The sequence below is a fragment of the Zingiber officinale genome, chromosome 7A (genome assembly GCF_018446385.1).
Source record: "Zingiber officinale cultivar Zhangliang chromosome 7A, Zo_v1.1, whole genome shotgun sequence".
NCBI classification, from domain to species: domain Eukaryota; kingdom Viridiplantae; phylum Streptophyta; class Magnoliopsida; order Zingiberales; family Zingiberaceae; genus Zingiber; species Zingiber officinale.
Window position 1 is genome coordinate 139,844,421 of NC_055998.1, and position 72,089 is coordinate 139,916,509.

Here is a 72,089-nt window from a genome sequence, read left to right on the forward strand (position 1 = left end):
AGTGACTAACATATAAGGAAGACATTTATCTCGACTTTGCCGAGATTCGAATCCCAGATCTCATTGTAGCAACACCTCATGTGCTAGCCACTAGACTCATCTGAAGGGACTAGTTTAATTGTAATCGTGATTTGATAGTAGTTGATTATAATTTTTCTTTAGATATATCGTTCCTTTTAAATTATAATTTGGATTGAGACGGATGGTCAGAGATCGACCGAAGGCAGCTGATAATGGACAAATGGTTAAGCAACCTGACACGGAGCAGAGATAACTTCTGAATGACCTTCGGGCATCTGTCTCGACTCAAATTATAATATGGGAGATGATGAATTTAGGAAAAGATCACAACCAATTATGATCGGATTACGACCACAATCCGATTATAATTATAAATGGTCTATCTCTAAGTTTACTTTTTTCTAATCAAGAGATCGGGGCTCTTTTTGCATGTGAAAAAAAATGATTAATCAGGTTGGGTAACATCGAGTCTCGGTGACTGGTCCGGCCTCACGAAAATTTTTCATCAGCCATCAGGATAAATTGGGAAGCTCGCAGCGGGCAGCCTAGGAGCCCAACATCCTTTAGTTGCGTGCCCCATTTGGAGGAAAAATTCCTACAAATTCACCATAGTTGTGTGCCCCCTTTAGTTGTGTGCCTGGGTGACAACCTGAATGCCCTGTCATTGCACCATAGCCCCGGGGCCAAAATGATTAATCATATTGGGTAACGTCGAGCTTGGGATGACCGGTCCGATCCCACGAAAATTTTCTACCGACCACCAGGGTAAATCGGGAAGCCCTTACAACGGACAACCCAAGAGCCTATCATCCTTTAATTGCGTGTCCTATTTGAAAGAAAAATTCTTACAAATGCGTCATAGCTTAGGTTTGAATCTTGAATAATTTGATGATAACTTAGATGTCCTGTTATTGCACCATAATCCCGGACGCCTCTTTTTACATGTGAGATTGGATAGTGAGTGTGGCCTTTACTAATTTATCAATAATATTGATTAAGAGTGGTTGACATAATCAGTACAGTATGTCATAAGAAATTAGAAATCTATTTCAGATTTATCAACGATAATACTTTTATATGAACATTTAGTAGAGACAATTATAGTTTGATCATGATTTCATGACCAATTGACTATCAGAATTTTTTTACAATAGTCAATCGCCCACGTCTCGATCAAAAGAGTTATTTTTTTATTTTATATTTTTCTTAGGAAAGGACTGTAAATGAGTCGAGCCAAGCCGAGCTTTGGGGTGTTCAAGCTTATTTGATAAGATAATCGAGCCGAGCCGAGCCGAGCTTAAAATGAACCAAGCTTTTGAAATGAGTGTTCAAGCTTGGCTTGGTTTATTTTTTATGAGCTTGAACTTGTTTGAAGCTTGGCTTGAGCTTGGTTCGTTTAAATGTTATCAAGCTCTCAATTCAAGCTTGGCTTGAGCTTGGATTGGGCTTGGTTCGAGCTTGGCTTGAGCTTGGTTTGAGCTTGGTTCGTTTAGATGTTATCAAGCTCTTATTTCAAGCTTGTTTGATTGTTTGAAACTTTTAATTGTTTGATTAGTTATTAAGATTGATAATTTAAATTTATTTATTTTATTTTATTATTTATTTAGCATATTGAAAGAGTTTTATTAATAAATATGGTTTGTGAACATTGTCCACGAACGTTGTTCACAAACATTGTTCACGAACGTTGTTCACGAACGTTAACGAGCTGAACACATATATGTTCAAGCTTGTTTGTTTAGCTTAACGAGCTGTTCAAGCTTGTTTGTTTAATTAATCTTATGTATATTGAACGAACATAAACAAGCTCTTACCAAGCCGAACACCAAGTTTGTTCATGAACGTTTTGTTCATTTACAACCCTAGAAATGAGTGATTTAAGAGTTAAGCACACTCTTCCATAAATATAAAAGTCGAGTGTACCTTTTAAATGTGAGATTAAATATTCAGTATGACCTTTACTAAATTATCAATAATATCAATTAATATCATCTAAAATGTTAATTAATTTTATATTATTATTATTTAGGCGTTTTAAGAAAATAGCAAAGCCTTTCCTATGATCATATTCATAGTTTCTTCCTCTTTTATAATTCACAAATTTATAATCCTTTTATCATTAAGCTCAAAATATGATTATTTTATTGGAATTAAAATAAAATAATGACACGAAGAATATATGGCTTTATTTTATTGGAATTAAGAAAAATATGATACCAACTAATTTAGTTGGTAAAACCCTTCAACTTTTAAATATCCTTTTATACATGTCACATGTCATTATATAATATTTTATTTTTTTAAATAAAAATAAAGATCTTTATTTTGATTATACCAAAAAAGTACATTGCATTTAAATGTATATGTACTTTTATTTGTCGTTATTATAGCAATCGACACAACTTATAATAAGTACTTTTAATTGAATTTGATTTATATTGTAGTAATTATTATCGTATCTATTATAAATTATAGTAGTTTTAACTAAGTTAAAATATTTTTAATAAATTTTATAAATAATATTTTAATATAATAATTCTTTAAATATAATAATTTAGATTAAATTAAAACAATTTCACTTTAGATTGTAATAGATATGTTATATATAACTATTATATCGATATTAATATAAATAAATAAATATATATATATATATAGATATTAAAAAACTCTAATTAGATTTATAAAAATATTTAAAGTTGGTACTGCATTTATTCTTATTTATTTATTTTAAAACAGCGGTTAAGATAAGCCTTCCTTATCCGATAGGTCTGCGTGCGGGCGTTAAGATACTCCAGCGGACCATCGCACCGCGGTGCTCTATAAATACTCGTTACTGCACAGTAAAAGAGCGAATCGTGGGCTACAAGAAAGAGAGAGCGCGGTGTTGGAAACGCGCTTTATACGTCGGTCCCCCCTTCGCGAGGTTCGTTTCCCCGCTCCTCTCCGCTTCCACGCCGACTTCAAATTAAACCTAAAAATTCACAAAAAGTCCCCCTTCCGTTTCCCCGGCCGCATCTTCGCCTCGCCGCGTCGTCTTCCACCCGCCGATCGCCGCATCGCAACCAGAATCGATCACTTTTGGATCCGCCGATCGCCGTCGCTGCAAACTACGTCAGCTTCGCCGGCCTAGGATTCCCGTCTGCTCGCCTTCCAAGATCTAGGGTTTCTTATGCCCGTCCGCTGGAAGCGCGCAACTGATAGCATCGCTAGGTTTCGATGTCGAACGAGGACAAAGCCGCCGCCGCCGCCGCAGTCGAGATCCGTGACGTTTGGGCCGACAACCTGGACGCCGAGATCGCTATGATCCGCGAGATCGTCGACGACTTCCCCTTCGTTGCCATGGACACGGAGTTCCCTGGCATCGCCATCCGCCCCCTTGGCGTCTTCAAGTGCTTCGCTGACAGTAACTACCATGTCCTCCGGGCCAACGTCGACCTCCTGCACCTGATCCAGCTCGGCCTTACCTTTACCAATGGTGCGGGGTTACTCCCTACCTCCTCCTGGGGGCGCCCCATCGTCTGGCAGTTTAACTTCAGGGAATTTGATGTGGAGAACGATATCAGCAACCCTGAATCCATCGAGCTCTTGACCAAGTCGGGCATTGATTTCATCAAGAACCGGGAGTTTGGGGTCGACGCCAAGCGCTTCGCTGAGCTCCTCATGTCGTCTGGCGTTGTCCTCAATCATTCTGTTAGCTGGGTGACTTTTCATTGTCCTTATGACTTTGGTTACCTCCTAAAGATCCTAACCTGCAGAATGCTGCCTGAGACTCGAGAGGAGTTCCATCAACTCGTCAAGATTTTCTTCCCTGTCCTATATGACATCAAGCATCTTATGAGGTTTTCAAACTACCTCCATGGGGGGCTTAACAAGCTTGCTGAACAATTGGCAGTCGAAAGGATAGGTATCTCTCATCAAGCTGGTTCAGATAGTTTGCTTACTGCTCGGGTATTCCAAAAACTTAGAGAGACATACTTCAATGGGGCAATTGAGGGATACTCGGGGGTCATGTATGGGCTTGATACTGATTGAAGGTTGAATGGTCTGTGATGCTAGTTATCAGACTTCATTGAATTTGAAACAGGGAAAATAAAAAAAAAATGATTTGAGTATAAACTTATGTGCCTGTGTTGCTCCTCCATGCTAGTTCTTTCTTGTGTGTTGTTCATACTGACGTTTCTTTAAATTTCGTAGATTATATTCCTAACCCTATTGCCTTACAATCTCCTGGACACCTCTTATCCTTATCATTCAAGAACCCAGCTTGCTGCATTGATACTGTTCTTTGCAAATTTTCTTTGTTAGTGTTTTCATCTGCAGATGTTGATGTGCATCCTGTGTGGATCATTTGACTACCGCACCTCTGATAAAATCCTAAGTTGCTGTGCTAGGTATGATATTTACAGCATGAAAGATCTTTCTGTTTATTTCTTTGATAATTTTGTAGGGAGCATGGTTGCCTTAATATAACTTGTGTTTATTTTGGTACTGTTGTAGGTTTTGGAGGATTCTACTTGCAGAAATCACAATCAGATAATTTGGGCTTTTACCGAAATTGAACAGGATATCTTTATTGGTTTTCTGCTGGCAAAATCTTCCATATTAACATGGCACACTTGAGTAAGTCCTTTTTTCTAGATTTCTTTGTATTTGTTTAGTTTAAAATTGTTTAAGACATACTTTTAGTGGATCTTAAGTATTCTGTGAGGTATCAGTGCACTGATGAGGTCACAATTTAAGTTAAATGGTTAGCTTGAGTTTCTTGTTTATCCCAAGTAAAACAATGGATTTAGCATTGATCGAAGGGCATCAATGGATTTAACATCCACAGACAAAATTTTACAAGACTGAAGTTATATATCCCCTACTCCACTTCTGGTTTCATCATATTATCAAATTCTGGATTTCAATTGATTTCTTTTTTTTTTTGTGTTAATTATTCGCATATGCCTCGGCTCTATCCTTGGCATTCTATGTCATCACTTCTTTATAGGAAACAATGATGCATGGAGCTTTGACATACATGGGTTTTCCAGTTTAGTATAAAATTTCTTTGGTTCTTTGGTCAGGCTGGCCAATAAACTCTCCTTGAGTTTTCCTATGAACTTGTGGTGGCTCATAATTGAAATAGTAATTAAAAATTCTTGGACACAAGTATTTGCTTTTTCTGTTCTTTAGATATTCTTTTCAGAATTCTGATAAGGGTTTAGGGTTTTAGTTGTTGTTCTTTTAAAACTTATTGAGATTCATAGCCATAATTTTAAGCATTGATGGAAGATTTTTTAACTCTACATGTCTGGCAGTTAAATTTTTGTTGAACGGAACCACAGTCCAGAAGTGTCTATTTCACACAACGAATGCATACCCTACTTGATTTCATCACTGACCCATCCACTTTGATCTTGTCTGGCTCATTCGGTCCAACTTGCCTAACCTTGCACAGCTTGATCCATCTGGCTTGATGATTCGACCACTAACAAACTCAAAAGGGATTCCATTTATCTTGCGATATTGATCTCAGAACCATATCTTGATTTGTGATCCCATTTAAAAAGAAAGATAACATATCGAAAATCAACTTTACCCCTCTTAAGAAATTATCTCTTCTGTTTGTATTTTTCCACCAATCAAACACAGGCTAACTCATGCCACTATTTTTTTTTTCAAAATTAAAAATTAGCATTCATGTTCTTAGTGGTGGAGCACCTTATTTGATAGGTAAATTGGAATAGAACGAATAATGGAACACAGTCATGAATGGAATTGAATGATAGGTGAAATGGAATTGTGCAACTGAAAATAACAAGTCAATATAGATATAGCAATCGAAAATTTTTGATATACAATATTTGAAAAGATGGAGAGCTCAAATGGTAAAAATGATCTATTATAATCAATCAAAATACCAAGCTTCAGAACAATTAGAAAAAAAGTATTACTTATGTGCACCTCAGACAATAGAGAAATAAGTATCATCACCACGTTGTCATCACTACTCCCAAATTCTGGCTGCAACTGGTAAATAAGTATCATGCACTTTCCAACATACTATGCTACTTAGGAATTCTCCAACGGAACAATGGAGACAAAAAGAAGGGACATCAATCATCCATTTTTTATATTGTAAATTGATTATTCAAATTTTTATATCAATAATTATTCCATAGTCTTAGTAAATTATTATTATTATTATTATTATTTTTTGCATTTGTTTATAATTCTTATCTCAACATGGAGCTCATCTAATTTGATTTAGGATTAATTTTATTATTACTCACCAAAATATAATGTCACAAAAGGAATATGTTTCTTTGTGATGTGGAATTTATTTACGTGATGCAATGTCTTAATCTTCTTCATTATCTAGTTTTATGCTCTAACTAGTGGATCTAGGGTTAAACTAGCCAATAAACTCTCCTTATGTTTTCCTATGAATTTGTGGTGGCTCATAATTGCTCGTTTTTACACATGAAATAGTAATTAAAAATTCTTGGACACAAGTATCTGCTTTTTTCTGTTCTTTAGATATTCTTTTCTGAATTCTGATAAGGGCAAAATGTATGTGCTCACTTTGGTTTTAGCTGTTGCCTCTTTTATAGCTTATTGCGATTCACAGCCATAATTTTAAGCATTGAAGTTTAAGGTAAAAGTATCGATTTATTGTGTCAATTCTGGGAAGATTATTCAACTCTGGGAAGTCCAGGTGTGTATTTCTCACAACTAGTGTCTCCTTTTGTCAGTTCTGGGAAGACTATTGTATATATGTGATTGTACTGTATGGTCTATGTAGAGCATGGAATGGCCATGTATCTATTCTGTGTTAGTACATGCTTTTGTATTTGATGTACAACAATTGCGGTGAATAACATAAATTGTTATGTGCCTGCCTATGAATTCAATCTAGGCGATTGCGTGCTGGGTTGGGTTCACACAACTAATTCTTTTTTTCATAGAATAACTATATCATGCCAGGCTCTTGTAGAATTAGAGCCGGCAAACGAGCCAAACTTTGTATTGTTTAAATTTGTTTGAGAAAATAATCAAGGCAAATTAAATAACGTTTAAAATAAATTAAGAAATGATTGTTTAAGTTTAATTTAGTTTCTTTTTTTTCCGAACTGTTTGAAAATTTATTTTTAATTCGAGCTTTGTTTAAGTGAGTATCATATTAAGTTTCTTTATTTGTCTTAAGAGGTTTATTTATTTAATAAGAAATATATTGATGAATATGATTCATCAATTTTGTTCGCAGATATTATTTATTAATAGTTTATAATCTTTATTTATGAATATTAATGAGTTCAATATGAGTTCAAGCATATTTATTTAGTTAAATGATTTGTTAAATTTATTTATTTAATTAATTTGAACGAATATAATTAAATTCTTACCAAACCTTTAATTCATCTATAGCCCTACGTAGAATAAGCATGACGACTTAATTTGCACTACTGATTCATCCGCTCCGTTCTCGTCTGGCTCATCCATCTGGCTTGATTTGAGATCCCATTTAAAAATAAAGATAACTTGTCAAACAGAACCATGTTTTCAAATCATTTTAACTTTGCGTTTGTGCTCAAGAGGATCCCAACTACCATGTTAATAATCTTTGAGCGTTATTTTCTCTAAGTCTGTCTCCCTACAAGTTTTCTTCATGTTCGTCATTAGTTTATTCTTCAGAATTAAGTTTCTTTGGCACAAGAAGGCACTATTTTCTAATGTTGACTCTACAAAGCATCCTACTGCCTAGTAGGTTATATAAACTCATAGACTAGATTTGATACAGAATGAATAATGGAACACAATCATGTATAAAATTGAATGATAGGTGAAATGGTATTGTCCAACTGAAAAGAATCTAGTCAAAATATAGCAATAATTTTTTTTTTATACAATACGCGAAAAGATGAGCTCAAATGGGAGCAGCAAGTTATAAGTTCATAAACCAAAAGTATAAATACAAATGATCTATTATAAGCAATCAAAATATAAATCTACCTAACAAGCAAATAAAAAAACCTATTACTTATGTGCACCTCAGACAATAGAGAAATAAGTATCACCAACACTTATCATCACTACTCACAAATTCTGGCTGCTTCTGGTAAAACAAGTACATGCACTTTCCAACATACTATGCAACTTAGGAATTCTCCGACGGAACAATGGCTCGCGACGAATAGAAGGGGCATCAATCATCCATTTTTTATCATCGTATATGGAACGCCTGAACTATCTCATCGATCTTGAAGGCCAAACCTGGAACCAAAGCAATTCAGCAACTTTATCAATACTATAGAAAGCAGGTAAAGGGTGTCTAGATAACATTTTGTCAAAGTTGATTGAGCCATCTATAAATATATAGATCGACCTCTTTCCTATAGCTCCAGCTTTCGGTATTAATGGTTACTAATCAACTTTAACAAGCTCATATCTTGTATTTTTTAAGGTTTCAGCCAATAAAATTCAATAATGCTCACCAACACATGATTAGGTCCGATTAAGAGTACAAATATATATATTGGTTTCTTTCTTTACAGTTTGATTTTTTTGGGATAAATGATTAGTCAGCCATCTTTTAGATGAATGCATTGCAACATGAAAAGAATGACTTGAGCTAGCAATGCAGACAATAGAGTACAAAATGAAATCGACACATTAAACAACCCTTTTTAAACATGTATCCCTATTTTAAAATAAAAGGAAAGGAAATTGGTAAAGATAGTATGGAGATGTTCAGTGATGACTGATGAATTATATAGTTGGGCAAGTTAAATCGATTTGTTTAAATTAAGAAACCAACCAACTAGTTGGGACTAACATGACTTAATAATGATGACATATTAATCAGCCATTCCAAATATTTAAAATACTGGATTTCAAGACCAAATAAGTGTTGGAGATTCAGTGAAGAAAATATAGTTAAAATGTATAAAAGAACAACCTAAGATCCAAGCAACTAGGTAATGTTTTCACTTCCACTTTTTGGATGCTTCCATTTCCTGAAATGTTGTGCTTCATTCTGTCGCCTCTAACATCCTCCAGCCAAGGTTCATGCTCAGAACTAACTTCTGTTAGATACAGCCTGACCGAGCCTTGAGGGTCTGCAGATTCTTCAGCCACCTTAGCTCTTCCGACGTCGTGATTGTCATGAAATCACCCTCCTTATCCTTGTACTTGAGGAGGATGGCCTTCAGGTTCGGAAATTTTTTACCCACGGTCTCCCTCAGATGCAACATAGTACAATTAGCAGGTATTTGGACCCATCATATATCATCCCCCAACACTAACTTCACCACTTTCATAGGTTCTTCAGATGCCTTCTCCTGTGCTTTTCGATTCTTCTTCCTATTCTTCTTTGAACTAACTACTGCAGCATCCGGAGGCAAAAGAGCTGCAATACCATCCACCACCGTGCCATTCGTCTCCATCGCTTTCTTCAACCTTTCAGACAACTCCAAGGCATTCAGGTTATTTGGTTCCCAACGCAAAGCAAGATTGATATATTTACATGCCAATTCCAATTGATTCAAATCCTTAAAACATTAATGTACTTTGGCGATGCCTTGAGGGCTGGATCACCCTCCGTTATTGCTCGGGGATGGTCCGCCGGAGGCCCGGAGTCAACTGCATATAACAAGCAGCCCTGTTGTAGTGGAGGTACACTTGGTCGGCATGGTTCTTCGGAAGCAACTTGATAAAATTCTCATACTTGACCAGAGCCCCTTCATAGACCCTTGAATGGAACAATCTGTTGCCCTCCTCTTCCAAACCCTGCGCCATATGGACAAAGACTTGCGTGTCTTCTTGGAAGATTGTAGGAGCGTGCTCGCTCGATCTGTTATGCTTGGATTTGGGATTAGTAACTCTCCTGCCTGAACCCTTGGTTTTCTTTGCAGTAGGGTTGCCCATTTCCAATTATCAAGGAGGTAGAGAAACCCTAATCCTGAGACAGGGAGTCCGCCTCTCCTTCTCTAACCAACCAAAACAACCACCAAATGCTAACGGAGATGAGAACTACTCGAAGCGCCTTAGGAATCAACGCAACCCTAACAGTTTCACGGAGATTACGAGAAAAAGGAACGAGGCGAAAACTTATCTCGGCCAACGCTGCGGTGCGGAAACCCTCCTCCTCCTCCTCCTCCACAACGATCGATCGATCGATCAACGGTCCGATCCTTCAGGTCTAAGTGCCGTCACGGCAAAGGTGACCTGGGGAAGACGAAAAGGGGAGGTTTCTTCGCGGCCGCGGAGCGATCGCGTGGTGTGGGGAGAAGGAATCGAGGGAGGGCGGGCGGCGGCTCCCGAGATTCGTGTGGAGCCATCGGGTGCGAGAAGTGTGAAGGGGATCCAACTGGATGCCCAAAAGAAGTTCGGTGGCACGCGTCTGTTGCAACGAATTTTCATTTATTCTAGTTCAATGGCACGCAAAGACGAAACTTGAGACTTCAAATAACAAACTGCTGTAACGAGCACATTTATTAAAAATTAATTTAAATTTTTTTATATAAGATATTCAACGGCTAAGAACGTATAGTACTTAGATTCAAATTTCGTCTGTAAATTATAAAGGGCGACCACTCGGAAAGTCTGATCGACCCTTCATATCTAACCGATAAGGCAAGTCTTGCTCGACCAATCTATCCTGATTAATAATTTAAGATCCATTTGATCATATGATTTTGACCACTTAACTTTGACTTTTACCTTAATTAGTCCTTACTTTGATCTGTGCTTTTTTGAAGGTGTATCTAAAGCTTAGGATGGAAGTTTTATATAACAGTTAAACTTATTTTATTATATGGAATTAAATATTGATTATTAAATGAATACACGAGAAAATAAATATATATATAGAGTCGAAGATGACATTTGAAAAGAAATATAAGAAATAAGAACAGAGAAAATCAAAATTGTATGAAAACCCCTAAAATGTGCATTTAAGATGATATGGTTGTATTCTTAAGCATTTAATAAATATCTGAGTTCGGTAATTTGAGAATATAATAAATATATATAGAGGATGAGATTTTTTTTAAAGAAAAAAAACCTTAGTTAACCATAATAAAATAGATAAAAATTATTTAAATATAAATACAGATATAATAAAGGATTGAGAGAAGGATTCATAGAATCGATTTTATTTATCGAGATAAAAGCTTAATTATGATTAATATTAATTTTTAAGGGTATACATCCCAGACAATAAAAAAAGCATGCAATGAATCAATTTTTAAAGATTTTGTTTTTTTTTTTAAATGTAACTTTAGAGTTAATTTTTTTAAGCTAAACATTCTATAATATATTCAGGTAGACAGTTTTTTTTTTTTTTTTTTTTTTTTTTTTTTGCCCACATGACGTAACACGTACGATGTACGTATAATATTTCTGACGTAATAGTCAGGAGTTGATTCTTAGGAATTGACGATCTAGAATTTACTCTATCATGCATCTGATACCTATGTACTTACATGTACCTTCCTCTATATTCGTGGGGCTGACACTAGGGGACCGTTAATGTAGTGGATCTAAATTTTTTTAGGTAGACAATTTTCTACTCTAATTCGCTTATCAAATAAATTAATAACACAGTTTATACACTCTCAAATATAAAAGATCGGATTCTCTATCCCAAAATCTCTTAATCCGATATCCAATTCGTCACCTCAACCCATCATCGATGTCCTCCGGCGGTCAATCCAATTACAACTATACCTTGGAGGAAAGATGAACCTAGGGAGATTACTGCTATCTAAGTTCCTATTTAGATCCGGCCAAATTCTAGCGCGAATCGCACCGACAGATATCCTCTTGGATCCCTCCTAAACATTTGCTCCTCCCAAGTAAACACATCTTTAAAGTCATCCCACTTTCACTTTGCTCCCTCTATATTATTAACGACAGATTTTAATTAAAGCAAGCGGATTTTAAAACGACACGCGCCCGAATTCTATTAGAATGGTTCATGGGACCCACATAGATCCCACAATCGCTTCCCATTTCGATGCACACGGCGCACCAGGAGGCATTTGAACCCCTTCCGTTGTCTTCCTACTCGCATATTTCGGTTTGCCTCGCCAGATCTCGCCGGGCGCTCTTTGTCGATGTCTCTGGCATAGATCGGAGTCTCCAGGTGATCGCTTGGCGCTTCGATCGGTCTCCCTTGCTTTCGGAATGCTCTCGATGCTTGGCTGTGCCCTTTGATCTATCGATCGCTTTCTAGCGCCTTTGTTTTTTTAACGAAATCTCGTTGCATCTGCTTAAAGATTTGAGTCTTGCAGTTCCGAATCGACTCTCTCTGCATTATTTCCAACCCTGTCTTTTGTTTCAGGATTCCGATTTTTATTGCCCCAATTAAATTTTTGTTTTTGGTGAAATTTGTCCCCTTTTTTTGTTCTTGCCCGACTTCCATTGTGTTTCATCTAGATTTATTCTCTTGTCGCGTAATGACGCAGTGTGTTTCATACCGTTGTAATCTATAAAACTCGATTTGGTTTTCTGTTCGACTTTTTTAAGAATGAAGTAGAAAATATATGAAATCGCTGAGAAAGTATTGCCAGATTGTTGGGTGCACCCCGAGAACTTCCATTAATTACACTATTCTTTTGTGGAAGAAAAATACTCTTGCAGTAGTAGCGAATGATCCGATGTTTATATTTGCTTACTTTCGGGTTCTGTCCTTTCTCACAACAAAAACAATTCATTCCTAGAGATAAGCTTCATGAGGCTATTTGTAGAGAAACCTTTATCTTAGTTTGCTAAATGACACATTCAGTTCACTCATTTAATTTTTAATAAAGACACATTCTGATGATTTTAATGCAGGGTAAGAGAACGTTGGTGATCAAGTTCTGTTGAAGCAAAGATGAGCAGTCATGATGATCGCGAGAGATCTACAAGTAACAAAATTTTGTTATTGTTATTTCAATGTTCAGTCTTTTAATTAGAACAGCCTATTGTTTTACCATGAACAGATACCAACTGAGATGCCTGTATACAAAGTTTTCCAGATATACGAGACGTCCTTAAACTGAAGAAGCAATTTATCAGACTTTCTTTTGATTAGGAAATGTTCTTGCCTCTTATATAGTCTGTAAACTCAGCAAAAACAGATGCTCCTTGCATTTACAAAATATCACAATCTATAAATGCTAACAGCATTGCAGATTTCATCTTTGTTTATCACCCTTACTAAAATATTCAAAAGAGATGCACAACAATTACAAGTTTTTTTCTAAGTGAAGTCGGCTATACGGATCCTCTTAGTTATTGGGCTCGATCCCCTATGATATTATCATCTATATTTTAATGAATTTTATCATGTGCCCTTTTAAAAATACTTCCATCAGGATATATAGAATACTAAGGATTCAAACTACATTTTGTTATTCTCCTAATAGGTAATACGAGGAAGCTGAAGGGGTTGATGCTTAAAAGTGACAACCGGATTTGTGCAGATTGTGGTGCCCCTGATCCAAAGTGGGCGTAAGTTGCATGCTAGTTCCAAATCCATCTCGTTCCAATTCCTTTATGTACTCAAGGACAGAATATAACCAAAAACAATTTTGGAACAGAGATCTGTATATCAGTATTTTACCTTTCACATTAATAATCAAAGTACCCACAAGGTCAAGATGCCTCTCCCCCAAGGTTTCATTAACTTCAAAATGCCCACCATTGTTTCCACTAAATTACCACTCAAACTGCTTGTTGGAGGATATTTTGACATTAATAAAACATCAGGAGACATTTTGATAGTAGCCCTACATTGTAATTACAGATCTCAAGATCGTAAAGCTTGATATAATTTTTTATTTTTTTATTTGGTTTTTACAGATCATCAAACATAGGGGTGTTCATATGTATGAGTTGCAGTGGTGTACACAGAAACCTTGGCACACATATCTCAAAGGTACTGTTTAATGACAATTCTTGTTTTTGCTGCATTTAAATCTTATGCAAAGTAACATTTCTCACCTGAATCTGATGCATCTAATCTGTGCGCGCGCACACACACTAGACCAATTTCAGTTATATGATTTCAGTAGTATTCTCTTCAAATCAAATGATGAGATTATTTTCATTTTATTTCCTGTACATTCCTCTGTTTTCTTCTGTGATTCAGGTTCTATCAGTAACCCTAGATAAGTGGTCCGATGAACAAATTGACTCTATGATAGAAGTTGGTGGAAATTCTTATGCCAATACCATTTATGAGGCTTTTCTTCCAGAAGGATATCCCAAACCTAATGCACACTCCAGTTACGAAGAGAGGGCAGAATTCATAAGGTACTTGGTATTCATAGTGATCTCTGGTTTCTCAAATGATGAGTGAGTGCTCATACTAGAAGACAATTCGATTTTTGAGTTGACAGGGCCAAATATGAGAGGCAAGAATTTTTGAAACCAGGTCTGCGAATTCTTCCTTCAAAAACATCTTCCAATCCCGAACACAATAATGTCTGTTCAGAAAGTTCATCTAATGCGGTAAAAACTAACGTCCTGCAATTGTGAAATGTTGTAGCACAAGAAGCATATACTCTACATGTTACTTTAATAACATGTCTCGGTTCGGTTTCAGGTTGGGATGGTAGAGTTCATCGGCATACTGATTGTCAAAGTAATTAAAGGCACTAATTTAGCAATAAGAGATGTGCGAAGTAGTGATCCATATGTTGTTTTGATGCTCGGACAGCAGGTAAGTTTAAACCCTTTTGCAAGTCATATTCAATAGATAATATGTTTCCAGCAAGTAATTATGTCGATACATAATATGTTTCTCCATAAAGTGATCTGCTATTATCTATCTAAGGATTGATTAGAAGATTAATCTTTTTCCAGAAGGCTAAAACATCTGTCATTAAGAGCAATCTGAATCCTGTTTGGAATCAGGAACTTAAGTTATCAGTTTCTAAAAACTATGGGGCACTAAAAGTCGTAAGTTAATCCTCCTCATACTTGATCAATGAACTTTTGTATCCTATATATACACACGCGAATGCTTCCTAGAAATGTTCATGGAAGATTTTTGTTCCACAAACAGCAAATATTTGATAACGACCTGATTTCCTCCGATGATCTGATGGGCGAAGCTGAGGTGGACCTCCAACCGATGATTACAGCAGCCATGGCGTTTGGCGATCCCGACTTGCTCACCAATATGCAAATTGGGAAGTGGCTGCAATCCAATGACAATGCCCTCACAAAAGACAGCATCATCAATATAGTTGATGGGAAGGTCAAACAAGAAGTGTCACTGAAGTTGCAAAAAGCTGAGTGTGGAGAGATTGACCTAGAACTGGAATGGATTTCTCTGACCCAGTAAATCTCAAGTTCATACAATGTTTACTTCGACTAAGTCTTGTTTAGCCACCCTATTTTGTTTCGTGCATATCAAACTTTTTGCAATGTTTGTGGGCGAACAACGAATTATGTTGTCTATATCGAAGATAAACTTGATAAAGAAAATGGAGATGTAGAAATAAAAATGTTTACTCTACTTCCCAAAAGGAAGGTCTGGTCTCTTCTAGCTTTTGCAGAAATACCTTGTTATAGTTGGCATCAAAGTAATAGTGGAACAATTGCATCATGATAATTAGATAGCATGATTATTTAACTTTTTTTTAGTATTTTATGAAAATAAAAAAGAAAAATCAAAATGTCACGTTCAAGAGATGTAATCCTAAGCAATATAGAGAACTACACAATTGGGAAAAGTTGTTTTTTAGTCGAGTAAAACTTAGACACTTAGATTAACCCAAAAAAATATACACGAAGGGGACTGATTCAATCACCAAATGCGCTCCTGTGACTCACTAAATTGTACCTATTTCACAACCTGAAATGATCGAGGTCAAGGTTTCATTTGCGTGAACATAGTATCACAACAATGTGTGTCTAAGCGTTCTAACCGGCTTAAGCTACGTGTTAAGAACCATCACAAGTGTGCAAACACCATGTGAATGTTAATATGAATTCTACACGTTATAAAGAGTGTTAACGGATAAACATAAGGTATTTTTGACCAAGTTGGAAGAGATCAAGCACAACTACAGCTCATCTGACATTAAAAGAGCAAAAAGAGCAGTGGATATTGCAGACAAAACTGGATAACTCTTTTTTTGTCGGCCACTAGACAACGAACAGCATCTGTTAAAACTTCTGTGATTAGTCTATCCAACCACCAGAATTGCCTCGACCGGTGGAAGATGAATGTGGTCCAGGTGGAAATCCAGGGAAGTTAGCTTGGTCCCTCCTTGCTCCATGGATGTTGTAGTCATATGGATCACTTCTTCCAGGAAACTGGCCGAACGGGACCTGACTAATGGGCCTTGCATAGTTTGTCATATCAAGATGTGGAGCATACCGATCCATTACTGACAATGCAGGGCCATAGGAAGGGGGAGTGTATAGATGAGAATGTCTGAAACCTGCATCTGAAACAACCATGGAGTTTCTATCTCTCTGCAACCATTCATTCTGATCTTGGGAACCATATAACCTTATCTGTGCCCGTATATCGGACTCTGATGACGTACCATACCTGTGAATCTCATTGAAATAAGTATTCATACTCAGGGGGTCTCTATTATCATGATGTGTTGGCCGTATTTCTGCGGTTTGAGCTCCATAATCATAGTGACCAACCCCACCACTTTGCCAGCTATGTTGATTGCGATTGAACATATTTTCTCCGGCTGCTGGGGATGTGTACTTCCTAGCAATATCATCAATGTTGTCATTCACAAGATTTTTGGAAATGTCATTACCTCCCGCTTTAACAGAAAACTCTACTCCAGAAGTAAAATGTGAGTCTCTTTCCGGTGGAGCTACAGATGATGGTTCTAATGGAAGATGACTTGGCGTATTTCTATTCTGATCGGGTGAGATGCTCATGTCTGATAACTCAACATTGTTCTTCCTCTCTTCCTGCGCCTGACCCTTTTTCTTTCTTCTCCTTTTACGAGAAACAGTGCTAGCATGTCCGGGAGAGATCTTTCTCTTGGTACTATCAGAGCTTTTATGATTTTCATCTCTAGCTTTTTTCTCTTCTAAAGTGGCATCCCTCACCAAAATTTCAGCTTCCATATGGTCCTCTGCTGGAAGACTATATACTAGCTTCTCTGATAAAATTTCTTTTCCGAATGGAGGCCCCTGGTCTTCGACTATGTGTCCCTGGCGTGCAGCTATTCTTTTGTGCTTCACTGTCCAATCGTCACGGCTCCACAGATACAATGGAGGTGGACTCAAATTCCATTGTTCCAATTGATTATCATTCACATCAACAGAGCCGGGCAAGTAGAATGACTGAAGAAAAAAGATTAGATACAGGTCACTCAAGGGCATAAAAGGCATTCTCATGCTTTACACCAGACAATCCAGATGTCTACATACCTTGCCTGAGAGACTCTGACTATCTTCCCATATTAAATCATATTTACTTTGTTTCTTATCAAGTCTGTTAATAAGGAGAAAATGAAACATTACACCAGAAATTTACTCCAAAGATAATATCAAAAAGAAAAATACGCAGAAAGAAGATGATACCAAAAAAGTAAAAGTTGAAACAAGATGATAAGGATTAAAGATGGGCAAAATTCAAAAGGGCAGCCCTTTTCCAAAATAACATCAGAAGGGTGTTTCATCCTATACTTCATCTCAATATGGGCATTATTCCAGCACTATTTTAGCACGTTTGGTCAAAACTATTACAGTATAGAGCAAAATTACTTTAATTAAGTCAAAATCACTACACATGCAACACTGTTATATGAACAATACTCTTATTTCAACTTGGTCAAAATTGCTCTCAGTTCAATCTTGTAGCAATTTTAGTCAAAACTATTACACGTACCAGTTTTGACCTACGTAAAACAGTGTATAACAGTTTGACCAAAATTGCTCGTAGCAGTTTTAACCAACACAGCTACAACAATGCTGGAACAAGGATATTGTGGATGAAAAAAGGGATGGAGTGCCCTTCTGATATATTTTCAATATGTGGCACCCTTTTAACAATAACAAAAATAAGGGGCTCCCTTCTAATTTTTGGCCATTAACAAATGTACCTTTCAGTCTCCTTCGGAACTATAAGAATAACCAGCTTCGGCTTGAACTTTAGTGCATGATCTATGAACTTATTGGCAAGCGCTGCTTTAACACCAAAAGGGGGGTTGAGACCCATGATCTGTTTCAAAGATTTAAGTAACTCGACAAATGGAAAGTAATACAGCTTTTGCTGAGCTATACTTGATAGACATATGATGTGTTTTTAATAAAGAGTATTTACTTTTGGTAGTATAACATTATTACTTCATTTAGTATGAATATAAGTACTCTTCTAGGTTTAGGAAAATCTTGTCAATGCTTTAAGTGGGAGACAGGTGAATTTGATATGACGACATAGCCTCCCTTCCCCTCTTGAAAATCCAGACTTCCCCCTTCTCCACCTTTTTTCCCCAACAGTCACTCTTTCTCACTCCCCTTTTCCTTCAACAATGAGAAAGTATCATTTCTCTCTACCCTCTCTGTTAGCTAATTTAGCAAACACCATGAAGCCCTGACTTAGCACCTCCCTCTCAAGCACAAACTTGTTCGTATGATCATTGCACTAGACCACAAACTAGGAGTAATCCTAGCAATCATGTGTTTATGCACTTTGTCACCAGGAAACACCTACATATCCGATTGAGAACTCAAAGCAGCCCCTACAACCCTACCACATCCACACTACTTCCTGTGCCCCACCCACAAGCTCATCTTTGCCTTCGATTAGCATATGCACATCTCAACTTACAATAGCTACCTGTTCCTTCATGATAACTTCTAATCCAACACCCTATATGATTGGTTGTCACAATCTTACACGCCCTAATAGGAAAGGAACTAAGGACCAATATCAAGTTGGAGTGCTACCCAAGTGAAGCTCTGACAGTGAACCCTTCATGTGCGCAAATAGCCTCAATTGACTCACTACAAAAGGATACCTTCTTGGACCTGAACCAGTTTCATTTCGAGCATAAAAAATGCATGAACCAAAGCCCGACCTTATTTTACAAGAAAAAAATCCTAACTAAAAAATATTCAGGCAGGTTCTGATTTCAGCCTTTTCAGGTTTCTGAATTTTTCAGAATTTTTGAACGTTTTCTTTTGGGAATTTTAGGTTTTATAAAAATTGTCACTTTATGGTGAGGATAAAATACAATTAATGCACAGATCATTTATTATTATTTTTGTCTTCATTACCACTTTATAATTAATAACTATATAATACATAATTATATATTCATATGTATAATTACATAAATAACTAACTGGCTTGAGTCAGTTTCTTCTAGTTTTATATAAAAACCGAAATACCTAACCCAAAGCCAGAATACATTTCACGTCTTCAAAATCCAAACAAAACACCATTAAAACCCAAGAAAACCTCAAGTTTTGGTTTGGTTTGGTTCTTTTTTTCATTCAATTCAGGCTGGATATTTCTAATTTTTTACCCCTACTTAGAGAATGTCTCTCTTCTAGCATCATCCTCATTCTCTTGAATAATATTTTTCCAACAATATTAACACCATCACAAAGATAAGTATTTTTCTTGCAACCCTTCATGATTTATCACTTTGTCTATAAAAACTTCAGAATCCTAGGGTATCCTTAATTTGAGCAAATAAAGGAAGAAGATATAAATTCAAGAAGATTTTTCATCATGTCTGGCAATCAACTATTTTGAAGATCTAGATCATTGCATTCATGAAAACCCTCGACCATTATAATAATATTCCATTGTTATGTCAGTTTATTTTTCCATTAGTATTTAACAAGTTGGACATAGATAATAACTATACTCCAACTTGAGAGAGTGCTAGTTCCCAAATGAAGTATTTATTTTTTGGGTATTTGGTCAAATCCTATACGTGGTGTAATAGTTTTCTTTTAATTACAAAAACATAATTATATTCTTCTAAACTTGTGAAATATCTTACCAATTTTGATCCAGTCGGCAATTCATGTGGTTTCACAGTCATCCAGTCTCTTCTTTCAAAATTGAAATCATTCTGTGAAAAACAATCATTGGTAAGTCGTACAAGAAACTTAACATAGCAATACAAATAGATATTCAAGTCGGCAAACGATTCCACTACATAAAGAAAATGAAAGAGAAGAATATACTTTTGTAATAATTACTTGAGAAGTGTTTCTGTAGCCATTCCTAACCAAATTAATCCAAACAGGGCATTTTTAAATTGCATTCAATCTAAACTAGTTTCGTCTAATTGCAAAAACAATCTCCTCTCTCCAAGCAAAGAGCTTTTTTCCATGACTCAGTGCAAGCCAATCAAACAAATGCCGGAACAACTTTTAGGTCACCAAGGTTTAGAATGGGCAGCAGCACAATTCTAAATGTTACTCCAAACTAGAAACCAATGTATGATGGAATTTTGCACAAGGTAAAAGAATCTTAATTGTGATCAATTAGATTATGAAAATTTTCTATCAATCATGGCCATCCTCCCTGTTCGTGTTTTCTCATTATCTTTTCCTCCTCAGAACATATTATAGTGCAAAGAAGTTCAAATTGATCAACATAGCTCAATGAACCATACATTCTTTCTAGTTCATCACAATTCAGTAAGTTCTGATGTTAACAGACCCAACTGGTTGGCTGGTTGGGTCTAACATAGCTTCTTTATTATTATGCATAGTAAGTCTAAGGTTAAATTTCACTTTTCTTATTCTGATAGATTATAGTAAGCTACTGAGTGACTTCTATATTTCTAATGTGACATAAGCTGTAATACGATAATGGTACTCATGTTATATCCTAAAAAGAAAATTATTTCTCCATCAGCACTACAAAAGGCAAATTACCAACACACATAGCATGTGCACATGCAAGGGTAGGCAAATAAGAAAATCTACCTATTTTTGTAAGATGCATTCCATGGATTTCTCCATCTTGGGATTGTACAATAAAACCTGACTTTAAACCTAGTCAAGTTGTGTGAAGTGCTAACTAGACCTATGCCAAAACAATTTCTCAAGCTACATTACCTTTTGCCCAGCTTACAAATAACTTGCTGCATCAAACAAACATTAAAATTGATGAATGTTCTTTAACTAAAAAATGAAAATGCAGCACATACAACATTTAACAAAAAGAGAGAACAAAATCACTTAAGAGTAAAATTGGCCCAGCACATGTAGCCAAGCAAAGATATATTTAGGACCCGAAACTACTAGTTTATGAAAGCAGAGGTATCTCAAAGAAGTCTTTGAAAATCTTTGAGATTTGAGGAATAAAACATGAAGTGACATGCCTACAATTATATAAACATAGGTAGAATACATATCAGAGCAAGTACATATTACAAAGATCAAAAAAGAAAACTGAAGAAGACATTTTTATTTTTCACTTCTTACCTTCGGTTGTATGATATCATAGTTCTTGAAATTGCATTTCTTTCCAGCAGAATCAAGCTTTTCTTTCATTAAAATGCTGAAATCATTAGCACCACAGCAGAAATCAACCACCTGGAGATAAGCTTACACATTAAAGAGGTGACTTGTTTTAGGAGGGGATCTATCATTCTATGCTGCAATAATAAATTAAGCCATCAGAATGGCAATACATATTAGTCTTCACAATTTTGTAGCTGTGGCTAGAAGGACAAAGATTATAGGGAAGATCATCTTCTCATAAAACAAATTAAACTAAAGGTGCAAACAATATAATTTATACATAGCAGAAATTTCAACAGATGGAGTCATACAAACAAAGGTGTACATATTACAGTCAGACTCAGTTTTATTTTAAAATTATTATCACTGTATCCTTAAAATTAGGTCTCCATAAAGCCTACAAAATAAGAGCCTAGCTCAAGGGAAAGTTACCTAGGAGGGGATAAATGCCACAGGCCATGCTAGATTGGGGGTCCATGACAGCCTGGTTGTCACTATATTTGCGAGGTATTTCTTTCTAAGAAGATTTTACAGCCCACTCTACCGAAGAAGCATATGATGATAATTTCATGCATTTAAAAAGATTTCATTAAACTAAACTATATAATCAGTGTGAGCATAATCAATATCTATCTCCAACTCGAGGAGTGCTAGACTAGTTTATGATAACTTGCTGAACTATTTTACTCATTACTTAATTACTTGTTTCCTCTATGTATAAGTTCTATTCATAACAGTCTTATGTCAAGTTGCAACAACGGCATGATAGCTTTCCCCATGAAGGGAACCCACATCAAAAGTATAGTCATATTAAAGTAGCGAAGTAAAATTATCCAAATGTAATCATTTCAAGGTGGTGGATCTCTCTTTCTATGAGCATGTGATAACAACCCATACAACGTGTCACTACATTGACAATTCTAGAGCAAAATTTAAGCCACCAACATATAAAATTAGCAGAACTACTTCCCAAAATCTTGCTCAAATCCATAAGCTAACTTCAAGACTCATTACATCTTTCTGAATGAAATAAAGGTAAACTAAGAGTTAATAAAATACTTTCATAACTGCAACGACCAACAAGAAACTTACCGTATCACCATCCTGAACATACCACTGCATTTTATCTACAATCTACATGAAAAGAGCAGGTTAATGAGGACAAAAGAAAGTACCATCGACATAATGAAGTAAATAACATAGGAAGGAAACCCAGTAATTATCCACTTAATGACATAAAAAAATCAGACATGTAGATATTTTGCATTATAAAGGTAGGAAGTTAATTATTGATCTGAATCACTAAAACTGCACACGTACACAAACCCACAAGAATTAACTCCAATGTTATTAGTTTACATTAATAATCTCAGGTATTAGCTGTACTAAATTTACAATAGAATATCGAATCCAGATAATATTTTCTTGTAATAACTTGCTCAAAGAACATGGAAATGTGATTTTCTCCAAGGAGGTGATAATCTCAGAATAATAACTAGTTACATGGTGTAAAAATTACAAGTTCCTATAAAAATTATACATAATAAAACATAGAACTAAAATACATTATTTGATAGCATACATACAAAATGCAATGTATACAACAACAATAACAACAACAACAAAGTCTTATCCCATTAGTGGAGTTAACTACATAATGCAAGACAAAAATTTTGTATTCCCGCTATGATGTTCGAATTAATATGTTAAAATAAAATCTGTATTATGAAATATATACACACACATACTTTTATGCTCCTTTACGGTAATTTAATAGTGGGAGACAAAAAAAAAAATCCAATAACACCATCTCATCAATTGATGTAGCCATTTAACTTAATATTTACATATGTCAATTAGATAGAAATTCATAATCAAACCAACATGCCAATTAATAGGTAGATGAAGGAATGCAATATAATGTATTTATATAAATGTAGAAGAATAAAATATCACTTTATGATGCTACGAACAAAAGATAAGAATTGCAAAGAAGAAGATGTTAAGTTGGATGTGTAGACATATAAGGATGGAGATAATAAACGAGAACATTAAGAGAGAAAGTCGGGCTAATGTCTAATAAGGGAAAACTTCAAGAAACAAGTTTAAGATATATATATATATATATATATATATATATATATATATAGGTACTAAGGCGTCCAATAAATGTCCTAATTAGGAGATATGAGACCATCATAAATACTCACATTAATAGAGGAAGAGGGAGACAAAAGAAACATAGTTAGCAATAACAAAACAAGATAAAATTTATTTAAATATAGATGAGGATATGCTAGGAGATTGAGATTTGAGGCGTAGGAGAATCCATATAGCTAATTCCAATTAGTGGGATAAAGGCTTTGATTGTTATTATTGTTCAATTATACTATTTAAGATTTATTGTTGTTGTTGTTCAACAATACTACACAACCTTTAAGATGTATTTGATTCACTAAAAATTAATTTTTTCCTTGCATCATGAAAATAAAAATGTTTACAAAAAAAAAGCTATTTATTAGTCTTATTTTGACTCCTTGAGAGGAAAAAAACGACGAGTGCACGAATCTTCTGCTAATGTGGGTTTTGGGAAAAGAAAATAAACGATATTCTCACGCAAAGGTTAATCAGTGATTCTTAGAAACAAGAAAAAAAATAATCTGTTTCTTAGAAACAGGAAAAGAATAATCTATTTTTATTTGATTCACGTATTTCTTGAAATTTTGTTAACATTTATATATTCATAAACAATCTAGTTTTATGAAGATATATGTGTACTTGATGAAAAAAAAATCTAGCTTTATTGCTTTCGATAGAGCTTGATAGGTAATGGTATCCATGCAGTAAAAATCATGTAGTAGAAATACAACAACAACTAAGTTTTATTCCACTAGGTGGGCTTGCCTATATGGATCATTCTACATCATTGGGTTCTTATCCCCTAATATATCATTATCTATACTTAAATAAATTTTATCTTATTTTATTGTTGTTAACCAAATCTTTTTTTATCTTCCTCTTCCTCATTTGATATGTGTATTTGTCATAGTTTCACATCACCTAACCGGAGCATTTACTGATCGTCTAAGTCCATGTCTATACAATCTTAAACGCATCTCTCGAAGTTTTCCCTCAATAGATGCAACTCCAACTTTCTCTCAAATTCTCTCATTTCTTATTTTGTCCATCCTCGTATGCCTACACATCCACCTTAACATCCTCATCACTGCAACTCTTAGTTTCTGCTTATGTGTTCTAGTCATAGTCCAACATTTAACGTCATATAACATAGCAAATCTAAACGTTATTTTGTAGAATTTCCCTTTAAGTTTTAAAGGTACTTTCCAATGACAAATAACACCCGACACCCGACATCTGACGCCCTCCTCCATTACAATCATCCTGTTTGTATTATATGTAAGACATCTCTATCAGTCTCTCCACTATTTTGCAAAAATGATCTTAAAAACCTAAAGTTCTCAATTCTATACAACTCGTTATCTCCTATCTTAACAATTATCTCATTATATCTAATATTGTCAAACTTAAATTTCATATATTCTGTCTATATTCTACTTAGCCTAAAACCTCACTTTTTGTATTTTCTACCAAAATTTTAGTTTAGCATTTACTCCTTGGGTGTCAAAAATGAACTCGACCTGTCAACCCTACCCAAGTCGATCTGAAAAAAATTAGGTTCGGGTTGAAGGTTTTGGGGTTGATTTAGTTTTGGGGCAGGTTTGAGTTGACCCCGATTGACCTAAATTTAGGATTTTTTTTGTTTATATCAAATTTTAGATGTTTTATGTATATAAATAACATAATGTAGTATAACAATGATAAAATATTGAGATAAAAGTAAAGAATTATAGGAAAATAACAGAAACAAAGATTTTTTCAAGTTGGACGAGTTATTCGGGTTATCCAGGTTCAAGTTTAGGATTTTCGAGTTGAGTTCAGGTTTGGGTTGGGATTTTTTTTGATAATTGATCTTTAACTTGACCCAAATCCACCCAACCCACCAGAATTGACACCCCTACCTTCACATGTTTCATCTACCAAAACAATATCATCTGCAAACAATATGCACCACAATACTGTATTTTGAATGTGTCTCGTGAGTTCGTCAATGATTAATGTAAACATACAGGGACTTAGAGCTAATCTTTGATGTAACCTTATCTTTATTAAAAATATTTCAGTTAATCCGCCTGAAGTCTTTACTCTAATCATTAGATCATCATACATATCCTTAAATAGTTCAATATATACTGCTAATACCTTGTTTTTTTAGAATTGTTCATATAATTTCTCTTGGGATTCTATTATAATTTTTTTCTAAGTCAATGAATACTATACGTCGATCGTGCTTTTGCTTTTGATACTTTTCAATTAATTGCCTGAGAAAATGTATAGCTTTTATTCGGAACCTTCGAGATATAAACCCAAATTGATTTTCAGTGATCGTGATCTCCTTAATCTTTTTCCTTTCTCTTTCCTAAAGTTTCATGGTATGACTCATTAGTTTAATATCCCTATGTTTTACTTAGAAACTTCTATACATCTACGGAATATCATCTAGTTTAACGGGTTTTCCATTTTACATCTCATTTAAAACTTGTTCTATTTTGACATTTGAATTTTATAATAAAAATTTAAATTTCTATATTCATTTGACCTGTTTAAATTACCTAAGTTAAGTTGTTATCTAAACCTTCATTAAAAAATTAATAAAAATATCACTTCCACCACTCCTTTATTTCTCCATTTATACCCTATTGCATTTATCTTTAATACATTTTATTTGGATAAGATCTCTTGTATTCCTCTCTCTCTCACTTTAATTATTCTATAATGTCTCTTTCCCATAAATTTGGTATCCAATTTTTGATATAACTGTTCCAAAGTTTCTTCTTTGCTTCATTCACTACTTTTTTAGCCTCCCTGACTTTCTTAGCCTCTGTATATTTTTTAAAATTTTCCTCATTCTTACATATATATAAATAATTTCTTATAGGTTATTCGTTTTTCCTTCATTTTTTCTTGTACTTTCTCGTTCCACCACTAAGATTCCTTACTTGGTGGTGCATGCCCATTTGACTCACCGAGTACACTCTCAGCTACTACTTTCAACTTTGATACCATCTTATTCTATGTTGTATTAGAATCACCGTATATTTCACCAAATGTTTAGTACTTCTACCTTCTCCTTAGATATATTTTTCTTTCCATATTTTAACTTCCACCACTTAATTCTAGGAGTCGTGTATATTCCTTCTATTGATACTATAATTGAGGGGTATATCCAACACTACTAAACTATGTTGGATAGTTAAGTTTTCTCCAAGGATAACCTTGCAATCTTTACAAATCTTTCTATCCCTCTTCCTAACCATAAGAAAGTCAATTTGTGATTTATTATTCCCACTTTTGAAAATGACCAAGTGTATTTCTTTTTTCTTAAAAAAGATATTATCTAGTATAAGGTCATATGCTATCGTAAAATCTAATATAGTTTTCCCTTCTTCATTTCTTGTTCCAAACCCATACCTCATGTACCCACTCATATTCTTAATTTTTCACTCCGACATGATCATTTAGATCGACTCCTATTAAAATCATTTCATTTGACGGAATGTTTTGTAATAGTTTATCTAGGTCATTCCAAAACCTTAATTTGGTATCTTCATTTAATCCTACTTGAGTTGCATATATGTTAATTACGTTCATAGTTTCTTTCGTCACTACTATCTCGAGAGCTATAATTCTATCCCCCTTTCTAACTGCTACAACTTCATTCTTTAATGAACTATTTACAAAAATACCCACTCTATTTCTTGTTTTATTCTTTCCTATGTATTATAACTTAAAAATCGAGTTCTCTATCATTTTTGTCTTCTCGGCAACTCATTTTGTCTCTTGTACATACAAATACTAATTCTTCTCCTAATCATCATATCTACTACTTCTATTATTTTATAGTGAGAGTTTCTATGTTCCATGTTCCAAATCTTAAACTATTAGTTTTCCTATTATATTTGTTCTTATCCAACTTATGGTGTGAGAACTCATGCATGTTTAACATTACACCCAAGTTCTCATAGAGATGTAGTGGTCCTTACTGATATATTACGGTCGGATCTTGCAACACGAAGTCTTACATATTCACCACTACACCCGAATTTTAGAGATATAGCAGTCTTTGCCAAGACTAGAGCTGTCAAACGAGCCAACCCATGGCGGGGCGGGTCGGTCCGTGGCGGGTCAACCATTTGGCGGGGCGGGGCGGGGCGGGCCGACCCGTCAACTTGGCAGGTTGAAAAATTTCCAACCCAACCCAATCTAAGGCGGGTTGCGGGTTTGGCAGGCCAACCCGCGGCCCATTAATTTTTTAAAAAATAAAATAAAATGTGTTTTATATTCTCAACGTTTTACTTCATAAATGTTTCATTAACCAAATGTATCCATAAACATGTGTTTTACATATAAATGAACACAAACGAGTAGTTATGTGGGATAAAAAGTATTATTTTTATTTCAAAATTAGTACAAAGAAAGATAATAAATTGACAAAAAATTTAGCTTATATGTGTTTCTCAACCCGCGGGCCAACCCAAGCTCATCGCGGGCCAACCCGCGCGGGTCGCGGGCCTAGGCGGGTCGGCCCGTGACGGGCTTGGGTTGATAAAATTCCAACTCAACCTGCTTAAATTGTTTGGCGGGGCGGGTCAACCCGACGGACCCAACCCAAATTGACGACTCTAGCCAAGACGTTATAGTCAGACCCTGCAATACGTTCCTTCCGAGAAATAATTTCGCATTAGCACAATAATTTAATTGATTTTTCATTGAACATTTGTCATAATTTAACATTGGATGGTAATCTAATGTCACCCTCCTTTATTCGGGCTTGAAACATTTGTGATAGTTCCAAATCATATAGTAGAAATAGCATTTAAAATAGATGTAGATAGATGTAGCAAATGAAATATCGTTCCGTGTCACCTAGCACGGATGGTTTTTACCGTTCCGTCGAAGGCAAAACCAGCACGTCACGAGCGATCGTCACGAGCAGCAAGGATGCATCGTCGGACGCTTCCAGTGTCGCTGAAGGCGTCATGGGGCACCTGAAGCTTCACAGGCGCCAAAGGCGTCACGACGCGACGTTTCTAGCATTGCCAGAAGAGTTGCGGAACACATCCAGCGCTGCCGAAAGCGTCAGGGGACACTTCTAGCACACGCGGGCGTTAAGGCGTTTAGGTTTAGGGTTATAAGGCGTTTAGGTTTAGGGTGACTATGCAAAATTAATATTCCAATTTAAATAAATTAAACAATTACTACTTAAGTGTGATATTTGAAATAGATTTTCAATAACCTTAATAAAATTATCTCAATGAAATATAACAAATATATTTTAAATTTAAAAACATAAAAAAATTTATTAAATAATATTCTGAAATTGTTTTTAATGTTTTTTTTTTTTTTAATTCTAAAAAAATTTAAAAATTCTAATAAATCAAATTTATATTCTGATTTTTTAATTATTTTGTATTTGTTTACTATTTTAAATATATATTATTTAAATTATTAATTAATTAAAAAATAAATAGTTAATTATATAATTATTATATATAAAATAATATTTTGCATTAATTTATATAATAATAATTATTTAATCTGTACACTGGAGAACTATAAAGGTTACCTAAGCAAAATAGTACAAGAACCATGGTTCTTCCATCTGATTCACGTCACTCCTTTTAGTATTAGTAAGGTAACATACTATGATGTAACAATTTTAATTCGAGTTATTGATAGATCAATTTTCATTAAAAAAATATATTTAATTATTTTTTCTAACAATATTAAGTTGTTTAATAATGGAGAACTTATATAAAATCAATATAACTTATTTTTAAATTATACACAATAAATATATTTATCTAATAATTACTATATATATATATATATATATATATACCGAAACCGTGTCATTCCGGCCTGGGATCGATACATCAGAACGGGTCGAGATTTTAAACCTTCGATAGATGTGGATATAGAGAGAAGAGTAATGCAAAGAAGCTATTGTATCATGTATCAGATGCAATTAACTGCACCAAAGCACAACTATTGTAAATTACTTACCTGTTTAAGCTTGTCTACATTAGTGAAATGACGACCAAAAGATGTATATCGCATTCCATGGAGAAAAGGTGCAAGATAAACTCTAAGCCTTTCCTGAAAGAAAGAGACCAAACGTCAAGATCATCTTTATTAAATCAGGCTCTCAATCTCTACAGCTGAAGCTTAAATAATGCTCCTATAGAATCATTGCCACTGCAACCAACTTATTTGATGATAAAAGAGTAACAATGCCTTCCATAATAGATACAATAGAATCAGACCCACCCAGAATAGATAAAGTTTGTCACAAATATTGACGTATGGCAATGCCAGAGTACATAAACATTCGTGAACAAAATTAATTACAGTAAAAAAATGCAAGAGAAAGCATTCTTAATGGGGAAAATCCAAAAGATCCAAGATTGTCATAATCAAACAATCCCAATAAGGATCAGCTAAGATGGATAGAAATCAGAAAAGAAGGATCCTATTTTGGTTGAGAATCAGGCAACTTAGGACACTGTTATGTGGTACACTAGAATCTTAGGAAACTGACAAAATCAACTCACGTCCAGACGAATTGATTGGAATCCAATGAAGCTACAAGGGCCAAACAAATTGGCTAAGATTTCTCTAGAGAAAACAGTTCTAACCTGAGAAAGGGTACAGGAAAGTGAAAGGAGATGTAATGATATAATGATAAAAAAAAATTTAATGATAATAATAGTAATAAAAGAAAACCAGAGAGAGAGAGAGAGAAGCAAAAAAGACTAAATGTTTTAACTATCAAGTAATTTTTACATCAGCACTAATCAAAATTAAATGCATTAAGTACTAAGTAAAATGAACATTGGATATATGAAATGTATGTTTGAGGGAAAAAAACGAAGATAAGATGAATGTAAAAGAAAAGAAAATTTTCAAGGCGACAATTTTAGATACCTCACGTTCATTATTCGATAAAGGCATCATTAATAGGGAGAAAGAGTGAATAGTTAAAAATATAGAGACTTTTGGAATCTTCATTCTTGGATGGTTGTGTACTCCTTAATCTAAATGGAAAATTTTATAAAGTTGTCATGCAACCATCAATAGTTTACGTATTAGACTCTTGAGTTACAGAAACTACATTTGAAATTTTAATGGAGAAATGAAATTGCTTATATGGCTGTTGTGAGGTTATTTAAAAAGGAAATATAACGCCATTAACAACAATTATCGGAGAATAATGAGAAGTATCTTTGACAAATGATAAAACAAGAGAAATTTATTTGAGATGATATATGGACATATTCAAAAATGACCCACAATATCTTTAGTTAAATGAGTTGCATCAGTCCAAAAGGAAGGAAGATCTAAGAAGTTAGAAGTAAAACACCAAAGAAAAGTCACCCTAACATAATAAAAATAATTTAATTAAATTGAATATTTCTAGTAGCAATGCATCAAGCACAAAGGAGGGATAAAATCCATCATACATATAGCATACCTCAAATAATTAGGACAAACAAAGGCTTCAAGATGAAATTATAGATCTTTTGTGTGGTATCAATCAATTGATTGAGATCTATATCACATTAAAAATACTGAATACAAAGCATACAATGTTAAGTTGATGTAAATACCCTCCATTTGATCATCTGCCTTAGTATCTCAGGTTCACATACAGCTTTAGCATCCTCCACAGAACCTCCTTTCTCCAACTTTTGTAATGCTGTACGAATAGCCTACAAACAGAATCCTAACCACATTAATTTGAAAAATAAAAAATGGTAAAACAATTACTTTGGCTCAGATACTTTTATGGTCAATTATGTACCTCAACAGAACCCTCAACCTTGCCTAGCGTAATGCTCTTATCAATATTGTGTCTTGTACCACTGCCATATGAATGAGTAGATGGCCTTGGATATTTTCTAATTATATCTTCCAGGCTTAAAGAAGATGAAACCTGTTTGAATATCTCTGAAGCCCTTCACAATGGTATTCATATTAGAAAAATATCAGTCACTAGGTTGACAATAATTAGAGCTACATTTAGAAACAACAGACAGTATCAAATTATGTTATGTGGAATGAAGTAGATAGATACTTTGTAATTTATTATATGAAAAAAAATGACTCAGGCAAAGGGAATTCCTTCACCGCCAGAATTAGCTGTATAAAAAAAAAACTCACTTGAAATAGCATCATGGCATTATGAGGAGTTTTGAAACAATTCTTTGGCCAAAAGGAAAACAAAGGCTTACCGTGCTTTTGCTTCATTATCTATACTAGGGAATGAACTTGGTCTTTTTGCAACTATGGAAGAAGAGGCCGGTGCTATGCGCTTTGACTCTTCTACAGGAATCTTACTGCCGGCAATAGTTTTCTCATATTTGCCCCGTTCATGCCGTGAACTGGCAATTGACATCTGCTCTTTCTTCTGAGAAACAACTATCCTCGCAACTTTTTCGTTGGAGCGATTTCCCTCTGAACTAGCCACTTTGACTGACTTTAAAGTTACCTGGTTTTTTCTCAACTCACTAGAAATTATACTTTTCTTTTCTGCCGATGCTTTAACTTTTCTTTTTTGCAAATCTAAACGTTTTTTAGTCTCTGGATTTTGAGGAAATATAATATGATTTCTAATTGGAGTTCCCAGTTCTTCATTGATGTGGTGTTTTCTGGAGAGGAAAAAAGGGAAAAGAAAAAGTAAAATAACAGAACTTACAAAAGTTCTTGAACCAGGAAAAGAACACAAAAACAGACATACAGGCAATATATCAAGGTTCGATTAGGAAGAAGACCATCCCAAGCCCTTTGTTCGATATCCTCATTGTTTTCGAATGCTATCTTCCTGCAATTTTCAATTAGTAAAGAAAATAAAATGCATTCTCTTATCTCATTCATGATCCATCTCTATAGCATAAAACACAGAGTTACCTTGGCAAGCACTTTCTGTGATAAGATTTTGGACATCTTCTGCACATTGCAAATTGCATATCTTTAACCTCCTTGTTTTCTCCTTGTTTGCAAACAACACACTTGTGAACAGGGCATGCAAAGGACTCCCCAGCAATTATTTTTGTTTGAAACTCAGAGGCTTCACTTTCACTATGAGGAAAAACCCATTCTGCAACGCACTTTGGGTGGTAAAAGTGACCGCATGTTGCAGAAACACAAGGATATACCTAGACAAGCAAATAAAAAAAAGAAGGAAATAATGAATTATTATTAGTAAGTGATATACAAAAGTCATGCATTTGAGACAAGTAGCAATATAATAGAATGAGAGATTGGCAATATCCAGAGAAACATAATAAATAATGCACTTACAGCTACCTCTTCATGCCAGCATTTGCAACTCTCTTGATAAACACAAGACAGGAGAGACAGAATAGATATGAAGAAGACCAAACAAAGTCACAAGAAGATAACCAGATCAGAAGTTGAAATGAATTTGTAAATACCAAGTAGACTCAGTGAAAATAGGATGATCCATACGGAATTAGAGGTGTTCCCTAAAAGTTAAATTGAATAGTAATGTAGGTTCAAGTCAAATATTTGATATTTCAGCCTAAAAGCATTATGCATTACACCTACAGGTTGTGGCAGAGTATTTTGTTTGAGACATAGCATATCCTACTCAACATAAAGAGGTAGAAGACAGAAACCAAGAGCAATCAAGTGGCGGTGGAAACGGCCTTGACGATGACGAAGATTGTTAACTTAATAAATTTCATGACACTGATTTAGAATAAGAAGAGAAAATATGATATTATAAACGCAAAGGATGAAGGATGAATTAAAGAGTTATAATAAACATATGGAAGATGATGAAAATGCTGAATGTTGACAGCCATGACCTATTTGAAGCTTATTATTAATTGTTATACAGAAATTTGTATGATATCTAGTATATTTTGGAACTTGGAAATATGATGTTTGATGATGATAGAATAGATTGATGATTTAGAACCTAAGGTGATGTTTTGCTTAAGCCTTTGTCATGAACTTGTATGCTGCTTTGCTTATGAGGATAAAGTTTTTTCCGCTCTAATATTCACATGTTTAAACATATTTTGGAGTTAGATGGCTGCTGAAGATTTATTTCAAATTTGAGAAACAAGTGTCCAATTTTTCACTTTATTTGTGAGTAATAATAGTGAAATTAAATTGCAGGATCTTATGGTATGAATCCATGGAATCCAAACTATATAGGGAAGAGAGTCTAGCTACATCTGTGATAATTGAGTTAATTAACAATGGACGAACATTCTTATCTATAAACATCAGCTTAGTTTAAACCATATCAACTAGATTATACATAAATATATATAATGAAATAGACGTTTTTGGGTGGTAAACTGTGCACCAATTGTAGTGTATTGGCATTCCATGTAATCACACAACTTTTTAAAATTAAGTTCCCCCAACCCACCAAAAAAGAACTAGCAAGATCTAATGGGTAAAAGATTTAGCATTCATAAATTGGTGGGGGCATTTAGAAATAATTAAATTTCAGAGACATTATGTGAAAAAGGAAAAAAAAATCCTGCAAGTTACTCACACTTGGGAATTGGGATCTTTGCATTTCACTAACTTCTCACATCAATTAAATGTTCAAAGCATACTAAGCTTAGTGTGTCATAAAATCCAACTAGTTAGCTAGTAACAGTATAGATATTGCTCAAATCTCGTGTCATAAATTAAACACGCGCAGCTGTTTTACACCGCAATAAAAATTGAAATACCTTGTTTGCATTGGAAGCTGCATAATAGGTATGGAACAAAGAAATGGCAACAACGAGATCCCAATATACAGATCAACATCCCATTCCACTTATAGGGAATAGCAGTATCAGACTGGAACCAAAATTGTTCAAACATAGAAGTATAATTAAAAAAAACAAATCCATTATAAGATACCATATTACCTCGGCGCCATTTGTCTTGTCAGATGAGCCTAGTTTGCCACAGCAAAAGCATTGATGCTGCTTATATAAGCAGTTGTTGCATAAGAAGTTCTGAATCAACTGTGTAAAATTTTACAATAAAATTATAAGAAAACCATAGGAAGAAGAGAGCAGTCCATTAACAGAATTCCTGAAAAGTCCATTAACAGTACCTCAACATCTGCTGCCGTTGCGAAACCAAGAGATCTACACAATGAATCTTTTCCAGCTGACTTGTAGGCATGAAAGGAACGCAAACAAGGTCCATCACAGCTGCATTATAGTTTAAATCATGCTCTCCAAAGACAAAATAAGATAGAGAAATCTAGAAATTTAAAACTTAGGAATGCATCATGTTGGACCAATCTTTTATTAAATCTACCCAAATAATAAGCATGTGTGACTCATAATTGGTATACAATGCTATTTTGCATGTGTGACTCATAGAGCAATTGCTTACAAGAAAAAAATAATAAGCATGTTAGTACCCCGATGGTTGAGGGGGAGATCATTGGAACCCCAAGTTATTTGGCCACGATTTTAATGTTTGGATAAAAGGATTTAAGTTAGGTCGTGCATTGTTACCTAATGTGTGTTTATTGTACTGGAACTTAGGAATACACAGGATCACTCGATAACTCATGGTCTGTTGAAGTACAAAAAAAAAGATGGTATAGGACATCTAAGGGACTAGAGGACGAGGAAAATCAGAGATGGATGTACCTAGAGCAAAAGACGCAAGCATGCGAAAAGAATGACACTGAAAGAGAATCAAGGAGCTCGGTGTATCTAAGGGACGAGGGGCTTAACAGAAGAGTACATCGGTCGAGTTAGAAGGAAGCACAGGAAGTAAGCGGGAGGACTCCGTGCGTCCGAGAGACAAGAGGCTTAGCAGAAGAGTACAACGGTAAAGTGAGAAGAAAGCAAGATAAGTGAGTCAAAGGACTCGGTGCATCCGAGAGACGAGAAGTTAGGTGGAAGGTTGCATAGGTAAGCTGTTGAGAGATGAGTTGAGTCAATCTGTAATTGGGCAATGTAGAACTCAACTTAGGCGGACTCGACTTTAGTGGACTTGAGTCAAAGATTATCCAATCCATCGGAACTTTAGTTGACTAATAATGTTTTACAAGTGATCTAAGACGACTCCGTTAGTAGATCCAAGCAAGGTGATCAATTGATTGGAAAAGGCTTCCAATCAACTAAAAAGGTGGCAATTCAATCAGTCGTGTGATCCTGATCAAACGAAGGCTATGCAGTTAGAGATCTAGATTAACCGAATGTTCGGTCAACCAAAAAGGGTGTCTAGTCAACTAGAAGCTGCCACAATAACAACTTTCGATAGACGAGACACTTTACTGGATGAAGCTAATGAAACAAGTCAGACCCATGAGGTTGATCAGAAAAGGTTTTGGTCGACCGGAACTAACAACATGTCGACTGTAGTGAATAACAAAGCACCTCATAAAGAGAGCTTGTAGGTAAGATCAAAAGGCTCGAGGCATAGCACAAACACACAAAATACAAAAATTGCATTTCTCTTTCTTAAGCTTTTAGTGTCTTTAGTTTCTTGTATTATTTCATCTGTTGTAATGAGAGGTTTCTCCATTTTGGCATTTCACCGAAGAAGAGAAAGCTAGTGGATTTCGTGTGCATAGGCTGTGGACTAGCAAGAGTTCTGCACCACATAAATCATTGTGTCTCTTGGTATGTGTGTATACTCTTATATTTGCTTATGTATTAACAAATGTGTGTTTGCCCTTGCTTAAAACACAGCAAGAAAAAATAATTTTGCTTTGCAGGTGCACTATTCACCCCCTCCCTCTTTAGCGATCCTAACTTAAGAGTAATCAACACCCTATCACAACATGCACCCACAAAGCATGAAATATCAATAATGCTTTGGTGCCATATTGTGTGCAGAACTAAAGATTGGATAACAAGTTCAAACACTGATGTCAGAATCTCTCACTTAAAATCAATTCACCATCTAGTAGAATTTTTCTATCAAGTAAAAAATGATAATTATGTGCCACTCTATCAATGCAAAAAAACTTCAGTTTTGTTTTCATAAAAATGATCAGCATTAAGCATTCTTCTAGCTATCTCCCACAAGACCAAGCTAGCACTCTTGGCTTGAAATTTCAATCAAGAAAAGTAACAGCATATATGGAGGGGAAAACACTCATATAGAACTTTCTAATAGAACATGGACTGTCATGTATAAGCTTCTTGATAGCGTGATGTACTTTGTCTCCTACCCTCCCTCCCTCTCAATTTGCTCAACCTATTTTGTGTGGAATCAAACAATTGGTTCACCTCTCTTGTTTTCATCTCATAACCTTAAAAAGAACCATCTCATCCAAGAAGCTTCAACTTCTCAAACTGTGCCGCAATTTCTATCTTTGATTGAAACAATATATCTTGCATATGTTCCTACGTATATTAACAGGGAGATGAAAGAAGGAAGGAGATGACAAATATATACTTAAGTTCAAATGTTGTGTTCCATCTAAAATGATACAGTTTACTATCCTGTATAGACACAAACTAAAAAATAGCATCCTTATCTCAATTCATCTTGTCCTTTGTTGTAGCATGTTAAGGGGTGTTGAGCATGATAAGATAAAGCTTGATGCAACAGCGCAAGAGACAAAATACTGAGTAGTATACAGTAGAAGATTTCAAACTCCAAACAATTCAATAAGTCACATGACTATGTTTCAAGATCTGTATTTATTAAATAAAAAAAACTGTTCTTGATATAGAACAATAGCACTAAAAGGCAATGGAGTAAGAATATTACATTAGAACTAAAAATGGAGAGGATTAATTTCATATGATATAATGAGCAACTTGCAATAGGGATCAAGGGATCTGAATCATAGAAAAGTGACACAAATTATTTAGACATTTTGAAATATTTTATTTCTTTGTTATCATGACAACATTAAATGAGCATTAATAATTTTTTTAAAGAAAAAAGGAACAAAACTGCATACCACAAAATGTTACCACCATTGTCACAAATTGCGCAGACTGAATCATATAAATCAGAGTTATCATCTTGTTCTTCATTCACAGCATCATCACTTGGACCTTCATCCACCTCTCTTGGGCCTTCATCCTCATCATCATCAACAATAAACGATTGCTTCACATCAGAAGCATCTTGACCATCCTGAAAGTTTCATTTTGCCAATGAATTAATGTGATTTGAGATCACTCTAAAACTAATACAAAGGGAAATAGTTTATCCAAATATAACCATGATCAGCACCAACCTCACTAAACCTTTTCCTCGGCTTGTCCATGAAGAACCCTTGAAACAACTGTTCAAATATGAGCATCAAGAGAACTCTAAATAATAACAAAAATCTCATAACCCTTGTAGTTTATACTCTTATTCAAAATGACCCTCTGAGTTTTACAATCACCAAAACACCTGAGTTTTAAAACTCTTGCCATTTCAAACAAATAAAAAGTGACATGACACACACAACATATCTGTTACATCACTATTCCATTAGATGAATTAACAACGTTGGTTGAGGATGAATGACAAGAGTTTGAAAACTTCAGGATAGTTTAATGATATTGATATTCCAGCAGATGGTTTGAAAGAGGGTAAACTTAAGGGGATAAAATGAAAATTTCCCAAAACAATAAGATACTATTTAACCAAAAAATATTTGTGTAATCTAAATGATTTGAGGGAAAAAAAACTCTTCCAAAAACACACATTGATAGCAAGTGCAAATGATGCAACATGAACACACTCACATACTAAATTGATGCACCAAAATTAATCTCTCAAATCACACAAAAGATTGAAAGAAAATGATGAAACACCCATGTGTCATTTTAGCTTCTTTGGGTAACATGACTAAGTTATGCTTTGTGAATCTAAATTATAGTTAGTATCTAGTTGATTAATTTTTAAAATGATCAGGTCAGCAGGAGGATTTGGAGGATTTTCAAAGCTTGCATTAAAAGGGTTTTTCTAAAATATCATCATCAAAGAGACCATCTAAGGTTTCATTATTAAATCTGAGGTGTCACCAATGGGTTCTCCTAAAATGCTATCCAAAGGTTTGCTTCACGTTAAATCATAAATGGATTTTTTAACGCTCATCTTTTTAATTACAATTAAAAGTTTTTTAATTAGGAATGAAGAATAAAAGACTTTGAATGTTGCCTTTAAATTTAGTTCTCTTAATGAAAATTGTTTTAGGTTTACAAATTTATTAGGTGATTATCTTTTAAATGAATGATGGATTATGCTCATGAAACAAATAATGGTGGTTTGAACATTTTACCAATCTTCTCTAGTGACAATGAATTTGTTGTTGTTAAATCATGCACATTCAATAGAGAGCATATTGAAGTAAGAATTGTAAGAGAACAAAGTAGAAGATCAAAAGTTGCGAATGGAGAGTACAGTAAGAGAAAAAGGGGTGATTCAAGACAAGTAGGGAGAATAAAGAGTGGAGGAGAAGAGCCCTGAGGGAAGAACTCAAGAAGAATTAATTCACACTGGACATCACATCCTAGATACAACATTGCATGTCTTGTGTAGGCATTAGACAACAACAACCTACTTAAAAGAAATTGGCTACTAAATCCATTGAACAAACCCATCACTTGCTTGATCATTAGTTGCTTATAAACCTACATCAATTGTATTTCCAAAACATCCAAGTTGACCAAAGCAACAAGACTTAATCAACTTATATGCTAGCTAAAACTAGCTATGAGCAAATTCAAGTCAACAACCATCACCTACACCAATTAACACTCCATTCTACCTAAGTCCAACTGCCTCCTTGACTTCCCTAGGTTTGAATTTCAGATATCTTCTCCAACCTGAATCCAAACTAGCTATAAAACCCTCCAGTGTTAAGGTTAAACTCCTTAAAGTCATAACAAACACAAAACTGAAGTGGACATATAAGAAAGATCATCAAGAACACCACAATTATTACTGAAAGAATGCCCAAGATATAACTACTCTAGTAATCTGGCTTTTGTATGTTCAAATTTTTGTTGTCTTAACCAAACGTATTGGAAGGTAAGAACATACTTAAACAACTATTTCAGTCAATTGTGAAAGGAAGAACCTAATAAGAATACTTTTGATCTTGTTTGAGCAATATCCACAGTGGAAAAGAATCCATTTTAACAATTGTGAAAAAATTGCAATCAACAAAATCTAGTGGTGATACGATGCCATTTTCATATTCTGTATAGAAACAACTTTTTTATATTGAACTATGTGGTTGTACCTGTCCCATAATTTTCATAAGATGAATGTCAAATTAGGGAACAAAAATTATGCAAAAACCATGATGTGAAACCCAGTATAAATCATCCAGAATAACTAGCCATTAAGAAATGAAAACAACTGATTATAGACAAAATAAGTTGAGATGCATGTGCAGCATACTACAAAAGATAAATATCAACAAAAGGTACAATAATGGGTGACCAATTAGATGAAGCTTTATATATATATATATATATATAATACGAGAAAACAAGTTGAGATGGTATGCAATATTGACATATTTAGAGGCAATCAATAGATTTTATAATCGGACAAGTTGAATTGATTAGAATGAAAGGTGTGATTGATAGAGGGGTATAATTGATAAAGGGAGACTAATGAAAACTCGAGATGACATAATAAAAGATAATTTAATTGAATAGTATTCCTAGAGCTCAATGGAAAGATAAGATTGGTATAGCTAACCCCGAATAGTTCGGATGGGCCTACTATGACGACAGATAAAATCTGGTAGTTGTGACCCAATTAAAAACTCTAATGCCAAATGAAATATTACCAAGGAAAAGATACCAAATGGACTAATAGTTATGTCTAACAACATCTTCTTCAATAAAAAAATATCTTTGCACTGTCTTCTTTCAAACATTAACCAAATAGGAGAACATACCATCAATATAGCACATAGTTAAATGAAGATACGAAACCAAGTGTTCTAAATTTCCCTGTGTACCTCTTAATTGGATCTTATTGCTCAAAAAATTAACCCACATAAATAACTTAACATGAGATGCTAGGATTATCACTGATATGAGTATATGTTTGTCCTAATTTGGGGTTAAATATGTGAATTCTTTCTGTCAATTAAGATTTGTTATATCACTGATAATATCCGGATCATATACGTCATTTTTTATTACCTTTACTAAAGTTTATTTTGTCTCTCTCTACCTTTTACACCTTTCATTCTACTCAATTCAACATTTTTTACTATAGAATTTATTAGCTGACATTGAATATGCTCTGTCAATGGATCTATGATTACCCAATCCTCGCCATCCACCTATATTAGTCATTATCTTCTACCATAAAAAGGTGCTATCATCAGAGACAGTGGATGCTCTCATTACAAAATCAATACATAGATAAAAGACTAATATATAATTTGTACCTGTGAATTTGCTAAAGTTTCATCTCTCTCATTAAATAGTTTCATTAGAAAAACATGTTCCCTGGCATCATTGTGAGAAGGCCTAACCTCAAATGTGCTGCATAATACAAAAATCTCAGGAAAAATGAGAAAAAACAATACGGCTAACAACATTTAATTGAATTTGGAAAAAAAAAAAAACTACCTGAAAACAGTGCGTAAATGTTCCCAAAGGCTCCTTTCTGTAGCTTGTGGGTTTTTCCTCAGAAAATGAAGCAAATGCACAGTGATCATTATTGTCCTAATGGTGTCCTCATAGTAACTGTTTCTAGGTTTCACAAGACTTATCCACTTTTTGTCTTTAGAAAGGACCATAATCTTGGGTTCCACATCTTCAAATACCAGCTTCCAGCCAATAACTTGTTTGTAGACTTTCTGAAGGCCACCATCAGTTGTTCCATGCAAGAAAACAGCATTGTCCGCAACTTCCTGCTTCAGCCCGTCATCGAAATGGAGAGGTAAAACTGAGAACGAAATAGGTGACTCATCGTCATCTACAAAAAAGTAATTTGCAACGGACTGCGGCGCAACCTCCTCATCATCGGAGTCTTCAAGAGACGCCATTATCCACGGAAACTGTAACCCCTTGGAACACCATGAAAAAAAACAACCAAAAATAAAATAAAATACAGGTCTAAATGTGTGAATAAAAATCAATTGAACAAGGAAAAAAAACTCGATATTTTCACTTTCCCAAGTGTGCCCTAGCAAACTGAGAACCTGTTCCAAAATCTCTTCTTTAATTTACAAGAAAAGAGCAAGTACAATGAATATGTCAGTCGTCTTATAAATTCCCGGACCAACAATCCTTTGTTCTAAGAATCACAGAAAAAAAATGGCTGAACCCTAAAACCGGCTAGAGGAAACGACTCGAGCATGCGATAAACATCCAACTACGAATGAGATAGGAACATGAGTTGTGAGAAGCAAAAAAGCACAATCAAGAGTAAAAAACGAAGAAAACCCTACGAGGAAGCAGATTAGGCGACGCGGCAATCAGCGTAAACCTCGGCGAAGCGGAGCCGAGAACTGCTCCAGAAATCGGCGACGAGCAAATTCATTCCTTTTATTGAGAGCACGATAAAACCGTTGTTCCTCGATGCCATTGAACCGCAGTTTCAGAACCAAACCGTAAGGTTTTGGGTCATCGGCCCATTAAACGAACCGGTAGATCAATGGTTCGGATTTAACGAAATAAACCAGCAGACCAAATCATAAATTTTTATATTAAATTAAAAATCAACCCAATTAAACTTACTAAAAATCAAAAATCATATATAAAAAATAACTAATATAATCTATTTTGTTATTACACTTTGCGTTGAGTTTGTGTGTGACTCGCTTAGTCCGAATAACTTGAACAAGTATGAACGAGAGTAAATGATAGAGGTGAAGAACAAAAAGGAGATTCACAAAGAGAGAGATAAGGAGCAAAATGGCTTGACAATTTCTTGATTATCAGTATACTTTTCTTAAATGTTTTTAATATAATCATAATTTTACCTTGCAACAAACATTAAATTTTTTAAAATTATATATATTTAAAAAATACTTATAATCCAACTAAAAGAAAAAAAAATCCTAACTAAAACTAAAACAATTATCAATGTATATAAGATCGGATTATATATATTAATCCTTCTACTTTATTTAATTTATAGTTGATCTTTATTATATCATCATATATATTCAAATAAATTTTATCATAATTTATCATTAATGATTAAATCTCTCTTTTCTCATTAAGAGACCCCACCTAATGAGAAAAGGCTTGGTAATTATTGTTATTGTTGTTGTTGATTAAATCTCTCTTTTCTCAATTAACATGTGTGTATATCATAATCTCACATGATTTAATTGAGATATTTATTAGTCAACTAAATACTAGGATGAAATTAGAAATTTCATATTGAGAGAGCGAAAGATATATATTTATATTGAGGGGAGTGATCATGTCATTGCCCCCATTCGCCTTCCATATTTTATACCCCTACACCTCTTGTACTAAAAAAAAATAAGGGGTCGGCCATCACCATCACCCCCCCCCCCTCCTTTAGCTTCGTCCCTATTTAAATACATATTCATATCATCTTAAATGCAACTCAATTATATAATTCAAATTAAAATATTTTTTTAGAGAAAAAAGATATATTTTTCTATTAGAATAGTCAAAATTTCCCTTCTATTTATTATCAAAATAGTGTCTCATCCTATCTTGGCGCATTTATATTTTTTGAAAATATTTTTATTTGATGTAGTTGTAACAGCTACGATCTCATACTTATTATGATTATATAGTTGTAATAATTATAATCGTGTAGTTGCTATAACTTTATAACAGTTATAATCATGTCCAACCCTAGATTTTGAATAGTTCAGTGTAAAAAAAATCCTTTGTATTCATATAAAAAATAATAAAATCGATGATATAAAAATAGAAAAAGCAACAATGTGGCAATGCGACAATGCAATGACAACAACGCTGGAAATCACTGTTGAATATATGTGAATGGAGGAGAGACATAAGAGGACAGAAGCTTCATTGTGAATGAGACTTTAGTCCCACATTGGGAGTTTCATGGCATGTTGGTTAATTTATATTGATTCACATGCATTGAGGATGTGAACAAATGCATGGGGTAAGTTTCTCTCTCACGCGTGGGCGTGTAGCGGGTGCAAATCCAGGGTCCAGATTATACTGAACCATGTTGACTCGTGTCCAATCGATCGATCGGCCCCATGTTGACTCGTGTCCAATCAATCGGTTGATCGATTGGGAGCTTGTATCGCGCGTACAGAAGCATTCCCAATCGATCAATCCTGGTTTTCTCGTGCCGATCGATTCAAGCCTTCGTTCAGAGAGGCGCTCTGTATTGATCGATCTGACTGTTGCGCAGGATGCAAGTTTTGGGCGATCGAGATTACTGGGATCTGACGTGGTAATCGATTGGGATTCAAGCCTTCGTTCAGAGAGGCGCTCTGTATTGATCGACCCGACTGTTGCGCAGGATGCAGGTTTTGGACGGCCGAGATTATTGGAATCTGACATGGTAATCGATTGGGAGGAGCCTCAATCGATTGGAAGCCCTAGAAGCCTAGACGATATTCACCGCCAGTTCTTAGAGGCTCTTGGAGATAAGTGCAGGTGCAGTTCCAAGGTTCAAGAGGCATCAACAAGCAACATATGAGCAAGAAGAAGGTTTTTCTTTATATTCTTGTATTTTTCTTCTTGTGTGTGTTGTATTTATTGTGTGAGTGTTATACTAGGTTTCTCCACCTCCGGTAGTTACCGAGGAGGAGTGTTTTTATTAGTGGAGTGAGCATCGTGTGTGGATCCTTGGATTAATCACCTCTTCTTGAGGTGGATACCAAATAAATCCCTTGTGTTAACATTGTGAGTGTTTGCTTCGAGTTATTTTTCGCTGCACATCATCATGAAGCAAGCCAATGATGAGCGCGCGATGAGCTATACACCCCCCTCTAGCACAAATCGACCCTAACAAGTGGTATCAGAGCGAGGTCATTCTTCACCAGAATCATCGCTGGAAGGGGCAAGAAGCTAGAGGGTGAAGAAGTTGAAGCAATTTCATCAAGTCGAAGACTTTATCAAAAGCTCAACTTCAAGATGGAATTCCGAGATAGACTTAGATTCGACACAAGGATGCCTCCACCATTCACAATGACGAGCTTCGAGTATTGGAAATCAAGAATCAAAAATTTCTTGATGATGAAAATAGAGCAATGACTTTCTCTCATGAAAGTCTTTGAAGTTCCAAAAGATTCAAAAGGCAAAATTCTCAAGAAAAGCAAATGGAGCAAGGAGCAAATTCAAAGGTGCGAGGCAAATGACAAGGTAATCAAGTTATTGGATAGTCTATTTGCCAAGCACAATCATTTGCAAAGTTGGAGAATATAAGGACGCAAATGAACTTTGGAGCAAATTAGCCAAGCTTAATGAAAATCCTCCACTGTACCAACTCAAGAGAAATCCAAAGAGGACAACTCATTGGAGCAAGACCAAGAGAAGGAGGACTCCAAGGTTGAGAGGTGCTCAACATCGAAAGAAGAAGTCCAAGAAACTTCATCCTCAACGGAGTACAACAAAAATGGCAAAGAGGGAGCATACTCTTTGTTCAATGGGCAAAAGGATGAAGATGAAGAAGCTGCCACCTCTAGGATTAAGGGGGAGCGACATTCATTGACACCGGACTAAGAAGAATGAGAGGCTTCTACTTCTGGGTCAAGTGAAGAAGAAGAAGAAGATGGTGCCACCTCCACAAATCAAGAAAAATCAAATGGAGGATCAAGTGACATCCCTACACGTGAAGGTATAATTGTTGGATCGAGAAGCGCTAGAGGGGGGGTGAATAGCGCTCGTGACTATTTCGTTTTTCGATTATCGGAATCGTGTCGAGTAAGTCGTTCGAGTATAAACGCAGCGGAGAGAAACAGAAACAAGTGCAAACAAAGACACGAAAGATTTACTTCGTTCGGAGCCTAAGGCGACTCCTACTCGAAGGCCCGCGATCCTTGATCGCTTCCGGTGGGCAACAACTATAAGCTCGATAAGAATTACAAATTACAATGAAAGTAGTAAAACAACTTTGTACTGACAACTTAAAGAAGAAGAAAGCAGAGCTCCGGGTCGTCGGAATTTTGCAGCAGCACTTCAGAATGATTTTGTTAGCAGCACGTTGAAGACAGAAAGCCTGGAACTTGATTGTTTGAAGTGCTGGTCGAAACCCCCTTATAAAGGGTGTTCAAGGCGCCTTGAAGGCTGTCCAAGGCGCCTCCATGCTGCCGAGTCCTCCGCGTGAATTAAGTTTGATCTGGTCGAACTTCATCTGCTTAAGGCGCCTAAAACCCTACTCAAGGCGCCTTCCAAGGCGCCTTATACTCCCTTCAAGTCGCCTCCATTGATGCTTCGTAGCCAGGTCAGCTTTTGCACCCGAGGCGCCTCCAAGCTCCATGGAGGCACCTCGGACACTATTCATCCGAGGAAAACTTCATTATTTTGTACCTGCAAGACATGTTAGTCCAAACAACTATCCTGCAACACAAAGTTAGCATAACCAGCAGCATGAATATGATAACAAATATTATGACAGTCTCCGGACTGTTTGGGTTTGACTTCGGATTTCCGACCGGAAACCCTAGGTCGACCCGACGCTTACTGTTCCCTCTACGGGGAACACGTCCTCACCTACTACACTCAGGAGATTTACCTGTTGCCAGTGCGATCCTCCAGATCGACTGGACTTTTGCTCAATACTCGACGCTTCCGAACTTTCTGCTGGACATCCGCTTCCCGGCTAGTCCAGTCTTTCACCTGGTTCACGACACCAGGACTTTCCACCTAGGGTTACCACCCCTAGGACTTTTGCCTGAAGCCATCGACCTGCCAAGACTTTCCGCATAGGGTTACCACCCCCTATGACCTAGGGTTACCACCCCCTAGGGTTTTCCCTTTGCCTAACCGCAGCTAGGACTTTCCTGAAATACTCAAACAGACTTGTTAGATAACAACAAGACTTAACTTTGAACCCTTTGCCATTATCAAAACTTGGGTTTGATCGTCGGATGCTTCCCGCACCAACAATAATAAGTTCAATTAAAAATAAAAATCATATTATATATTTTGAGTGTAGGGAAAAATGGCACTATAAGAGTAATGCCCAAAGTTGACCAAGAAAAAGAGTCAACTAACACTAAAGGGCAAGGAGAAGCCCAAGAAGACCACCCCCACAACAAAGAAGAGCAAAGAACACATTATGTGTTTCTTGTGCAAGCAAAATGAGTATTATCGAAGCCAATGCCAAAAGGGAAAGAAGTCGATCAAGCCCAAAGAGGAAGCATAAGTCAAGGAGAAATTCTTAAGAGCAAACCCAAGGTAACATTTATTGATGCAATTCCTCTTAGAAATAGTAAAGAGCATGCTAATTCTAGTTTATATCATTTTAATGCTATTTACCATAAAAATAGGAAGCATGATAGCATTAAGGAAAAATATGTAGCTCTTCATACCAAAACCACTCAACCTAAGGCTAGAAAGATAGATAACAAATTAGATAATAACTCTAAGGATTTTAGATATGCACCTAAGAAAAGAAAAAATCAAGGCTTTAGAAAAAAATCTAAGGTTGAGGAATTATGGAAAGAAAATACCTCAAGACTTGATAAAATAGAGAGGACCCTTAGAAAAATAACGAATGAAAAACAAGGGTCCAAGAACAAAAACCTATGCATAGAAAACCAAAAGTCATCCAATGGCCATAAAGGTCTGGGATACAAACCTAAGGCTAAGAAGGATGTTCTTTTATACCATAGGGTTTCATATAACTATGGAACCAAACCTAGGTCTAGGAGTCAAGTCAAAGATACAAGGGAAGTTATCCCTAGGAGTATTTTTACAACAACAAATATGACTAAGACTTCTAAGAAGTCTAAAAAAGTCACAAAGAATGTCACAAGGAAAATTATCCTTAGAGTTGACCTAGAAAAAGTGACAAAGGTTTCTAAGAAATCTAGAAAGGTCATTAGGAAGGTATCTAGGGAAGTTATCCCTAGTGAATACCTAGAACATTCAAGGAGCACCGATAGATTTTTGGGTTCTTAGGAGTATATTCTCTACACCCTAGATGAGTTAAAGAGTATCAACTCTAATTGGAATGGTAATTAACCCAACTTTGATAAAGTTGACACTTGGAGGCATTTTCAAGATTTTTGTTGACCTTTAAAAATGAAATAGATTAATTGTTTACTCTTTGGAAGAGTAAAATGTGCCAAAATTTGAGGAATTTGACTTAATTTAAATTGCCACAAATTGAAAAAGGATAAGAAATGCCAAGTTGAGATTTTGGTATTTTCTTAGGGAGGTAATGACAATTTAGGCCTTATTTTAAAATGATTACTCTTTGGAAGAGTAAAATGTGTCAAACTTTGAGGAATTATAATTAATTTAAATTGACACAATTAATCAAGAGTAAAAGAAGTGTAGGTGCAGCGGAGGGCGGCAAGAGGGGGGTGAATTGCCTGCAAATAAAAATTATACCCTCCTCGTGCTTTCAACTCAACTAGTGCAATAGTAAATAAAATGATAAAGCAGTAAAGAAATAAGAAGACAGGAATTTAACCTGGTTACAACTAAGAGGGTTGTTAATCCAGGGCAGTAAGAAAAGCACAGTAGAAAAATCTCCTTTGCTGAAGGCGGAGAAGCCTTTTACACACTAACGACTCAGAACTATTGCTAAGAAGTTGTTACAGAGTTGAATGAATAATCGATATTGAATTCCTAGCTCCATGGGCCTTTAAATAGCCTTTGGAAATCTGATCTCGAGGGTCCAGGGCGCCTCCAACAGGGGTCCAAGGCGTCTCCATCGAGTGGGTGGATAAAACTTTATCCAAAAGCTCAACGTTCAATTCTGTCGGGTCCAAGGCGCCTTCAACAGGGGTTGAAGGCGCCCTCAAGCTGGAGGCGCCTCTAAGCCTGATGGAGGCGCCTCCAAGCTGGCTGGCAGCTTTTCCAGTTTGGTTGCTTTTTTGCTTCGTCTTCCGAAGTCTCGTTCTTTTGCGTGATTCCGGCCAACCGAAATACTTCCGTCCGGCTTCTCGTCCCTCGAACGCCGCGCACGTTCTTCTCGTCCACCGGAGTACTCTTCCGTAGCTGTTTCGTCCTTCGGACGCACCGAGCCCGTCGGCTCCCTTCCCATGTCATCCTTCTCGCTAGCTGCGTCTTCCGCTCGACTTCCTGCGCTCCTAAGCTCCTGCACACTTAGACACAAGGATCAAACACAAAGCAGGACCTAACCAACTTGGTTGATCACATCAAAACACCCACGGGGACCAACAATCTCCCCCTTTTTGATGTGCATCAACCCAAGTTCAAGTTAGGGTAAAAATAGACAGAAAAGTAATTTTAAAAAATCACTTAAACTAACATGTTAAGCATCAGTTTGCAATAAATAAAATTGTAACTACTTAATTAAGACTTAACAAAAAAATATTTTATAATTTTTAAAAAATACTCTCCCCCTAAACTTATACTTCTCTCTCCCACTTTGATCACAGTAAAAACGGGGTAACAGAAAACATTTTAGCAAAAGTTTTCAAAAAAATCTAAGTAAAATTTATAAGTGATAAAAGAATTCTAACTAAAATGATTCGTTTAAATTTTTTAAGATAATTATAAGTAAAAAAAATAATAATTTTGAAGATAATTTCCAAAACAAATTGTAAAGAATTTCTAAGGCAATGTTTAAAAACTTTTCAAGGCATTATTTAATTCCAATTTTAATACTTTTTCCAGAAAGTTAATTAAATATTTTTATTTTGATATTTCGGCTTCCAGGTCGTGGCGAGGTACTAGGCCTTCTTGGTTATTGGAGCAACAACCACTTCTTTAGACAAAGCTTCCATAAAGAAACTCAAAGTTTAATTTTCTCACTGTAAGCTTTTAACTAAAAGAGCAAATCAAACTAGCAAAGATTTTGGAACCCAATAAAGGTTCCTTCCTACAGGGTTGGTTAAAAATCTATGGGGTACATTAGTTTTAGGAATTTTCCTAAGTTGACCTTGATGCTTTCTAATATACCAGTTTAATTTCCATAAATTCTAACTTTTGATTTTGGAAATCTATTTAGGCATGCATCATTATCTTTCAATTTCTTAATTTCAACTTTTAATTTTTTATTTTCTAATTTTAGATTATCATACGTTTCTAGTGGGCATGCTTTTGCTAGGTTTAATTTCAATTCAGCATTTTCTTTTTCTAATTTAAATAAATCTCTAGAAAGACATTTAATAAATTGAAAGGACTGAGTCGGGGTTAGGTTACGTACCTTACTTACCTGACTCGGTGATTCTCCCCCTTCATCGTCGCTTTCTTCTTCTGATGATCCTCCCCCTTCATCTATGCTCATCTATGAACTTGAGTCATCTTCAGGAAGATTGTTGGCTGCCAGCACTAATCTGGAGAAGACTTCGATGTCTGATTCGGAAGAAGACGAATCTGACCAGGTGACCTTCATATTCTTGTGCTTGGAGGATTCTGGTTTCTTGTACTTTGTCTTTTCCTTCTCTTTCCCCTTTTTCTTCAAGTCCGGGCAGTCATCTTTGATGTGCCCTTCTTCGTTGCAGTTGTAGCAACGGACTGTCCTTTTTCTTTGTTGATGCCTCTTTGTCTGCGATCTAAATTTATTAGATTTAAAAAATTTATTGAAGCGTCTTACCAGTAGTACCGCTTCGGATTCGTCGACCGAGGCTTCGGAGTCAGAACCGTTTATTCTTGCCTTTAAGGCAATGTTCTGACTAGTCTTTTCTACTCCATTGGGCTCTGCAACTCAAGATTCGTGAAGTTCAAAAGTAGAAAACAGTTGTTCTAGAGTACTTACCTCGAAGTCCTTAGAGATGTAGTACGCATCTACTAAGGAGGCTCACTCTGGAGTTCTGGGGAAGGCGTTGAGCGCGTACCGGATCGAGTCCCGGTTCTTTACTTCTTCTCTAAGGTTGCTTAATTGCATGATCAGCTCTTTAATCCTCGCTTGGAGTTGCACTACCTTCTCGCCTTGGTTCATCCGGAGGTTCGTCAACTGGGTCCGGAGGATGTCGCGCCTTGCTAGCTTCGCTTCGGAGGTACCTTCGTGAAGCTCCAGGAATTTTTCCCAGAGATCTTTCCCGGAGTCGTAGCTTCTGATCCGATTTACCTCTTGAGGTGGCAGAACGCTGAGCAGGTGAAACTCAGCTTTTCTGTTGGCGACAAAATCGGCTTGCTCCATGTGTTTTCTTCTTTATCTTTCGGCGCTGCATATCCATATTTCATTATTAAAAGTATATCAAATTCAGTTTTAAAAAATACCTCCATTTTTCGCTTCCATGTAGCGAAATCTCCATCGAACTTTGGAGGATGAATATTTGCTCCGGCCATCATCTTGATCGTTGTGCTTCAGTCGGCGGATAGTCCTTCTGAGGCGGTCTGGCTCTGATACTAATTGTAGGTGCAGCGGAGGCCGGCAAGAGGGGGGTGAATTGCCTGCAAATAAAAATTATACCCTCCTCGTGCTTTCAACTCAACTAGTGCAAGAGTAAATAAAATGATAAAGCAGTAAAGAAATAAGAAGACATGAATTTAACCTGGTTACAACTAAGAGGGTTGTTAATCCAGGGCAGTAAGAAAAGTACAGTAGAAAAATCTCCTTTGCTGAAGGCGGAGAAGCCTTTTACACACTAACGACTCAGAACTATTGCTAGGAAGTTGTTACAGAGTTGAATGAATAATCGATATTGAATTCCTAGCTCCAGGGGCCTTTAGATAGCCTCTGGAAATCTAATCTCGAGGGTTCAGGGCGCCTCCAACAGGGGTCCAAGGCACCTCCATCGAGTGGGTGGATAAAACTTTATCCAAAAGCTCAAAGTTCAATTCTGCTGGGTCCGAGGCGCCTTCAACAGGGATTGAAGGTGCCCTCAAGCTGGAGGCACCTCCAAGCCTGATGGAGGCACCTCCAAGCCTGATGGAGGCGCCTCCAAGCTGGCTAGCAGCTTTTCCAGCTTGGTTGCTCCTTTGCTTCGTCTTTTGAAGTCTCGTTCTTTTGGGTGATTCCGGCCAACCGAAATAGGGCTCGCTGATAACCATGATTTTCATTGCATTATTTTGATTCATATATGCATGGTTTGATGTTGATTTCATAGTTTAAATCATGGTTACATCACATTTTGTACATTGTGTGTATTTTTGGGAATAATTGCAAATTATCTTATTTTTGGTGTTATTTGGTGCTAATATTTAATTCTTATTTTGTAGGCATCAAAGGATCTTGGATTTGGATCTATTTGGACTGAAATTGGGCTCAAATCGGAGTTCAAACAAGAAGATCAAGCTTTGGGTCATTTTGGGCCGTTCATCAAGAATAGGACAGCTCTGGACCATCCGTTGAAGATCTGGCCGATCCAACTTAATGGGGAGTAGATCTGAGCCATTTATGAAGATCCAGAAGTTTTGATCCAGATCTGAGTTCATCGAGCCATTGACCCAGCCGGATTAATTTGGACCGTTCATTGAAGACTGGGCGGATCTGGACCATCCAGTGATGATCTGATCGATCCGACCTACAGGAGAGTAGATCCAGACCCTAGATTAACATCAGTACCTTCAGATCATATTTTGGGCAAACTTTCACCGTTGATTTAGCTCAGAAGTTTCTCAGCCGTCCGATCAGAGAGGGAGTTGTTTAAATAGCGAGAAGCTACAGTGCAGAAGACGAGCTCGGTTCGCGATTCTGTGCTACAGTGTCATCCTCTTCGTCACGTGACGCCGAGACTCCCATTCTCCGATTCCAGATCCGTGAGCTTAGCTTCTTCTCCGACGACGATCATCAAGCTTCGGTGTTCATCTTCCGGCGATCAGAGAGCAGCCGAGGGAGGTTTCTCAGCCGCGCCTTGATTCTGTCCACCGCCACATTGCCGATCGGGGAGGTTTCCGATAAGTGATTTCCGCATCCACCAGAGCTTCGAGGGAGGTTTCTTGGAGTTTTTGTACCTTTTCCGCATCCCATTCCACAGCTACATTGGATAGATTTGGCCGATCGATCTGATTTGCGCATTCACAGAGTCAAGCTCTGTTTTCTTCGGTTGATGGTGATACCAGTCAGATGCGAGCTTGAGGGGAGGTTTCCAATAGCTTTGAACATTATCTGGTGATAGTAGAGCGCTTGGAGATTGCTTGTTGGGTGTTTGAGGGGAGGTTTCCGAGAGCACCTTTGTTTCGGCAAAGTGGAGAAGATTTGTTCCAGATTTGGTTTGTGGAATGTTTAGGTTTTGTTTTTCTTTATCTTGTCTTTGAATTGTGTTCAAATTTTGCTCAGATCTTCAGATCTGATACTTACCTTTGCAATTTCAATTTCTGTTGAGATTTTATGTTTTTGATTCCGAGTTCTTATTTTCAAACCCAGATTATTGACCTGATACTGATATTGATATTGACCTTAGTGTTGTTAGGTTTATTCTGCTACTAATGCTGATAGTTGTAGGCTTTAGTAATGTAGTTAGTAATTCTTTGCTCTGATTTTGGTCTTTGAACTTGTGATCTTGCTTGAATGAAGATGGTTAAACTTTAGTTTTGATTGTTACCCCTGTTTAAGGAGTTTATGAGTTCATCTATTTCTGTGAATGAGCTTAATTGTAGAAAACTTAACTTGAGATTTGATTATGTACCTTGTTATGAGATTGTGGATTGTGAAGATAAGAATTGAACCATTTGATTCAATGATGCATAAAAATCCTCACTTAAGTGATGTTCATTTGGTTGGAAGAAAGGTGATCAAGTAAAGAAGAGAGTGATATGTAGAGAAGAGTAAACCTTATTTGATTTTAGTTTCAATTGAAGAAGAATTCAATTTGCTATGTGAATCAATTCTAGAGTACTCACACATTTATTAGTTACCTTTGGAAAGAAAAATATGACTTGGGACTCGTTGCTACAACGCTTGTATTAATTTTAATGAGTTTCAATCATAATTAATTTGATGTGCCACGTGACATGAAAATGGCTAACACCAAATTTTGGCGCCGTTGCCGGGGAACATAACTAGCAATGTGTGTTTATGTTTAGATTGATCATTGAGTGATTTTATTTGTTAGCATCTTGATTGATTTGATTGCTTATTTCTTTTTGTATTTTCATGTTGATTTGTTCTTGAAATTTTTAAATGCTTTTACTGTTCATGTTTTCATGTGATTGAAACTCTATGCTCTTGAGTCTTCTAACAATTTGTTCTAGTGTTGAAGTGAAGAACAGGAGATTTCTTAAGCATGAATCCATATTTTCATAATTTTGGAGGTGGAATGGAGAATTATCAGTGTTTTCACCTGAGTATCAGTTTTACCCAAATTTGGATCAACAAAATAGGTATGAGTCATTTTCAAATGGTTTTAATGCTAATTGGGTGGATAATTCATGTTTCAGGTATGAAAGTGCACAAGGACCATTTATTGAGCCATATCCTACCTACCAGAGTTCATATGTGTTGGAACCCCAAGGTTGGTTTTGGTGTGATCAACAAGTTAAGTTAGGTTCTGTTGTTTTCTAACCTTGTGTCTAAGTGTGCAGGAGCTTAGGAGCACAGGTACTCGAGCGGAAGACGCAGCTAGCGAGAAGGACGGCATGATGGGACGGGCGCTGCGGAAGAGTATGCCGGCGGACGAGAAGGAAGTGCACGCGATGGTTCCGAGGTACGAAACGGAGCGGAAGATTGCTCGGGAGCAAGAGACGCAGCTAACGCGAAGGTCGATCGAGGGGCGAAGTCTGCGGATGAGTACCTGGTGGATGAGAAGGACACGCGCGGAGGTCCGAGGGAGGAGAAGCCGAGAAGGAAGATGGGTTTGGGTGAGCCTATTCCGGATGTCGAGATCACCAAAGCGATCCGGGGCGGAAGACCCGGACCGAGGCGGGACTTAACGAGTGGTCCCGGACAAAAAGTCAACCGAGTTGACTTTTTCTCGGGGAACCATCCAGGCGCCCGGACCTGATTTTGACCAAGATCGCGATTTACGTGATCTAGCGTTGGGGATAAAACTTTATCCCCAGGCGCCGGAACCCTTCCAGGCGCCCCAAGGCTATAAATATAGCCTTGGTCCAAAAGCTCTTCATCGGTTCAGAAATTGTAAACAACACTTGTGTGCTTCCATTGTTTAGATTGCCTACACTGCTGTAAACGAGGCTTCTTCGCCTGAAGGAGCTCTTAGTGCGATCTTCATCCTTGGATTAACAACCTCCCCGATTGTAACCAAGTCAAATTCGGTGCCTCGTTTTTATGCTTTATTTTCTGTTTAATCTATTTTTTATGTGTTAGCTTAATCGTACGAGAAAGGGTCGTGTTTGATTTTTCAGGGTTATTCAACCCCCCCTTCTACCCGGCCGCATCGGTCCTACAATATGGATTTCAAGAGGTTTCAACAAATTTTATGCCACAATATTTTCAACAAAATGACCCTCAGATGGATGAATCAACATGGAAACTCAGGGAGATTATGCAACAAATGAATGAGCACCAAGAGCAACAATTCTCAAGGATACAGAATATACAGAATAAGTTAGATCAGATTGCATCATCTATTCATCAGTTACAAACACAAAACGCCAATGAAGAGATGGATTGTGGAGATCTTGTCAGGCCTGACACTGCATCTACTTCTTCATTTGATTCTTTAAGTACTTTTTATTGTTGTGATGATGTAGTTGAAAATATTTTTGATTCTACTAATGATGTTGCTCTAGATGTTGTGAATGATCCAGGATTTGAAAATTTAATTGTGGAAGATGATTTAAGTGTAGGGGAGTGCTTACTGGAAGCATTACCTCAAGAACCACCAAAATTTGAGGATGAAAGTGTAGGGACTTGTGCTATGGAGCCAAGCACCCAAGAATCACTACATGAGGATGTACATTCACCAGAACCACAGTTTGAGCCATATCATGATGAAAATGAGGTAACAATCACCACTCCAGGTACCTTTCAACATGAAAAGGTGAGTTTTTCTTGTGATTTATCAGAAAATTTCATAAAGGTACCATTTATTGATTTTATTAGTTGTGATGCATTTCTTGATATATTTTCTACCCACACTAAAATTCTCCTATTTTCATTTTACCCCACATGCGTGTGGGAGATGTTTTCTTTGATTGATGTTGTAGGAGAATATAAGCTTCCGGAGTGGATGCTTGAACTGAACCGCTTGCGCCCTCCTGAAAGGATTTGCAATGGAAAAATGAAGAATAAAAAGGATTTGATTGGAATCACAATTCCTCCACTACCGGCATGGATTCTCACTCTTAACCTTCTTCAACCACCGGGGAAAAGGGGAGTTTGTTCCAACTTAATTTCCTTTTGCAATTTTAATTCATGCTTAATGTTTAGTCTTGTCCTTAATAAATTCTTTGAGAGCAAAGGTTGATTTGCTTATTGCATTTAGTTATGTTTACAATTGGTGATTTTCTTTTTACATTTAATTTTGAGTGTGAATAAGAAAATGACACCCCTAGCAATTTTTCTATAACATGTTAGAAATAGAGAATGTGAGCTAGCTTTGAGAATCTATTTTGGAGCTTAATGTCAATAATGGATTTTTAATTTTCTCAAGGTTTCTATTTAATGATGGACACTTGATTGGTAATTGGATTGATACTTTTTCATGCCTAGTAAGGATGAGCCTTAAATTGAGTGATGCTCTTGTGTTATTGCACTCTAGAATTTGCTTTGATTCTTTCAAAACCACAATCCAATGGATTAAATCATGTTTATGAAGGTAAATATATTTGTTTCTTTCTTCCACAAAATTTCTTGCTATTCTTATTGATAATCATCATATCAATTTATGTCTTCTCATTTGTAAATCTTTTGGATATGGATACATTAAGTTTGCTATATGATGGATATTTTGTTAAGATGGACAAGGTTTTAAGTGTGGGGGAGGGAGTTGCAAGTGTTTGGAGATCATGATGATTGCATATTCTTGCCATTGTTGCTTGATACATATAATGTGCAGTAATTAAAGATGTAATTTGAGGCAATTGAAGATGTCATTATGTGGAAATTCTGAAGTTGAGAGTTCAAGTTGACGTATGCATTGCTTGAGATTAAAGGATGCTGGACAGTTTCAAAGGAAATTATTTTCCTGAAGTGCAGGATTTAAATGGCACAACTTAAATTGTAAATCTAAGTTCTGGCCTTTGAAATTGAAATTTTGTGTGGTGCCAATTCTGTAAGCTGCAGATTTCTGATAGGTGAGAAGATTAATAGATTCAAATGGTATCTAAATTCTTCCTATGCTTTTCCATATTGCTTTGAATAGAATTTTGAAAGTATCAAAAGGTTTAAATGGAAAATGGGGAGCTATTTGTATATGATGAATGTAATAGCAGAAAATCTGTTATGGAAAGCATAATTTGAATTGAATTGGAGGATATCATTTCATTTATGAAGCATTATTTTCAGCTGTTGTTCAAACATTGTTAAAGGATGATTGAATTGAAAGAAAACAGAAAAGCAGAACATGAAAACTGGGAATGCAGAAACATGAAACAAATAGCAAGAAAACTGGAATCTGATTACTATGGAGCAAAATTCGAAATTCAAAGTTTGAAATACCATTTCATTTATGAAGCAGTCAGATTGAGGCATTAGTTCTGAAGAAATGAGGATGATTTTCAGATACTTGATACCATAACAGTGAAGGAAGAAATTGAAAGAATAGGTTGAGACAGTTTGGTGTAGAATTTCTTGGGATCAAATCTCTTATTTTCAAATATAAAATATGGGAGTATGTTTTAGCTAATCAAGAGAGGAGTACTAAGTGTAAATGAGAAAAGTAAAGGAAGACCAAGAGTTTAAACTAAAATCTTGCAATGCAGCAATCAATACAATTTCTGAAATGTTGGCGGCTATTCCAATTTGAGTGTTTTGATCAGAAAATGATGGAATTCAAGGTTGGAATTTTTGGAGGCTTAATGAGGAAATTTAAAGGAATTAAAGATAAGGCTTGATCAGAGGAAAGAAGAATGAAGTTCTGGAAATAGCTAGCTGCTGAGTTGACAACATGAAATTGTTCAATTCTGGACATTGAACAAAATTCTGTGCCATTTTGGAATAGGAGTTATGACAAGTTAGAATTGTTAAAATCTTGAAATCTTTGGAGGATGATTTGATAGGGATCTTAAGAGGCCAGATGTAAAGAAATTGGAATTTTTGGAGTCTAGATGATGGTGAGTTGATACAAATTCAGAAACTGTGTAGAAAATCAGAGATTCTATTTTTGCTATGATATCTGGAGTTAAAAGCTATTTGTTCACTGGAAATCTGGATGATAGCTGTGTGTAGAGTGTTGATAAATGAAGATCTTGCATCTCCATAGTTTGGTTGAATTTTAGAGTGAGAATTTGATACAGAACAGTAACACAAGCTGGAAAACTGTAACTGCTGAATGCTGAAACATGTATCTGTTTCTGAGAACCTGAAAAAAAAGCTGATCGCCATTCAATTTAAGAAGCATTTCAGAGGGATTCATAAGTGTTTAGAAGGAGAGTTAAAGATAATAGCAACCACTTGATACAATACTCGAAATAATGAAGGAAATATGAGAAAACTGGAATCTGATGACTGAGTTAGGAATTGATTCTCATGTGTAAAGCACTATTTTATTGGTCAGATTTCAGAGTGAATTGATGTTCTGAAATTTAGATTTCCAACTTCCGTACTCAAATCAGTGAGAGCTAAGTGAAGATCATTTATTTTTAAGCAACAAATAGAGTTTATTCATTTCCAAGTCTTCTATAATTTTGATTGTATTGATTTTTGTTTTCTGAAATTCTTAAATCTGCTGGTTTGAATCTGCTGGAGAGGCTGAATTCTTTACAGCAACTTACCATCTGTCTGAAGGGTTAATCAGAAATGGAGATGTGCTGATTTCTGGAACTGATCTAAGGAATATGGAAGTGCAGAAATTCTTTGATCTGGAGACTAAATATGGAGTATGAAACCTAAGTCCAAGAAAATATGCTTTTGCTGTTGGGCATTAGACTAGAATTCAGGAAGTTGATTCTGAATTATTCAAGCAAGATTCTGAAATTTAATCCAAGAAGTGTATGCTAGTTCAGTAATTTTAAGAAGCTGCTGGATTGAGACTGTGTTCAGAAATTGATAAGCAAAATGATGATGGGTTCATGGTCAATGTGATGAATCAAGTTGGAATAAAAGTCTGGGAGTTCAAGAATAGGTTGAGGAGTTCAAGGTGAATTGTAGATAAGTGTTTGTGTGCCAGAAATAGACAGCAACCTTGAATCAGTGATGAGCTCAAGATGAAGCAAGTTTAGACAGAATTGAATTCTGGAAATTGATATTATGGTAAACTTTTATAGAGCTAGCTTAATTTGTGCAGCAGAATTACAGAAATGATAAGCTGAAAAGAGTTCAGAATTGATTCTGAACAGCCAAAGTTGGAATTCAACTTCCTATTAATTCAGTGCTAAATGAGATTCTTTATTAAACTTGGCTCCACATGATTCAAGATAAAATTCCTTCAAGTTCTAATTTCTGAAATTGGGATTACAGTAGCTGGTTTCAATTCTGAAACTTCTGCACCAGAATGATAGCACTCCAATCTTCAAGCATTTTAAGAAGAAAGTAAAATCAAGGGGCTGTGGTAAAAAACTATAGGAATGGAATGAAAAAAATGATGAGAATTTCACAACAGAAGCTATATTAGAAGTTTTTAGAGAATTCTGAAATTCTGTGTGCCAAACTAATCTGCAGAATTTTGTACAATCTGCTGGAATTTTGTAGTCTACAGAATTTAAAAATCTTGAGCTAAGGAATTGAAATTCTGATGTCTTGAATTATTTTCTGGTATCAAGTAATTTGGAGCTTCAAGAAATTGGTGCCAAAACACTAGACACAACAAGGGAATACATGAGGTGTTCTATTGTCCGAGACGGACCAAAATTTAAGTGTGGGGGAACCAAGGAATGGTGTTTATGGACTGAACAAGGTTCTGCAATAAAAATGGACATAGAATTGTTAAGATAGAATTTGCAGGCATTGAAATGAAGTGAAGATGCTATACTCTAACAGAGAGTTAATGACATGGCTTCCTAGGTTCGCATACAAAGAAAGCAGAGCTCAGATATTTCAGAAAAAAAAAATCAGTCAAGTAAGGAAAAGAAGAGAAAGAGGGAAGTATGGCCAAGTTTAATTTATATAGTATTCTTTGTATCCATGTCTTCCACTAAAATTCATACTTTCTTTTTAGTCTTTTCTTTGAGCTAATTCTTCCTTTTCTTATCTTTTCTTGCAACTAATGCTTTGATGTGCACTTAATTCATATTCTTACATTTTTCTTGTCCATGATTAACCTTTATATCGTGATTTGTATCTATGATCATGGTAGAGAGTAGAAGATAAGCAAGCATATGGTAGTGTAAGAAGCACAAGTAGCATGAGTGCCCTCCACTCAATTTTTGTGATTACATGTTAAATAGGATGAGGGCCACAAAAAATTTATCTTGTGAGGTTTTTAGTGTGAAATCAATTTCAATTTATTCATGATAGATGGAAATTATTATGTTGTTAACCAAGAGTAAAGTTTTAAGTCCATGAATGCTTGAGATTTTGGAATGTGATAATCTTAGATGGTTTACTTTCTTTATTCTCTAATCATGTTTAGGAATTTGTTTAGGGGGTGCCATTTAAGTAGGATTTTTACTCACCCGAACCCAATTTTCGGCCTTCGCCTCGAGCAGGCTTCCGTCCGGCTTCTCGTCCCTCGAACGCCGCGCACATTCTTCTCATCCACTGAAGTACTCTTCCGCAGCTGTTTCGTCCTTCAGACGCACCGAGCCCGTCGGCTACCTTCCCGTGTCGTCCTTCTCGCTAGCTGCGTCTTCCGCTCGACTTCCTGCGCTCCTAAGCTCCTGCACACTCAAACACAGGGATCAAACACAAAGCAGGACCTAACCAACTTGGTTGATCACATCAAAACACCCACGGGGACCAACAAGAAGTGTCAAATTGGGTTTTGGTATTTTCTTGGGAAATGTGGGCAATCTAGGATTAGATTTTAAGTTAGCTATGGTTTAAGGATACTTAGGTAGATAATCTAGGTATTTTACTTATGCTAAATTGTCATGCTTTGTTTACCCATCATATGCCATGACATCATGCATGCATTCATTTTCATTATGAAAAACATAAAAATACCATGACATGTCATACATACATTATGTAGCTATAGTATATTTTCTTTTATAAATTATTTCTATGTTGATGTATGCCATAAATCATCATACATTACTTTTTAATTCTTTGCAATTAAGGATAATGACATTTACTAACAAGGAGCATCCTAGGTGGATGTTCATAATTCAAAATACCTAGATAGATATGCATGATCCCTAGTTTAGGACAAAAGTAAAATCTACATCTCACAAAGATTATAAGGTGACTTGTCTGTATTTTAGTACACATTAGATACAAGTGAGATGTTAAGATGATGAACAAGACTCAAGATGTTGATTTAGTGCATCTAGTTGAGTTTTTTATTTCATTTAAACACATAGTTATGTGTGCTCCAATCATTGGGAAAACTAATGTATAAGTCATGTGCATTGAGCCCAGAGAATATGGTTGAAAATTGGTTTTGAAAATCATATTAAATATACTTTGGAAAACCTTGGTAAAGACTATCTTTTAATAACATTCATCAATGAAAAGTTTGACACAAACTTGGAAGAAACATTGAAGTTTTTATAAGTTTCCAATTTTATGTCAATCTTTGAAAATAAGATATATTTTCTTAGAAATTTTTTTTTCCATGATAGTATATGACTTAAATAATGTCTACAACGAGTTTTATGATTTTTAGAATTTTGTAGAATTTTTAGTGAGTTTCTGAATTTCAGCTGAAATTCACTTTCAGAAAATCAAAACTTCAATCGATCAGCCGATCGATTGAGAAGGGTTTTCTCGTGAGCAGAAGCTCACTGAATCGATCAGTCGATTGATTCACTCAAGCCTAGATCGATCAGTGGATCGATTCAAGCACTTTCTCTGCGAACAGAAGCTCGCAGAATCGATCAGGCGATCAATTGAAATGGTTTCAATTGATTGAGACTCAACCCCAATCAATTGAAAAGGCTAATTTTGGCTGGGAAATCATGATTTCAGCACTTTAAGTCATTCTTAGTCTAGGAAACCATTTCTAACCCCGTGAAATACATTTGTACACACTTAGGGAGAGTTTTCATGATAGAAACAAGAGTGGATTGGTTAGGGAAGACTAAGTTGAAGTTTAGGATGAGCTTTGGTTTTAATATTAAATTTTTAAACATCAAAACTTCAAATTTTGTGTTTCCTAAAGGTTTAGAGATTCCAAGTCATTGTTGGTGCAATGACAGAAGTTTGGAGCATGTCTTTAGGGGGAGTTACTCTTTAAGGACATGAAAATTAATTTTTCATAAACCTTGGAAAGTAGGTAACATTCTTTAGAGAAAATGATCAAGGTTGAGCATTGAAAAATAATGGAGAGCAAATATCTTCGTTGGTAAGTTGTGAATGATCAAGGATAAACATTATGAAGTGGATTAATGCTCAAGGGTGAGCATTGAGTACAATGAAGGGTATGAGACCTTCATTGTTGGAATGATGGATGCTCTAGGATGAGCATTGTGAAGAGGTTTAATGCTCAAGGGTGAGCATTGGATATAGTGAAGGGTATGAGACCTTCATTGTGGTATTGTGAACAATATGTAAGGTTGTGAACAATGTTAAGTAACTCTTTAGAGAGAGTTTTTTTTATGTGTGTCAATAGGGGGAGAAATGTAGGGTTTAAGTTAGGCCTTTGCTCCTCTAGGATAGTTTGGGGGAGATTGAAGGAAACCCTCATTCATGCATTGGCATAAAGAAGAAGTTGAAGCTATGAGATTAGCCTAATTTAAAGTATTATCAAACATCAAAAAGGGAAAGATTATTGGTGCAATAGCCCTATGTCAAGGTTGACCAGGTTGACTAAGCTTGATTTGGCTCAAGCTTGAGTTTTGATATTTGGGTTTCGATGTTTGATAATGCATGGAGATTGCAGATGTAATCGTCTAATTGGGGATATTGTTGATACAATTCCCCTCTAGTCTAGGACTGGCCAGTTAGATATGAAGAAGAGTCAAGTAGGTCAAAGGTTCAACCGGAAACTTGACTGGAAAAGTCCTAATTGGTGGTTAGGCAAGGGAAAATCCTAGTGAGTGAAGCCATGTGAAAGACCTAGTGAGTGAAGCTAGGCAGGTGAAAGTCTCGGTGAGTGAAGTCGGGCAGTTGAAAAATTCTGGTGAGTGAAGTCAGGTGAAAGACCTAGTGAGTGAAGCTAGGTAGGTGAAAGTCTCGGTTAGTGAAGCTGGGCAGTGGAAAAATCCTAGTGAGTGAAGTTAGGTGAAAACCCTAGTGAGTGGAGCTAGGCAGAAGGAAAGACCTGGTGAGTGAATCCAGACACATGGAGATCCAGTTGGGTCAAGGTTGACCGGACACCTGGTGTTGGGAAGCCTAGGTAAGTCAAAGGTCGATAAGCTGATCGATTGGGCTTCAGTTCAATCGATTGAACTGAAACCTAATCGATCAGTCAATCGATTGGGAGAGTGTTGCGATAAACAGCAACCCAATTGATCGGCCGATCGATTAAGAGCTTATATCGCACGCACAGAAGCATTCCTAATCGATTAGCCGATCGATTGGGCACCGCCAATCGATTGACCGATCAATTGGCAACTGGTTTTCTCGCGTGATCGCGAGGAAGCTTGAATCAATTGGTCAATCGATTCAAGCCTTCGTCCAAAAAGCATAGAGGCGCTCTGAATCGATCGACCGATCGATTCAAGCCTCCCCAATCGATCAATCGATCGATTAGAATATGACCTTTACACAGGATGCAGGTTTTAGACGACCGAGATTGCTGGGATCTGACATGACAATCGATTGGGAGGAGCCCCAATCGATTAGAAGCCCTAGAAGCGCAAATATAAAGGCGACGAAGCGTTCAAATTCTAAAATGCTTCTTCCCGATCTTCACGCGCTCTTCCACGACATTCACCGCCAGTTCTTGAAGGCTCTTGGAGATAAGTGTAGGTGCACTTCCAAGGTTCAAGAGGCATCAACAAGCAACAAGTGAGCAAGAAGAAGGTTTTTATTTGTATTATTGTATTTTTCTTCTTGCGTGTGTTGTATTTATTGTGTGAGTGTTGTTCGAGATTTCTCCACTTCCGGTAGTTACCGAGAAGGAGTGTTTTTATTAGTGGAGTGAGAATCATGTGTGGATCCTTGGATTAGTCACCTTTTCTTGAGGTGGATATCAAGTAAATCTCTTGTGTTAACATTGTGAGTGTTTGCTTCGAGTTATTTTCCGCTGCACATCATCATGAAGCAAGCCAGCGAAGAGCACGCGACGAGCTATTCACCCCTCTCCCCCTCTGGCACAAATCAACCCTAACAGGCCTGATATGGGATCATATCAGGCCCAACGGTGGGTCTGATATGAGAAAATATCAGACCCTATTTAATCCTAATGTGAGAATTGTATAGTTGAATTATTTCCTAAATAACAAATAGGGTTGTAAATTGAGTTTCAACTCTAAGTTACAATCTAAAAAATAGGGTTTCGTTGTGCTTGTAAATTAAAACTCGAAAGTGTGTGATATTCATTGAAGTCCAACAATTGCACATTTGCACTGTTTCGTGCCAAATGGCACGACACAAGAACTTCATTGGTAGTAGTTAGAACCTAGGTCTGACACCATATCTATTTTCTCCTCACTCAACCCTTCCCATTGATTGATATTTTGGTGAAATCTGACTATCCTAGGTCCATTAATGGGGTTTGGTCAAAATCCACTGATACACATAAAGAGGTCAGATTACACCCAAATTGATCCCTGTGGCTTTTTGATGCATCAAGGACTCTAATAGTGTCATCTATTATTGATTTAGATCTATCTAGAGTCGATCTAATCTTACAAAAAATTTCATCCATAATGTGGGCCTGATATGTGAAAATATTAGGTCCACCGGTGGGCCTGATGTGAGATAATATCAGGCCCAAGCTGGGCCTAATATGAAAAAATATCAGGTCCACGTTAGGCTTGATATGAGATTATATCAGGCCCAATGGTGGGCTTGATATGAAAAAATATCAGGCCATTTTAATCCCGATGTGAGAATTATATAGTTGAATTATTTCTAAAATAACAAATAGGGTTATAAATTGAGTTTCAACTCTAAATTATGACCTAAATAATAGGGTTTTATTGTACTTGTAAATTAAAACTTGAAAGTGTGTGTTATTCATTGAATTCTAGCAATTGCACCGTTCCGTGCCAAATGGCATAACACAAGAACTTCATTGACAGTGGTTAGAACCTAAGTTTGACACCATATCTACTTTCTCCTCACTCAACTCTTCTCATTGATTGATATTTTGGTGAAATCTAACAACTATCCTAAGTCCTTCAGTGGATTTTGACCAAAACTCACTAATTGACCAAAATGGTCAGATTGCATCCAAATCAATTCTTGTGACTTTCTGATGCATCAACGATTTCAACGGTGCCTACTATTATTGATTTAGATATCTTCGGAGCTGATCTAATCTTACGATAAATTTCAGTCATAACGTGGGCTTGATATAGGAAAATATCAGGCCCACTGATGGGTCTAATGTGAGATAATATCAGGCCCATGGTGGGTGTGATATGGAAAATATGATATCACAATTTGATACGAACAATTCTTTTATCATAACAACATCATATCATAATTTTTTTATCATAACAACATCATATCATAATTTCTTTTATATATGCATATTGAAGTATGCATATAGACAACAATCACACTTGCTTGATCCAGTTTTTACCTGTCATAATTTTATGTCCAACTCTAAATCTATAAGATTTAATTTGAGTTTGCTTAAATGCATCTCTTGAACATCAAACTCTCCACATAGTGCATTACAAAAAAGACACAATTTAACCTGCAAGATAATTTTTTTAAGTAGGTAAGAATCATTTGCATTCAAGAAATTATAGGTGGTAAATAATTACTTATGATTTGGTTTGTGTGAGGTCATTTACTTGAATCATTTTAAACTCTCTTGACGAAATAAGTCGTAGACCTTGATGCCACATATCAAAGTATAAGTTGTCTATACCCTTAAAAAACTCCACTCACACGTAAATGACATTGGTATTCAATACATATCAAAAGCTTAATGTGTTAAATATAACTTAATACTTACAGTTGATTCAAATATAGTAGTGTAATGTTTTGTATGTTTGAGAGAGTTATAATGCATGAATAGACCTTCTTCCATGTTGATGATCATTAGATATCAATGATCATCTTTGTTATTGAGCGGATAGAAGATATATTTAATGACTTCATATTCATCAATTTGACAAGTTTGTTGCAAGACTTTTTCTTTCATCATCTCAAACATTTTCTATGTAAACAAGATCCATTTCATTTAAAGAGAAATTGAGCGGAATCATATCGGCTCATAGGCTGAACACCATATCGGCTCCCAGGCCGAACACCCTATCAACTCGCAGGCCGGAGCAGAAAAATAGTACAGAGTCTAACTCAAGCGGTGACTGCCCGGAGGGCGAAGGCTGTGGTTGAGGCGACGATGATTGTGGCAACGACCACTGGAGGCCCAGCGGTCGATGGAGATGGCGACCGCTGGAGGCGGCGGCAGCCTCTGGAGGTGGTGGCAGGTGCTAGAGGCGGTGACGGCTACTGGAAACGGTAGCGACCGCAACGGTGATGCTCCTCGGCGGCGTCAACTCCAGAGAAGGGAGGAGATGGTGACTGTCCCGTGCATCCTTAATCAGCGCGCAGTGGCGGCTGGTGAAGGAGGAGGACGGGGCATGCTTCGGCGATCTCAGCGGCGTAGGCGGCATGAGTACCCTCTCCTCCTGTGTGAGAGGTAGTGGAGAGCCAAAACATGAAGCAGTGAGAGAGAGGGAGAGGCGTATGAGATCTTCGGTGAGAGCCTCCAACGACGGCGCAGCGTGCGCGCTTCCTCCTTGTGGCGGCGATGGAAGGAAGCAGAGGAATCCTCTCCCCTCTCTCTCGGATGAATAATGCTTTCTATAAACTCAAAACCCTAATAGTGAAAAGACTAAACTACCCTCTCTTCCTCCCTAATTACTCCCATGCCCCTAAGCTACATCTGCATCACAAGCCTCCCCTTCAAGTCTAGTCGAATGAGGTACAAGTCTGACTGACTAGATAGTTTGTCATAAAGGCGGAATCACTCTCGATTATCAGAGTCAAACCACTAAACCCCTCATATAATGCTACACGAGCGATCGCTATAGTAATGGTGTCGCACAAGAGATGATAGTGATGCCGAGTGAATTACGAAAAATAGTACCAAGTCGATAATCGGACAGATGCCAAGCGGGTGACAAAAACGTCAAGCAAGTGATGAGTAAAATGATTGTCAACCGAGTGACAAGCGGATTGCTGAGCGGGCGACCACAAGGATGTTGGGCGATATAAGCGAGTGGCTAAGCGGACAGTCATGCAATAAGGATCAGGCAGCTATGAAAGTGTCGACCGAGCGGCAAGGAGAATGCTTGCCAGCCAATCGTAAAATGTTGACTACACCCTCTAGAGAATGCCGATCGGTCGACCTAGTTCAAGCGTGTGGCTGAGCGATCGACCGAGCGATACCGGTCCTATGACTACGCAAGTGCTAATCGAGCGACCCAGAGAATGCCGACCAGGCAATCATAAAATGCTGACCTGGCAATTGAGTAATGCCGAGTGCGACGCCGCTAAGTGGGAGAGGATCGCAAGAGCAAAAAGCACCATGTCGGTGTCCCGAGTGGGTGCGAGGCTCGTGCGATCGAAGGCCATGGAACCTGAGGGATACCCTGGTTGGAGACTAGTGAAGATACTCAAGCCGAGACTGATGGCGATAATCTAATCCGAGACTAGTGGAGATACTCTTCTTCGATACCATTGGATATAGCTCGACCCCGAACATGGGAGATAGATGCTTTAATAAGCTAGTCCATGCCCATTGGAGACTGATGTGCATAGGTTATATACACTTTTATGCATGTCTTGACGCACATCTACTTGTATTTCATTAGCATAATCTATGTTTATTGCACTCTATTTCATTGTAATATCATACTTCCATTATATTTTATTCGGAGATCTGCTCTTTGCTTGTTTTGATTGACAAGACGCTATTTGGAGTGAAAATGGAGCAAAAATGCACATGGGAGCAACTCCGGAAGAAATCCAGCCTGGGCCCTGGGTCGTGCATGCCACACGACCGTGTGGCCATTGGTATGTTTTGGCCGTGCCAAATGGCACGACCATGCTAGCATCAGATGTGAAGAAGGTCACAGCCATGTGACTCACATGGTCGTGCCAAGCTCCCCGTGGCCAGGCAGCACACGACCGTGCCAAATGGCACGACCGTGCCAAATGGCACGACCGTGCCAAGTTTCCAGAGCAGAGGAAGGCCACGGCCGTGTGAAATCACACGGGCGTGTGACCTTGGCAAAGATGAAGAAGTTCATGGCCGTGTGATCCACACGAGCGTGTGACTCAACCTGGGAGGGAGCCGTGTGAGGCCGTGTGGATTCCACACGGTCGTGTGACGAAGAACACGGGTCGTGCCACGCCAAAAATAGAGCTGTGCTGAATTCTGACAGATTGCAGACCGTTCGTAAAATGACCATAACTTTATGCTCCGTTGGAGTTTCGGGCTATTTTTTATACTGAAAAGTAGCTGACTTCAAGATCTAAAACTTTGCTTCAGGTCCAACAGAGAGAGAAACTTCTCTACTCATGCTAAATGGCACGACCGTGCCTCCCAACTGTGGGTTCAACTGGACCTCCGCCCAGACTGCAGACCAAACTTTGAACCGCTATAACTTTTGGATCGGTCGGAGCCAGGGCTCGATCCAAGTATCAAATTGAAGATAATTTCAAGAAATACAACTTTGGTTCAGGGTGAACCATAAGAAAACCTGGTTTAGTGGGTGAAAAACCTGGTTTACCAGATCCCTATTTTCCTAGTTTTCCTGGGCAGCTTGGAGGAGGTATAAAAGGGGCAAGATCCCATTCTTTGGGGGGATCTTGGGTTTGAGACTTCGTCCCTCTGTTTTGGGGAAGGGTTCTCCCCTTAGGGGGAAATCCTAGAGCTTCATTCTCCTCCATCCCTTGGTGATCCATCCATCTCCGGAGCAAGGAGGCATCCCCAAGACATCAGAATCATCGGCAAGCATCTCTTCTTCCCCTTCTTCTCAAATCTAGGGTTGCAAGTATGCTTTTCTTTATGTTTTGGGGTTGTTCTTCCTTAGCAATGGAGTAGATCACTAGATCTAGGATATAGGAAGTATTTGTGATATGATGGTGATGTAAACCTATGTAGATTTGCCATGTTTTCTATTCAATGACTTGTTGATGCCTTGTTCATGTTTGATGTAATGTGTGTGTGAATCTTGTTTATATCTTTTGCATGTTTTATCAAATGGTTGTGTAGAATTGTTAATCCCGTAGGGGGGATACCCTAGATCGATTATCCGAGAGACGTACGTGACAGACATGTTAGGATGTATACTAAAAGTCTAGCTTTTGGTATAAACATTTATCTAGAAATAAGAATCACATTGGTCAAATGTCTACATTTATGATAAATGTAGTTGTTCAATTAATTTATATTGTAGATAACATGGTGTGTGGTGTCACACATAGAGGATCATGTTATCAGTACCTTATAAATTATAAACAGTAGCTCACGACCAAGATGGAAAGAAATAAACCATTGGAAGGTCGTAGTGTAATTAGGTATTAGTTTATCTTAACTATATAATTACACTAGTACACTTAGAGTGTATTGAGTAGGACCATTAGAGATCGTTTCTTTTTATATTGACTTTATAAAGGAACAAAGACCTCAGTTATTATGGAAGTGTGTGCTCTTAATCCTAATATAATAACAAGCACATATATTTGATATTTATTTCTTTAATTTATCAATGGGTGAGATTTAGTTCGATAAATCAATAAATCCGATAAGTTGGGAAATGATATCACCTATAGTGTGTGTTGTTGATTATAGAAGGAAACTGTGTCCTACTAATCTAGGTTGAGAATGTCCCCAAGAGGAGCTCATAAGGATTGTCATGTTAAACCCTGTAGGTGGACTTAGTCCGACATGACGATGAAGTTGAGTGGTACTACTCTTGGAGCTAGATATTAATTAAGTGAGTTGTCAGTAATTTACTTAATTAGTGGACAATTGTTATCTTAAACACAGAGAGACTAACACACTCATAATAAGAAGGAGCCCAAAATGTAATTTGGGATTGGTGCGGTAGTTCAATAATAGTTCTTTAGTGGAATGAATTATTATTGATGAAATTAAGTTGTGTGTTCGGGGCGAACACGGGATGCTTAATTTCATCGGGAGACCAAAACCAATTCCTCCTCTCGGTCCCTATCGTAGCCTCTTGTATATAGAGATTTATACCCACCACATACCCACCTTCTTACCCATCTAATGGGCCAGCCAAGACCAAGTGGATGAGCCAAGTTTGGCCGACCAAAGTGGGACCGAGTTGGTGGTCGACTACTAAAATATTAAAAGGATTTTTATTAAAATTATTTCTTATGTGGATATCATGGTTTTAAGAGAGTTTAAAATTAAAAATTTCCTTTTATAGCTTTCTACAAAAGATTAAGAGAAGAGATTAATCTCTTTTCTTATTTGTAGATTAAAAGGATGATTTTAATTTTTGGTAAAAACTTTACTTATTTATAAATCATCTGCATGTTTAAAAGAGAGTTTAAAATTTGAAATCTTTCCTTATTTGTTGGTTAAAAGGGTGGATTTTAAATTTTAAAGAAAAACTTTCCTTTTTAACCATGTTCATGATTTAAAAGAGAGTTTAAAAATTAAATATTCTCTTTTATAAGTTTCTACAAGAGATTAAGAAAAGATTTGATATCTTTCTTTATTTGTAGATTAAAAGAGATTTTAATTTTTAGAGATAACTTTCTTTTTATCCACATGTTTAAAAGAAAGATTTTAATTTATAAAATTTCTTTTTTATTAACCAATCATGAAGAGATTAAAATTATTGGAGAAATTTTTATAAATTTCTGGAAACAAATTAGGAAGTTTTAATTTTTGTTTTAATTAAAACTTTCCTTGATTTGGGGAGAAGAGTGGTCGGCCAAATAAATTGGAGAAGAGAAAATTATTTTTAATTAAATAACTTTTTTTTCAATGGCAAAAGAATTAAGGAAGTTTTTATTAAATTTTCCTTATTTGCCAAGACCAAGGATTATAAAAGAGGGGGTAGAGGAGGCTTCATGGTGAACAACTCTATTATATTTTCTCCCTCTTTTCTTCCTTGGTGTGGCCGACCCTTCTCCTTTTCTCTCTTCCTCTTGTGTGGCCGAAATCCTTTATCTCTTGGAGCTTGGAGGAGGTGGCTGGATCTAGCTTGAGGAAGAAGAAGAGAAAGCTTGCATCCCTTGGAGCTTGGTTGGTGGAAAAAGTTCTTCATCCTTTAGAAGATATGCTTGGCCGAAACTTGAAGGAAGGAAGAAGAAGGTGCCTTGGTGGTTCTCATCTCGGAAGATCGTTGCCCACACAACGTCCAGGATTAGAAGAGGAATATGGTAGAAGATCAAGAGGTCATTATCTACTAAGTAAGGTATAACTAATATAATTTTCCGCATCATGTTAGTTTTATCTCCATGTAAAAATATCAAATACAAGAGGCATGCGATTCTAGTAATTCGAATTAGTTTTCGATGTTGTGTTCTTTATTTTTCTTTTTCTTGTGATTTGATTATTCTTTTTGGTTGACCTAAAGTTATTTAAGGAAATTAAATATTAGCTTTCCTTAAAAGGCTTTGTCTAGGCGGTGGTGGTTATTCTCATATCCAAGAAGGCCATGTGCCTCGCCATGTAGTCCTGGAAGCCAATTTTGGAAATTAATATTTAATGGAATTAATAACCTAGGTGATTTGGATCGAACGTGTTAAGTTCCGCAGGAGATCCAAGTCTAAACCTAAAAGAACAAATAAATTAAACTTTGGATCAAACGTGTTAAGTTCCGCAGGCGATCCAAGTTTAATTTAAAAGAACACATGGTAGCTAGGAAAAGGTTCAGACCTTTGTACAAAATTTTTGTACAGTGGAACCGATAGGTTTTCCGAGTAGCAACCAACAATTAGTATCAGAGCTAGGGTTTTGTCTCTGTGTATTTGGTATTAGTTTAATTATGCACATGTCATACATAATTTAGGCAGGATAATAGTAGGATGTGTTAATTTTGTGGATGCATGATCTAACTATTATGGCTTATAGATATTGTGTGTGATTGGACCCTTGGACATGTCAAGGGCATTTTATTGTGTGTGCATGATTGTATTATAAAATACAGCAGGAGTTGTATTTAGTTTTATTAGGATTTTATTTTTTGATCTAGATACAT

The 72,089-nt window shown here is 36.4% G+C and overlaps 3 protein-coding genes and 1 pseudogene across 5 annotated transcripts; 2 read left to right on the top strand and 2 right to left on the bottom strand.

The window, feature by feature from the left end:
• Positions 1-2,875: 2,875 nt before the first annotated feature.
• LOC122002875 (probable CCR4-associated factor 1 homolog 7) lies at positions 2,876-6,914 on the top strand. Its single transcript, XM_042558240.1, has 2 exons — positions 2,876-4,415; positions 4,522-6,914. The coding sequence occupies exon 1, from the start codon at positions 3,241-3,243 to the stop codon at positions 4,054-4,056; it is 816 nt and encodes a 271-aa protein (XP_042414174.1). The 5' UTR covers positions 2,876-3,240; the 3' UTR covers positions 4,057-4,415; positions 4,522-6,914.
• Positions 6,915-7,863: 949 nt separating this feature from the next.
• On the bottom strand, positions 7,864-10,422 carry LOC121999785 (annotated as a pseudogene).
• Positions 10,423-12,003: 1,581 nt separating this feature from the next.
• LOC122002876 (ADP-ribosylation factor GTPase-activating protein AGD12-like) lies at positions 12,004-15,562 on the top strand. Of its 2 annotated transcripts, XM_042558241.1 has the most exons (9): positions 12,004-12,157; positions 12,850-12,923; positions 13,425-13,509; positions 13,861-13,936; positions 14,150-14,313; positions 14,400-14,511; positions 14,606-14,722; positions 14,866-14,961; positions 15,068-15,562. In XM_042558241.1, the coding sequence occupies exons 2-9, from the start codon at positions 12,890-12,892 to the stop codon at positions 15,347-15,349; spliced, it is 966 nt and encodes a 321-aa protein (XP_042414175.1). In that variant the 5' UTR covers positions 12,004-12,157; positions 12,850-12,889; the 3' UTR covers positions 15,350-15,562. The 2 variants fall into 2 exon arrangements, with proteins under 2 accessions (XP_042414175.1, XP_042414177.1); XM_042558243.1 differs by lacking the exon at positions 13,425-13,509 and having other exon boundaries at positions 12,050-12,157.
• A 421-nt stretch (positions 15,563-15,983) lies between these two features.
• On the bottom strand, positions 15,984-42,122 carry LOC122002877 (protein ENHANCED DOWNY MILDEW 2-like). Of its 2 annotated transcripts, none has more exons than XM_042558244.1 (19): positions 42,005-42,122; positions 41,181-41,620; positions 40,997-41,093; positions 37,826-37,873; positions 37,544-37,722; positions 34,718-34,817; positions 34,527-34,625; positions 32,533-32,780; positions 32,363-32,446; positions 31,857-32,273; positions 31,427-31,580; positions 31,233-31,334; positions 29,629-29,721; positions 22,576-22,617; positions 21,445-21,555; positions 20,007-20,078; positions 18,093-18,211; positions 17,419-17,482; positions 15,984-17,331 (listed from the first exon to the last, which is right to left on the bottom strand). In XM_042558244.1, exons 2-19 carry the CDS (start codon positions 41,597-41,599, stop codon positions 16,192-16,194), a joined length of 3,588 nt encoding a protein of 1,195 aa, XP_042414178.1. In that variant the 5' UTR covers positions 41,600-41,620; positions 42,005-42,122; the 3' UTR covers positions 15,984-16,191. The 2 variants fall into 2 exon arrangements, with proteins under 2 accessions (XP_042414178.1, XP_042414179.1); XM_042558245.1 differs by having other exon boundaries at positions 41,181-41,611; positions 42,005-42,091.
• Positions 42,123-72,089: the final 29,967 nt, after the last annotated feature.

Bases quoted from the DNA above. Each gene is read 5' to 3' on its own strand.
- LOC122002875 (XM_042558240.1), top strand. From the start codon at position 3,241: ATGTCGAACGAGGACAAAGCCGCCGCCGCCGCCGCAGTCGAGATCCGT.
- LOC122002876 (XM_042558241.1), top strand. From the start codon at position 12,890: ATGAGCAGTCATGATGATCGCGAGAGATCTACAA. The intron at 14,512-14,605 runs GTAAAAACTAAC...GTTCGGTTTCAG, and splicing joins CAGAAAGTTCATCTAATGCG to GTTGGGATGGTAGAGTTCAT. The intron at 14,962-15,067 runs GTAAGTTAATCC...TTCCACAAACAG, and splicing joins ACTATGGGGCACTAAAAGTC to CAAATATTTGATAACGACCT.
- LOC122002877 (XM_042558244.1), bottom strand. From the start codon at position 41,599: ATGGCGTCTCTTGAAGACTCCGATGATGAGGAGGTTGCGCCGCAGTCC. The intron at 34,626-34,717 runs GTACTGTTAATG...AATTTTACACAG, and splicing joins CAACGGCAGCAGATGTTGAG to TTGATTCAGAACTTCTTATG. The intron at 32,274-32,362 runs GTATGTCTGTTT...TTTCCTCTCCAG, and splicing joins CGAACCTTGATATATTGCCT to AAAACACCACATCAATGAAG.